Here is a 60,948-nt window from a genome sequence, read left to right as displayed (position 1 = left end):
CATAAAGGATGGGAAGGAAGGCAAGAAAGAAAAACTGGAAGAGTATTGCCGGCAGAGAAAGTCAGGTGAAGCAAAGGATGTTGGAGGATGTCAAGGAAAAGGAGCCTAAGTGGTGAGCTCATCTTGAATTGTTCAACACGCGACTCAAAAAGCACTAAAGGGCTTTGATTAGAGCTGATTGTGTTTATGAAGGGCGATAAATCTACAAAGTGCTTTGAGTAAAAGACACTATGCCCAGAAAGCTGCTACAGTTAGAGTGAGGTTTGTCTCTCTCTTCCTGTCACCCTCTCAAAGAGCTTCAATGGTGTCACAAGACAGAAGTGATCATTCCTGGATAAAATATTTAATGCTCCTTTCTTTACAGTGCTACATGGTTATCTTGCTGAACTGGCAAAATTGCTTTACTTATTCCAAACAATTTCATTAGTGACAAATAACTATGACAATTAGGGATAAGAAAAATACTAAGACTTTGTAATCTCTGCATGTTAAAAGACACCAGAAAAGCAAGAAACAAACTCATATACAAAAAAGGGCTGTTCACATTTTAATTTTAAACCTGCCAATTTCAGACATGTTGATGGAACTATAAGTTTAAATCTCTATGATATTGAGTACACAGGATAATTGTACAATTCTATAATAAAATATATATCTCTATTGTTTATGCACTAATATACTTTATTCTGAATGAAGAACAAAATAATACAGGCTAATAATATTAGCTTACACTATTTTTTTGTGTGTAGCTTACACTATTTTAGAAAATTAATACTATTTTTGATATTTAGAAGTTTCCATTTAGAATATAAAATCTTAAAGTATACAGAAGCATTCCTATAAATATTTCAGGGTGAAATACTATAAGAGAGGCATATTCCACAGACCCTGCTTTCAGAAGAATCTGTCATCATTGAAAGTATTCAAAGTACTACATAGAATATGATCATTTTAGCAGTGCTTTTCCTAGTTTTTGCTGAAGCCAAATGTCTTTGGCTCAATCTTAGATGCAATGAGCAACTCTCAAAGCTTAAAGTTTGTGACACATGGCACAGTAGAGTAAAAGGACCCTTTTAATTGCCTTTCCAGTTTGCAAATTGTTTTTAAATACATTACTTTTTGAAACTGGATATTATAAGGTCTGCTTTTTCTTTCAGGGCCCGTGATTTTGAACTGCTCATTTCATTTTCATCAGTAGTATGTCATGCTGTACATTTCAGGCAGTATTATGGAACCCATTTCATCATGCATGCTTAGCAAGGTGTAGAGAAGGATCTAGAATGAGATGGAGATCACATTTCTCCCAGCCACACAGGCTATAAACTGCAGCCAGTTAAAAGTCTGTCATGCTCCCAGCTACAGTTTGAGCTATTCATTATTTTCATTTCTCAAACCTACCGCCTGAAAAAAGGCTCGAAACTAATTGTAACTTTCTTTTTTTGATAAAAACAACTTGATTGCAAATCTGACTTAATAGATGCGTCTTTTGCTGCGAGATGGGACTCACGGGAAAGGCAATGTGAATGCAAGCATCTCTGCTCGAAGTGCGCTTCTGCTTCTGGTTCCAGCCTGCTGACGTCTCCACAGAGGGAAGTCATTCAACGTGTAGGAGCCCCAGGCCTCCCTCTTCCTCAGCTTGTCTTAATTCTGCTTGCTTCTTGTCTGTCACCTAAAGCTCAGAGACACAGAATGGTATTGTATGTCTTTGCTGAGGCTGCCATTGAGATGTATCACAAAGTGCGTGGCTTACACACCAGAAATGTAGCGTCTCCCAGTTCTGGAGGCTCAGTCTGAGAGAGGAGTGTCAGCAGGGTTGCTTCCTTCTGGGCCTATGAGAAGAATCTGCCCCATGCCTCTCCCCTAGGTTCTGCTCATTAACTGGCAATCTTCATCATTCCTTGGTTTGCAAGGCATCACCCCATCTTTGCCTTTATTTCACATGGCATTCCCCTTGTGTGCCGTGTCTGAGTCCAAATGTCCCTTTTTTTTATAAGAATATAAGTAATGTTGAATTAGAGGCCCACCCTCCTCCAGCATGACCTCATCTTAACCTAATTATTTTTCTAATAATTGCATACCCAAAAAAGGGCTAAGACTTCCACAAGCAAATATTCAGAGGACACAATAAACTCATAACAGGTACCCTATGTATTCTAGGGGAACATAAGTTGCAGGTTAACATATAATAAATATCCTGGAATAATAATACTAAGGAATTGACCATGGTTACTTCTGCAAATGATAGTGAGGTAGACCAGGGTGGGAGTGGAAGTCAGAAGAATTTTAGATTCACCTGTCATATCTTCATTTTTTACAAAGAAAGGTAGATTGCCTGAGCAAGTAAAAGTTAACATAAATAAATTAAGATTTTGTAGTGACTCCCAGTAGAAGTAGACTCCTATTACCTGCCAGGGTATGCTCTGGAAACTTGTGAAGGGGTTTCTTGGCTGTTGCAAGGATTTGGGGTGCTTCTGGCAGTGAGTGGGAACAGATTGGGGATGCCAATTGTCCTACAATGCTGGAGTCGTGAAGAGTTGCCCTGTGTCCTGAATCATTTTCAAATATCCTGCTAAACATTTACATATAAAAACAAAATAACTTTTTGGTATCATTTTAATAGACACTGAATTTTCCAAGAATGCAACCTTGGCATCAGGGTGGGGGGGGGGGGCGGAAACTGTACTTTGTTGGGTTCAGAAATTTGCCTGAGCCTTCACCTTACTGGAAAATATGTCCCTCACAGCAGCATCACCCTCAGTATCTGAACCACTTCTAGAACACGCATAGAGTGGATTGCACTCACAGTTGTCACATTCCTGACGATTCTTCATGTGGGTATAGTCACTGACCACTTACTTCTGTCTTCACGTACTGAACTGTGTATTAAGCTAGTACAAATTTCTTTGACTGTATTTTCCCTTCACATCAACGTTTGAGCCTTATGTGAATTTTCAAAACGTGTTCAGATAGATTACATTATTTATGAATTTCATTTCAGGGTGCTAAAGGAGATGTTACAGAAGATTTCTTATGAAAAGGGAACATCTGTTCTCATCATACTGTGCATTGCCAGGAATCATTGACAGTCCAGGGAGAAATGCAGAATACTTAAACTAAGGCTTTGAAAATGGTGGAGAGGCAATGCATTCAGGAGATATTGGTACTTGTGTACCATATTAGATAGAGAAAGATAGAGAAAGAAGGGACTGTCAAAAAATGCTTCAGATTTCTAACTTGGGGTACCAGGTGGGTGATTTAAAAGTGCTGATACAAAGAGTAGGGTGGTGGATTCACCATGGGACACTGCACCTCAAGGCACCTGGGGGCAAGAGGGAGAGGTCCATGGGTATTAAATGGCCCACGTCTGGGTTTACTGACCAGGGGATGCCTGTACAACCAGGATTGCTGGAATCTAGGAAATGGAAAATGTGCAGAGTAAGAAGGGAAAAAACTCAGAGCAAACTGATGACACACCTCCAGAGGACATGTACAACTGAAGAAAGCCATGAAGGAGACTTCATTTTTAACCTTATCTCCCCACTGAGTTTGAAGCATCTCAAGATAAAAAGCAATAAACACAATCAAATAACAACAGAACACAAATTCTGTGACTTATATCACTTTGGTATTCTTCCCATTGCCTAGTGCAGCGTTCAGTACCCTTTCTCTTTGTCATGGCCCCTTCCTTTCCCAGAACATTCAGGAAGCAGATGGAACATTTCTACTGTGATTGGGCTCCCCACAGATGTCACAGATGCCATCTTGATCTGTGGGACACTTTCTCCCCAAGCTCACTGAATGTCTCAAGGCTCTGAGTTCTCTGACAGGTGGAGAGGAGACTCTCTTTACCTGACCATGGTCATGGCTCTGCTAAGGGGTGGATATTACACTCAGAAAATCCATTTTCCACACAGAGAGTGACTTGTCTCTTGTGAGGCAGCCTGTCTTCCTGCCCCCCAATATTGGACAAAACCATAACTAAATTTAACAGCAGAGGAAGTATCATTCCCAAATGCTGCAGCCAGCCCAAATCCAGAAGAAAAGCCACTGATTGTCCTCCTGAAGCCCGAGTTCCACACCCAGGGACACTCCCTCTCCTGGCAGTGACACTGCAACCTCAGAGGGCACTCCCTCTGGCTCTAACCCACGTTCCACTTGCCTGCCAGGACACACGACATGGGACAGGAGATCTGTCACCGAGAGCACATACCTGTGGTCACATAAACACATAAACACTTTCACTAGCAGCCACGTTCTCAGGCTCTGGCCAGGAGAGGCAGCCAACAGCCAGACAGGAGAGGCTCAGCTGAACGCTGACTACTACTCGCCATCCACCGTTCCCCCTGGCAGGAAATGGGTTCCAGATGTGTCCTCAGCTGAGCCCGTAATGGGGTCTGACTGTCATAAATGGGCCTGCTAGCCTGGGTCTCCAGCCTTTATCAATCTCCCTGGACTATACTGAGCAAAGGGGGAGGAAGGGAAAGGAAATGTAGAAATACTCTGTTGCTGGGTACAATTTCAGCAGAAAGATGACAATGTGTTTTGAGTTTCCAGGTCCTGTTTTTGTTTTTTCTTTTGGAGATAACGTGTATGTGTGTGTGTGTGTGTGTGTGTGTGTGTGTGTGTCTATGCACACACATGGGTGCTTAAAGGGGGAAAGAAACAAAGGAAATGGGGGAAGGGAAGAAAAGATCCTATTTCAATTACAAAAAAGGTTTTGTGCACTTTAGACTAACTAAAATAACATTGTAATCCCATATCAACCCAGGAAGTGCAATAAACATAAAGATCAATACTCTACCCTCATTTCATCTTTGCTGTAAGTGGATATTTCAGAAATTGTGCACCTAACTCAAGATTACTAGAGATATTTATTAACAAGTATCTAATAACCTTCATTCTAAATTTCCATATTTCATAGAAATGTGTATCCTTAGACTCTCTATACATTGATAGCGTAATTTCTTCTTTGTTCAAAAGGATAATGGCTTAAAAATTTCACTTGAGAATAGAATTTAGGCAGTCTGAAGTCAAGATAGCCTGAAAACAGTAAACAATAAATAACTTCTGGAGTTCTCCATAGACAGTTTAGACAGTTGTAGCTTGGTGCTCTACCCAAACAGCCCAGAATTGATCATTCTCTAGAATTATCATAAGATAACCATGTGGCTCTAGATCAGTCCCTCCAACAAGTAAGTGTTGAAGAACATGTACGCCCTGAGAGAGGCTACATTGGTGATTTGTTTGGGGCCACTGTGTACCTGGTGAATTTAAGAGTCACTGAGTGACGTTGAATGAGATACTTAACTCCTCTGGTTCTGTTTCTTCTTCTGTAAAGTGAGAGATTAGACTATAGTCCATGGCAGCTCAGAGTTCCAGAGTTTAATTTTTAAAAGCCTCATATTTTTAAAGCAAGATTAAAACTTATCATACAGTTTATAGGGTTTGGCCCTACTATAGTTTATAATCCTAAAGATAGTGATGTTTTTTATAGAATCAGGCTCCAGGCTTGCAATACCTAGCCAAATGCATGACATACTCAAAAGAAAAAGAGCCTTTTGTCCTGGAAGAGTAAGATACATCTAATGAAGCAGACAGTAAGAACTATTCCAGACAGTCCCATTCACAGTCTGCAGGTCAGTGGTATCTACTGAGAATCCCTCATGATTTTAACGAAAAGGGGAGTCAGTGTTCCCCGTGTCAAAGAAAAGAGACGTGCTCATAGCTCCCAATTATTCATTTCACTCTAGACACAAAGTTTCTTCCTTAAGGCTGAAGTTAATTTTAAATTTGCTTTGCACACTGGTCAGCCAAAAGATTTTGTATGTGTTAGCCTCTTCCTGTAAGTTTAGAGAAGAATTTTTATCATTGCTTTAAAAGCTATGATCTAATTTATCTAAACAGTGAAATCAAAACATACTGAAAATTCAGCCATTAGTCAAATGTAAAATCATCTTTTTTAAAAACAATTCTTTTAAATGAAGAGTAAAATATAAATTCATTTCTGATTCTAAGAAATTGAAATAATATAGATGCAAATATTTACCCTAAAAACAGTACCTCCATTCCCAGTTCTTTTACTGCCATGTGATGCTTTCTGTGAATTTAGCATGTATCCACTCAATTTATTCTACTTACATATGAAACTATAGGAATAAATATTTTTGTTTCAAATCTGTATTGTTTATATAAATAGAATAATTCTTTACTTTGTGGGCATTTTTAATTGGCTAAAGTCTTTAGGTAGTTTCATAAGTGTTAAGTATGGATTTCTTGCATTTAAAAAACGGCTGCATAATATTCCATAGGATGGATTATGAAATTATTACCCCATTAGTGGAAATTCAAGGTTCCTTTTTTAAAAAAAACTATTCCATAAAATACCACCAGGGAATAGATTTGTACATTCTTCCCTCATACACATGTGGCTTTCTCTTGATCAGATACCAATAAGTGAGATTTTTGGCTCAAAAGATACATTCAAGTTTAAAAGGTTTGCAAAGTACCTTGCAAAAAGGCAATAGAAACTTAAATCCTGACCAGCAATATCATTTAGAGGGAGAGGTACCTTCCCCCATCAATATATAATACCTTCCCCCTTATCAATATATAATTTTATCTAATTTTGAAGTATGTTCTATTCTAACAGGTAAAAGATAAAAGCTCATTTTAATTTGCATTTCCTTCCTTAGTTGCTAGTAAAGTTGTACATTTAAATATATGTTTATTGGTGGTTCACATTTCTTCTTCTATGAATTGCCTATTCACACCTTTTGCTCCTTTTTTATTATTATTATTTATGATAGTCACAGAGAGAGAGAGAGAGAGAGAGAGAGAGAGGCAGAGACACAGGCAGAGGGAGAAGCAGGCTCCATGCCAGGAGCCCAATGTGGGATTCGATCCCGGGTCTCCAGGATCATGCCCTGGGCCAAAGGCAGGCGCTAAACTACTGCGCCACCCAGGGATGCTCCTTTTTTTATAATCAGTTGATTACCTTCCCATCTAAATATAGTCATTCTTTATAAATTCTTTACACATGAAAGCTATTTTCTCCTCGTTTGAACTGTTATTTGGCTTTGTCTATGGGTATTTGATGAAAGAAAATTTTCCTTTCTTTTTATTCTTTAAGCATCCCTCAAACATGTATCCAGATGTGTAGAAGTATTTGCATAATTAGCATTCTATAGGTACTCTTTTAAGTGCAATGCATTTTGTCCTTTGTTTTGTGTGTCTCAGTTCTATCTCTCTTTACTGTTTGATCCACATTAGTTTCCTGCCCTGACTCCTGCCAATTCAGCTATGTGGAAGGAAAAAAGAAAGACATGGAGAGAATGAAAAAAATATATAGGGAAAAAAATACAGCAGACAAATACTACTAACTAAAAGAAAGTTGTTATAGTTATGTTAACTAGCAGACAACATACACTTCATTTTTTTTAAAGATTTTATTTATTTATTCATGAGAGACACAGAGAGAGAGAGAGAGAGGCAGAGACACAGGCAGAGGGAGAAGCAGGCTTCATGCAAGGAGCCCGACCTGGGACTCGATTCCGGGACTCCAGGATCACACCCTGGGCCATAGGCAGGCGCTAAACCGCTGAGCCACCCAGGGATCACCGAACAACATACACTTTAATCAACAAACATTATTAGGAATAAAGATTGTCACCACATAATGATAACTGATTTAATTCACCAATTAGGTGTTCTACATAGATCAATGGAACAGAATAGAGAATCCAGAAGTGGACCCTCAACTTTATGGTCAACTAATATTCGACAAAGGAGGAAAGACTATCCATTGAAAAAAAGTCTCTTCAATAAATGGTGCTGGGAAAATTGGACATCCACATGCAGAAGAATGAAACTAGACCACTCTCTTTCACCATACACAAAGATAAACTCAAAATGGATGAAAGATCTAAATGTGAGACAAGATTCCATCAAAATCCTAGAGGAGAACACAGGCAATACCCTTTTTTGAACTTGGCCACAGTAACTTCTTGCAAGATAGATCCATGAAGGCAAGAGAAACAAAAGCAAAAATGAACTATTGGGACTTCATCAAGATAAGTTTTTGCACAGGAAAGATACAGTCAAGAAAACTAAAAGACAACCTACAGAATGGGAGAAGATATTTTCAAATGACATATCAGATAAAGGGTTAGTATCCAAGATCTATAAAGAACTTATTAAACTTAACAGCCAAGAAACAAACAATCCAATCATGAAATGGGCAAAAGACATGAACAGAAATCTCACAGAGGAAGACATAGACATGGCCAACACTCACATGAGAAGATGCTCCGCGTCACTGGCCATCAGGGAAATAGAAATCAAAACCACAATGAGATACCACCTCACACCAGTGAGAATGGGGAAAATTAACAAGGCAGGAAACCACAAATGTTGGAGAGGATGTGAAGAAAGGGGAACCCTCCTGCACTGTTGGTGGGAATGTGAACTGGTGCAGCCACTCTGGAAAACTGTGTGGAGGTTCCTCAAAGAGTTAAAAATACTTCTGTCCTAGGACCCAGCAATTGCACTGCTGGGGATTTACCCCAAAGATACAGATGCAATGAAACGCTGGGACACCTGCACCCCGATGTTTCTAGCAGCAATGTCCACAATAGCCGAACTGTGGAAGGAGCCTCAGTGTCCATCAAAAGATGAATGGATAAATAAGATGTGGTTTATGTGTACAATGGAATATTACTCAGCCATTAGAAACGACAAATACCCACCATTTGCTCCGACGTGGATGGAACTAGAGAGTATTATGCTGAGTGAAATAAGTCAATCGGAGAAGGACAAGCATTATATGGTCTCATTCATTTGGAGAATATAAAAAATAGTGAAAGGGAATAAAGGGGAAAGAAGAAAAAATGAGTATGAAATATCAGAAAGGGAGACAGAACATGAGAGACTCCTAACTCTGGGAAACGAACTAGGGATGGTGGAAGGGGAGGTTGGTAGGGGGTGGGGGTGACTGGGTGACAGGCACTGAGGGGGGCACTTGATGGGATGAGCACTGGATGTTATTCTATATGTTGGCAAATTGAACACCAATAAAAAATAAATTTATAAAAAAAAAAGGTGTTCTAAACTTGTATGCACCCAATAACAGAGTCTTACAATACACAGAGCAAAGTTTTACTAGATTAAAAGGACAAAAATGCTTTCTATAGAGTTATATTTTCCTTCATTTTCCTGGTAGCACAGAGTTTGCACAGCAGCAGCAAAGTAGAATGATGACAAGATTTGATATATATATGTGAAAAAAAGCAAGTCTCTGAAATGTATTCTATAAATAGCATAAATCATATCCATATTTCTTGAGAGACAGTATCAATCAAAGGGATCAAACAAGATCATTTTGTTGATGGCAGACTAAAAGAATCATAGTAAATTTAGAGAGAAGATGCTTGAAGGAACTATGAAGCTAAGCTTTCAAGGAAAATTCCTGAAAAAAAAATTCTTCTAGGCTTGGCAGTTTGTGTATTTTGCATTTTAATTACAAAGTACAGTGTTTCAACACTTGGTTAGGGAATCATTCATAATTGGGACCTTCCTGACCACAGTCAGCAAACCTTCCTTCACCTCCAAGAGGTTTAGGAAATCAAAACAGAGCCTATCTGCCAGAGAGCTGTGGTCCTCATCAAATAAAACGGCCCCAGGACTGGCACAGTGGTGCACTTGTGCTTGAGAGATGACCTCGACCAGATGCTGAGACTAAAATATCTCTCAAGACTGGTTGAAAAGTGGGTAAATTCATAGTACAGAAACTGGCCTGTGTGAAAACCCTTCACTTGGAGCCAGTCTGAATGTGGCTTGTGGAAAGAAGAGAGGTTTAATTTCTATTTCTTTCCATCCCACATCATAAACACAAAAATTGCTGTTGAATATTCAGCCCATGGCTCTAGTACCTTTTTCATTCTGAAATGTGTGTGTATGGGAGGAGGATATATATATATATATCCTAAGGCAATACCTTTAGGTATGTGTGTGTGTGTGTGTGTGTGTGTATATATATATATATATATATATATATATATATACACATATACCTTTATATATTAGGTATATATACCTATACCTATATTTACCTATACCTTTAGGTATATATATATATATATATATATATATATATATATACCTAAAAATTACTCTGTACAAAGATTTCTGTAAGAGGGAAAGGATCACACACATTGGAAATAAGAGTTGTGAGTTTATTTGCAAATGCTTTTATTAAAAAATGTTAATCATGTACAAAAGGCAAGTTTTCAAAATAAAATTTTACTATTAATACTACCATCCCACAAAATGGAAGTTCTAATAATTCTTCATTAAGTTGTTTTTCACTGCACCACTATCAAAGTTTCACAAACCTGAATGAAACACATGATAATTAAAAGAAAAGCCAGTAAAAATTGGAGAAAAGAAAGGGATAGTAAGTATACAAAGATTACAAGGCCAGAAGTCAAAGAATTTCATCCTAAAAGCTCAGGTGACCATAGAAGGGTATAGTCACACAAATTTTTAGGCATACTCATTTAGATTTTTATTAAGAGTCTTCTTTCTAGAGCATTCTAGAAAATTTCTAATCTTTCTTAATGCCTTGAGTTCACTTAAAATATCATTAAGACGTCTTGAGATCTTCACTTGTGAGAAATTATGCATTAAATATCACAAAGAACAAGAAAGTAGACTTTGGAAAGGAAAACTTGCACTCCAGAAAATCATTACTTGATGCAGAGAAGAATATGCAGAAATGAGTATCAGGGCATTTGGCTGTTTGCCCAAGCTTGTCCCCAGTGTGGGGACTTCTCATACTTCCCTGGGCCTTGGTGAACCTCCACTATTCTATTAGAATAATGCAGCTTGTACAGTTTTCTAGATGATCTCTATGACTCTTTCAAATATAAAACACTATGATTCTCTTGAGGTCCCATCACTCTTGACTATCTCTCTTCTCCTGAAGTTTGGGGTCAACTCACCCCAGAGAAGATCAGTCTTAAACACATATACACACATATAAAAATTTCATAATGTATGGCAAGTGACATAGTAAACACTCGTCTTGGGACCCCAGGGAGATATTTTCAATTAAGTATAATTGATATGCAATATTATATTAGTTTCAGGTATTATATTATACAATATTATATTGATATACAATATTATAATAATCAACATAGTAATTCAATATTTATATACATTACACCTGGTAAGTGTAGTCACCATCAGCCACCATACAAAGTTATTACAATATTATTGATCCTATTCCCTGGACTGTACTCTTCATCCTATGATTGATTTTATTTCATAACTGCAATTTTGTACCACACATAGTATGATGGTGTAGTTTACAAAATTTATTTCAAAAATGCCAAGTACTTTACAAAATTCATATCGAAATAGGGAAAGGATGTGGCCTAATAAACAGAAAGGTACAGGTTGATAAAGGATGCCCATAAAAGGATGAAGCAACATGTAATTTAGCAATTCAGACATGATTGAAAAAGGAAAGTGGTCATTATTTGATGGGCACAAAATTGCTGTTTTCCAAGTTCCTGAATATTCCAAATTTATTGTTTCTTACCTGTTCTCTATAGCATTTGCCATATTCCTACATTGGGATGAATTACAATGGTTTGTTGGAAGAAGGTAAGTGCACACATACATACATACAGTTAAACAGAAATGCCTACTGTGTGATTTTACAAATGATAAAGGAGATTAAAAACCAGGGTCACTCATAATTCTAAACCCTAGAATTATGCTCTTGGAAAAATATTATTAGAAAAAAATGATATGACTAATAGAGAGTAGGTTATTTAAAGCACTCAAAAGGGCAGAAAACAGGTGAATATTTGGACAAAAATGTCCATTTTTCCCCTCTATTTTGTCATGCTTCATAATTTATTTATAATGTTTGGCTCAAGCAAGAGTTTGTGTTGAAACAAACCATAATTTTCTTTTAGATCAGTGTTTCTGAACTTTTGTTTTTCATCATCACTGCCTAAGAAGACTTTTCCGACTCTTTTTTCCCTAACCACTCTCCAGTAAAATTATAACACCACAGATAGACTGTGTATTTGTTTACGCATATGTATATAAGTCCTTTACAGATTATGAGTAAGATTTTCTCACTCCCTCTAAGAAACTAATTTTCACCCCTTTTGGAGATGATATTGCCCCCTTGAGAATGCATGTTTTATATTGTGGTAAAATAGGAATGCCATATAAGCTGCTGAAAGATGGCAAGATATAGATACCAATGCAGCCCTCACTTACCGAACAGTTACAGATCAGAAGAAAACATAAGAATATTTAAGCATGGCTTTCCACATGATCTCCTACTACACATTCTTACTAAAATAAATAAAAATCGTAAATCACAGATTCTGAAGCAAATCAGCAAAAGAAAACATTAAGAAAAAAAAACAGAAAATAGAAGTGGTATTAGAGGATGAGTCCCAGAAATTCTTGGGAATCACTTTCTGAAAAAAAGATAGAGAAAGGAAAGATAGGAGGAAAAAATAAAGAAGGCAGAAAATGAAAATATCATAATATCTTTGGCAGTTTTATTTACCTCAAGATTTTTAGAAGCCAACTTTTATATATGGACTTTTACATAAGGCTCCTGGAAAAAGAGGATAGAGCCCCAGTGATGGAGTCCATTCTGTGACCCATCAGTCAGTGGAAATGACATGGCAAGAAAGGAGTGCTCACATCTGGAGGAAATTGAGAGCAGATAGGGAAATAGAGACTATGAACATTCAAGAGAGATCTTTGCATTTTTACAGTTAACCCTCTGCACATTTCAGTGGTTGGGATGCATGAGAGAACAATGGCTCAAGAGCAATTTAAATTTTACTTGTTCATATGCAAAAATAGCACAAAACCCAAGACACTTCCAGGGATATTTCATAATTTATGTAAACATTCTAAAACAAACTTTTGAGCATTAATTAAAATAATAGATGAGAACATGCATTGGCATCCTAAAATCCAAAAGAAATTCAAGGCAGGGCTGTTTACAATGATCCTGAGGTTGACCATTCTCTTCGTCCTCTTCTCCTTTCTATTTAATGACCTCTTCTTTTCTGTCACCTTTGCTGGCATGGCTCCATCTTCTGTACTCTAAAATGGCAGCTGCTAAGGTCAATTTTTATCTTCCTGTCTCTGCTGTCTTCCATGGCAAGCCCCTGAATTCTTAGTTTATCAGCTATCATGTCTAGGCAAACCTCTCCCTAAACCATCTTTCTGGCCTTACAAAGTTTCCTGATCACCAAACATAATTGTCAACTGCCTACTAGATGTGGATTTCCTCTCAACACCCCAAAATCAAGATGAACAAAACAAAGATCATCATCATAAAACCTCCTGCTTCCTTTTTTCTATTAAATAAATGTCATAGAAATGTATGATAGGTATGCCTCTTGTCCTCACCCATGTGCTCACTTGGTTATCAAGACAATTCATTCCACCTGCTGATGTTGCTCCCAGTGGTTTCCTACACTAGCAGACCTTACATGTCCCACCCAGACTTTCACAATTGTATTAGCACTGCTATGCTCTAATCCCTCTCTTTTGGATAAATTCTATGTACTCTTTTCAAAATCATCCTCATATCTGGCCATACCACAAAATAATTTAAATAGTTATACAGGGATCCCTGGGTGGCGCAGCGGTTTGACGCCTGCCTTTGGCCCAGGGGGCGATCCTGGAGACCCGGGATCAAATCCCACTTCGGGCTCCCAGTGCATGGAGCCTGCTTCTCCCTCTGCCTGTGTCTCTGCCTCTCTCTCTCTCTCTGTGACTATCATAAATAAATAAATAAAATTTAAAAAAATAAATAAATAAATAAATAAATAAATAGTTATACATTTCTAACCATTTTCAGCCAATATTGAAGCTTTCTCTCCTTTTCTTCCACACTATTGTCCCTCTAAATTCCTATTGTCCCTTGTAAGTACCAGATGGGCCCAACTAGTAGCTATCCGTTAGCATACCCTACCTCTTTCCTCGGCATCTTGTTGAAATGATTCCCTCTGCTTAAAATGTTCTTCTCTTTTCTTTCAACCTCACCCAACAAAGTCTGACTTTCTGTCAAAACTAAGATCAAATTCACCTACATGTTAATGATTTTCCTGAATTTCTGCTCTGGACTTCAGAGCACAATGTCATTGTGCTTTGTCACATTCTACATTCTATCTTTATTGATAATACAAAGCCATAGGATGTGAATATATTTGTATGTATCATCATTTTTCCTTCTTGTGCCCAAAGCAGACATCGTTAATCAACTGCAACACTCTTTCTCATTAAATCCAGACAAGGTCTCAGACTCCATCTCAGCACCACATGTCAGGCAGCCACTCATTAAAGTTGATACATGAACACAAGACCTGGATTAGAGTAAATATCCAATAAACATTAGTTATTATCATTAGTATTATTCTCTAGCATAATACTCATCACAGAAAGTAGAAGATGATCGAAGATTATTGGTTAAATGAACTGCTACTAAAATGTCAACTTATCTACATTTCTTCATCTTTGTTACTTAAATGAAGAAGACGAAAAACTTGAATTCCTTTCAAGACAGAGTTTTTCTGTCATACTGAAGAAAACTATGCTATTTCCCAAAGTAAAACGCCATAATTCCTTTCTCTAATACATGTCTTGATCCCTAATTAATGCTATAAACCCTCCAATTCAGAATGAGTGCCAATGTCATCAGTTCCAGAGAAATTTGAGGGAATTATATCATCATTGAATCTTCAGGATGGCTGATGTTGTTGAGCTAGCCATACAGCTGCATTCCAATGGAAAGTCTGGGTCCTGTTTAAAGTGGACACAGGCTACAAGTACTGTATTTGTATGGATAGTTTGACTGTCTGGGCATGTCCCTAAGAGAACAGGTGAGAGAGGAATGTGCTTGTGGAAGCACATGTGGAAACATCTCTCTTAGAGATATCATCTATTTACTCAGGATGCTTGCAAGTTTACTCTTCCCTGATTTTACATACTGTGATTGCTGTTCACATGTTGTCTTTTGTCACCCAAAGATAATGGCAATGACAATGATGATGATTATGATGCTGTTGATGAGGAGGATGGAACAAATATCTTATCTGCATAATCCTCTCTCATTTACAAATATGAGGAATGGCTGGCAGAGAAAGAAAAACATGTAGACACAGGGAAGAAGAGGAAAGCAGGGACACTTTAATTAAAAATAACAAAACTTAAAAAAAATAATAACAAAACTTGGAAGGAAGGAAGATTCATGGAAGGAAGGATTCCAAGCTCCCCTGCAAGGATTGGAGGCAGAAGATATGCCCCATTTTTTCAGAGTCTTGTTCCAAGTTGGTTAGTGAGTCTCAGAAGAGATGGAGGATTCTGAATTTGATGCCAGAAGTTCTAAAGTCTCAAATTTCTGGATTCAATTTTAGACCTTTTAAAACATTATTTCTCCTTTTCTGTGATGCTTTCAGGGAATGAGATACTTTGACTACCCCAAGATCCCTTAGATCACTCATTCTCCTGCAGCAATTAACTCCAACTTTGGTCATGTTTGTGTTATTTTGCTAGACTTTTTTTGGGAAGGGAATCATGTTTTCATGGTGATGACAGAACAGTCCAATGTGGTGTCTTTCACCCTCTTGGGGCGCCAGTCACAGTAGTGGGACAGAAGACCACCACTGACGCCACATCTGCTCTTTGTCTCCATCTGTGTGGGTTTTATCACTTGGGGAACCAATGAAGATGATTGTGTCCTACTGGCTGGGCTTGCAGTTGGGCTAAACATAAATGCCTTTGTTATTCTCACTGACTTGCAAATTCAGATATTGATTTATTGCAGCTTCTGATCTTCAGCCCAGAAGTCTAATCTTGTGAAATGCTGACTAATGTTTCCATCCCTGAAGTCACACAATTCCTTGATCATGGAGGAAAATGGTGTAGAAATTTTTAATTGAAACCCTTTCTTCCTAAAAGGGTATCCTAGGAAAACAAATAAACAAAAGTAAGATTTGGCAAAAGAGATTTTATTCAAATTTCTAAAACCATGGAGCATCTAGGTGACAGAATTGTCTGAACAGGACCCTTGGTTTGAAATAGCTCATTTTTAAAAAATCACACAACCAACATGACTAATTGCATGATTGCAGGTAACACGTGGTAGCAGTATCAGAGGTCTGGCTGCAAATTGACCATTAGGAGATGCCGGGACAGTCTGGGCACCACCTGTTAGAAAGACACATGCAAATAGGCAAATAAAAAAACAACAAAACAGACTCTTTAAAAGAACTGATGGGTAAACCTCATAATTTTCCTAGAAGACAAAACATTTATGGCTGAGTCACAGATGCTTGAAATGGAAAGATACGCAATTTATACATAATGTATATATAGCAATTACATACATACATATAATTGAAATATGTCTTCTTTTGCCATTTTTAGGGAAAAGAGTATACAAATTGCTAATTCATTTTAAAGCTATCTAAACCCATAAGAAAGATGTACCCCTTGGGCTTCATAATCTAATGTGTTCTTTCAACTTTCTTATAAACTGGGATGTTTTAAATTACTATGAAATGATAACACTTAAAATTGTTTTTGCATCATGCATTTATATCAAATACAATATTTCCTGAGACTGACATTCTCTTAAAAGCACATAGTTTCTTGGCATTTCCTTACAGCTCACATTTGGTGCCAGATGACATGATCACAAAACATGTCTCTTTACAATCATTTTGGTTTTGCATCCTCTGTGCAGTACCTGAGTCTGTCCTTGTGTCTCTTTCTCTTTCAATGTCTCTGCTGTGTCACTAAGAAATTAAGATAATGACAATCTCCCAAATTCTGGAAGATACTTTAGACAGTCAACAAACTGCTTTGCTTTTCCTGAGAGAGCATGAGTTCTGGACAAGAAAAATTTATCAGGCTGAGTTCTTTTGTTGTTGTTGTTGTTGTTGTTTTAATTTTTATTTATTTATGATAGTCACACAGAGAGATAGAGAGAGAGAGGCAGAGACACAGGCAGAGGGAGAAGCAGGCTGCATGCACCGGGAGCCCGACGTGGGACTCGATCCCGGGTCTCCAGGATCGTGCCCTGGGCCAAAGGCAGGCGCCAAACCACTGTGCCACCCAGGGATCCCCCAGGCTGAGTTCTTGATGCAGATTCAGCTGTGAGAGACCTGTTGGTATGTGTTAGTGGCTCACTTTCTTCATTCCTCAGAGTAAATGTAAGGTATTTGCTTATTCTCTAAGTAACTTCTTACACCAAGAAAAAATTCCCTGAAAAAACAGGGGTGATGGACCTCAAAAACATTCTGCTAAGTGAAAGAAGCCAGATGGGAAAGACCACATATTGTATGATCCCACTTACATAAAATCTCCAGAACAGGCAAATCTGTAAAGACAGAGAGTGTATTTGCTGGAGTCTGGGGGTGGGAACAGGGATTTACTGTAAATGGACCCAAGGGATCCCTTGGGGTGATGGAAACATTTTAAAACTGGATTGTGGTGATGGTTGAACAACTCTATAAATTTACTAAAAGTAGTTGAATTATACACTTAAAACAGATGAATTTCATGGTATGTAAAAAATAGAATGGATATCTAACAAGGTAATTATCACCTTCTAAAGTATGGAACATACTATATTCAGAAAACAAACAGTCACTCTGTAATTGCACACCTGCATACAAAAAAATTCAAAGAATTTGCTTAGTTTGTTTTATATTTCAGTAAAAGCTATGAACTGAATACAGTTGTGTTGTGCTTCAACTGTACAACAATTTCTCCCACAGCCTATAGTTCACTCTATTATATTTTAAATCTATGATTTTAAGCAAAGCCTGTAATCTAGGCATTTGGGGGATTCCTGGGGAAATTCCAAGCAAATTTGTTGGAATTACCCATTTTAAACATTACCCAAGAATTACATACCTTTAATCTTTTTAGGCCATTATTGCAACTTTCTAACTGTTACAATTTTAAACTCATGGAAAACTTGCAAGAATAGTACAAAGAATTCCAAATGTCATTAGCCAGATTCACCAATTGCTTAAATTTTCCCCATTTTCTTTATCCTTCTTTCTCTGCATGTATTTCTTCAATTTTTTTCTTTTCTAAATACAAACATAGTGCATGTGCATTGGAAAAATAAAATGATTTATATAAGTGTAATTTCCCCACCTCCCTAAGCAAAAAAACCATTATTAACAATTTCTTGAATTGTTTTCATGTTTTTGAGAGAGCCAAATTGGAATAATTGTCAAAATACTTGGCATATTATAAATTATATTTACAAATACACATTACTATCAAAAACAAAACAAAAAACGCACTCAATTCGATTTTCTTCTTGCTGATGAGCTGGCATTGGACTTGTACTCTCTTCCTAGTAGATTAACTTCTTTGGAAGGCAGTGTGAAGGCCTGGGGTGGTCAGCCTCTGAACTGACTGATTAATGGAATGAATGAGAGAGCCAAGTGGAAAGTCCCAGCAAAGTAGATGCAAGGATCACACTTCTCTAATATGTATCATCTGATATTCAGAGAAAAGCAGAGGCACCTGTGCGCTCACAGATCCAGACAAAGGAAATGAACTGACATTGCTGTGTCTTGTAATTGTTTTTCCTGGCCATCTATTTCTAAGCCATTGGCCCCCCATCAGTGATCATGTGTACTTGGAGTCACAACAGACAAAACACAGCTGAGCCAGCGCTAATCGGAGGCAGTTCATAGAAAGAACCCCTGGCTGCAACTCTACTGACAATGGACAGAGGGAAGTAAAAACTAACAGGGAATGAAAAGGAGCCATGCTAACAAAGAACATATTAGAACAACAGCCACGACAAGAAGTGCCCCCTCTTCCACATGCTTTCCTTCCTGCAGCTGCCCTAGCCCCAAATTTCTCACAAGGAACCCTCCTTGCCTCATGGAACCTCACAGGTCCTGTGCAGATGTCCAGGGGTATGCAGACTACAGCAGTAGCTATAAATACAAGCAAACCCTTAATATGCCTGGGAAATGGCTAGAAACAACTCCTCTGAAAGAGCAAGGTCTCCCAACACTACAGGGAAGCCTGTCAGTACACATATGATACCTGTGCAGGTGTTGGATTTGGTACACAGTGGCTGTCATGGAAATTAGCCACACCATCTCGGCATTCACCTCAGTGGCTGGAGAAAGTGGATGAACAACGTTCGTTGCCTGATCAACACTTGCTATGGTCAAGCAAAGAAGATAAATCTGATTTTCTTCTCTGTAACTAGACTCAAGAAGAGAATTTCTGTCTGAGTCCACCTCAATCCTCAGGGAGTATATTAAACAGACTCTCCATGGATCTGGGCAGCATCTCAGTGCTGATTCAGCTCTGGTGACTGGGCCAGCAATGGGCCTGCATCATACCATAAGTCACCTCTCTGGTTAGACCAGAAGCAGCATTATATATGTCCATTGGGTCTTTGAACCATTATATGTCCATTGGGTAGAGTTTGAAAATGGTTTCCTATGGAGTGCGTACATACAGTTGCTCTATTATTTCTCCTAATTCTGGCCATCATGGTGCAGTGGCTAAGACCATGGACTCCAGTGCCAACTGTCCAGGTTCAATTGCCAGTTCTTGGGCAACCTTGGGCAAGTCAGTTTCTGTAAAACCAAGGATCGCATTGGTATCATTAATTGGTAATTATATATTAATGATACCATTATTATCATTATTCTATTTATATAATATGTTATTTTTAAAGCTTCCTTACTTCCCTAGCTCATAAAATGTCATTGAAAAAATGACATCTAACGAATGGGAAAAGGCAAAATGATGTGTACTCTTCCTACATCCACTCATGCTTTCTCTACTCTCCAGAGGTCACCTGGTTTGCTATTTTAAAATGCAATGTTATCATCTCGTTTCCTTGATTATTTTTTAAAGTTTCCCATGGCTCTTGGGTAATTTCAAAATGTTGAACATGGCCCCAAGACCCTCCATGATCTGACCTTACCACTTCTCCTTTTTCATCTTGGGCACCTCGCCCTTGGGCCTCCCTGGCCCCATGGTAGGTTCTCAGAACCTTTGCATCTGCCCTTCCCTCAGACCAGTGCTATTTGCTTCCTACCTCTACTCCATTAGCTCCCTCTAATGCTATCTTTTCAGTTACTTTTCTGGTGCTCCAGGCAGGTTAGGGTTCCCTGCAGTCCTCTTTCATAACACTGCAAAAACTGAAATTATTTGGAAACATATCTTTTCCTCCCTACACTGTCCATGATCTTCACTTTTGAATCTCTCATACCTACCATAGGTCTAGAACTTATTAGTTAGCTAGAAGAAGGAAATGGTAAGAAATTATACACTTGATGGTTAATATTAGGAATTTTTATATAGTAAAATTTATTAATCTTTCTCCGTTTTGTGCTCCTTACAACTTATTTAGGAAATCTTCTATCCCTAAAATAGAAACCATGGATTTACATGGAATTTATTTTTAATACAAGATGAGGTGGGGACCCATTTTTAATTTTTTAATATATGTCTATATTTTCCCAGGACCATTTTATTGAGTAGTTCAATTTTTTTCATTGATTTGCAATTCCAGCTCTGTCAAGAATAGGTTTTTCATATTTGTATAGGTCTGACTCTTGGTTCTTTAGTCCATTCCATTCATCTAATTCTGCCCCAATATCCCATTGTCTTAGTTTATATCACTTTGAAAGTCTTGGCATCTAGTAAAGTGAGTCCTTCTACCAAGATCTTCTCCATAGAGTTTAACTTGACTGTATTCATGATCATTTTCTCTTTCATATAAATTCTAAAGTCAGCTTTGTTGGAATTTTATTGGAATTGCATTGCAAAACTTGGGCAACAATTCATACAAATGTGATAGATGCCCAGAAACATGAATATGTTTTGCTTAACCATCAACATGGTATAACTTTTATTATGGATTGAATAGTGTTCCTCCAGAAAACTGTGTTGAAGTCTTAACCCCCAGTATCTCAGAATGTGACCTTAATTGAAAATAAGAAATAAGATCAGCGAATGCAATTAGTAAAGATGAGATTATGCTGGAATAATGTGGGCCCTTAAACCAGTAGGACTAGTGCCTATACAAGAATGGATGTGAAGATAAAAGAAAAGAAAGCCATGTGAAGATGAGAGATCCAAGTTAGGTAGCTGCAAGCCAGGGAATTCCAAGATTGCTGGTTACCACCAGAAATGAAGAAGAGGGAAGGAAGCATTCTCACAGAAGCTCAGAAGGAACACAGCCTGTTGATGTCTTGATTTTGGATTCCTAGCCTCCAGAACTGTGAGAGAATAAATTTCTGTTATTTGAGGACACTCATTTGTGGCATTTGCTATGACAATCCTGGGAAACCAATACAGCTCTCCATTTAACAAATTATTCTGTAACATATTTCAATAAAGTTGTATAGTTTTCTCTATAATAGTTTTGTGCATTTTGTATTACATTTATTTCTACATGATTTGTATCTTCTGCTGCTGTGTAGAAAAGTAATTGACTTTTGCATGCTAATCATCTACCAAGAAAATTTAACTCCCTTATTAATTTTAAGAATTTTTTTGGTTGTTTGGGAGGGGTTTCTGTGAAGACAATGATATCACCAAAAGTAATAATATATTTGTTTCCTCTTTTGCAAATCTTAAATCAATTCTTTCATGCTCTTTTAAATCAATTCTTCCATGCTACTTTCAAATCTTTCATCTACCAGGTAGTAGATCTTACCTGGTATTTTATCAAGATCAAGATACTTAATTATTGATTCAATTTTTGAAATAATTATAGAGTAATACAGATTTTCTACTTTTCAAATAATTACATAAAATTATATATAAATGGTTTTATATAAATATATACCCACTAATTAATAATCATGATTTATTAATTAAGATGTTCAAATCTGCTATCTTAATCTGTTTTATTTTATTTGCCTGTTGATTAACACTATGGTATGAAATGACAAATTTCTCTTTGTGTTTCTATCAATTTTAACATTATATATTTTAAGTATATGGTAATTAAGACCATACTATTTAAAATTTATCCTTTGCCAATGCATAGTGACTTTAATAATAATTCTTGTCTTAAAATAATGTTTAGACTCATGTTAATATGGCTACTTTAGCTTTTTTTTTTTTTTTGTGGTTACCATTTATTTATAACCAGTTTTCTTTTGTCTATGATTCTCAATCATTCTATGTCCTTATGTTACTAATGGAACTTCTATAGAAAGCATAGAAATGATTTTAAAAATTTCTGATAGGACGTCTAGGTGGCTCAGCAGTTGAGCATCTGCCTTTGGCTCAGGGCTTGATCCTGGGTCCTGGAATCAAGTTCTGCACCAGGCTCCCTGTGTGGAGCCTGCTTCTCCCTCTGTCTGTGTCTCTGCCTTTTTCTCTCTGTCTCTCATGAATAAATAAATAAAATCTTAAAAAACAACTTCTTATAATCTTTGTCTTTTAACCAAAGAGTTTAGTATACTTATATTAAATGTAATTTCCGATATCTTTGGGTTTATTTTGTGGTAGACTGCATTCATCAAATACTTTGTCCATCTCTGAAGTAGTTCTTCTTTGAAGATTTCAACTTCTCACCCACCCAACTGATCTCAACAGTGTCCATGTGGCTTGTTAGTACAATAAGGGGTAAGTGAGGTGTGTCATTCATGATTTGCCACATTTCCTTTTCCTCTGCCTCAACACCTCCAGTGTTCAGGATAGAGGTTGCTCTGTGAGGCTGGAACCAGAATTGCTGGCAGGGTGTGGCAGAGCCACACTGGACCCACAGTATGGACATAGAAAGTGAGCAAGGAACAAACGTCTATTGTTGAAGCCTAGTCCCAGCGAGATATCTGGCTGGTTTATAACCCCAGTACAAACTGGCCAACTGATTAAAGACACATTTCTTAATCTTATTTTGCACTTTTAATTTGTCCTTTATATAAAAGTTACTTCCATGATCGTTGTTGTTTTGTTATATAATTATCATGACCTGCCTAGCATTTCTTAAGATTTTTTGAGGTTGTTTTTTATCTTTATGTCCTAGTTCTCCTGCACTAGTATAAGTTTTATACACAGTTGCTATTCTTCTGTGGCTACTCTAAGAGTTTGAACATGGATATTAACTTTACAAAGAGTAAATTTGTCAACACATCTGAATAACAAGAGAAACTTGGTATGGTTTTTTTTGTTTCAATTCAATTAGCCAACATATAGTACATACTTAGTTTTAGATATAGTGTTCAATAATTTATCAGTTGTGTATAACACCGATGCTCATCACATCTTATGCCCTCCTTAATACCCTTCACCAAATTACCCCATCACCCCATCACTCCATCCACCTCCCCTCCAGATTGGTTTGTTTCCTAGAGATAAAAGTCTCATGATTTTTCTCCCTCTCTGGTGACTTCCCATTCAGTTTTTCTTCCTTAACCTATGACCCTCTGCACTGTTTCTAATATTTCACATATGAGTGAAACCATATGATAATTGTCTTTCTCTGATCAACCTATTTTACTCAGCATAATATCCTCCAGTTACATCCACATCAATGTAAGTTGGTATGCCTTTTTAAAAACACATTCTCTCCTGATTTATATAGAATTATTACATATTTTAGTGTCATCTCCAACTGTTAACAATTAGACATTGTTTTAACAAATGATTACTTAGATTTATTCATGTTTAACAGTTTTCCTTACTCAGTACTCCTTCTTGCATCTCCTACCTTTTTTCTGTTCCTATTATACTGAGGGTTTTTAATCCTAAATGAGTGTTGAAGTTTGTTAAATGTTTTTTTTTTTTTTTTTTTTTTAATTTTTATTTATTTGTGATAGGAACACAGTGAGAGAGAGAGAGAGGCAGAGACACAGGCAGAGGGAGAAGCAGGCTCCATGCACCGGGAGCCTGACGTGGGATTCGATCCCAGATCTCCAGGATCGCGCCCTGGGCCAAAGGCAGGCGCCAAACCGCTGCGCCACCCAGGGATCCATGTTAAATGTTTTTTTTCTGCATTGAATGATATGGCCATATGATTTTTCTCTTTAGGCTCTTAATATAGTGGATTTCATTGATTTTTAAGTATTGAACCAAACTTGCATTCCTGGAATAAGCCCCACTTGTTTAGGATGTTTTATTCTTTTAATATATTGCTAGATTCAATTTGCTAATATTTTATTGAGTATTTTTGCATCTATGATGCCTAGGGGTATTGGTCTATGGTTTTCTTTTTCTGTACTGTCTTTGTTTACTTTTATTATTAAGGTAGGCCAGCAACCCGAAATGAGTTAGAATATATTCTCTCTTCTGTTTTCTGGAAGAAATTAGAAAATTCTTATTATTTCTTTAATATTTGAATGAAACCATCTGGTACTGAAGATTTCTTGGAAGGTTTTCAACTATGAATTCAATTTATTTAATAGTTATAAGACTACCCATATATTACCTATTATATTTTGAATGAATTTTCATATTTCATGGTTTTTGAAGAATTTAGTATATTTCATCTAAGCTATTTATATGTGTAGTGTTGTTTGTTGTCTTGTATTATCCTTGCAACATCTAGGAAGTAATAATCTTTAAATGTGAGAATTTTCCTTTTTGCCGGCTCCAGTCAGAGTCAAGGATTAAACAGGAAGTCTTACCAACATCTCCTTCTGCTAGGCCAATTTTTTTTTCTAGTTATCACATAAAAGATGTAGCTCTGTAGTGGTTTCTGACTGATGGAGGGTCTCATTCTTTTTGTTTTTGTCTGTTCCCTGAACATGTGGCCCATTATAACACTGGTTAGAGAGCCCCTTTGACTAATAACTATACCAAGAGGAGACACAAGCTCACCTACCCCACGGTTCACACTTTCTTTTTGTTTCTGGCCTCTTAAGAATTATCTGATTCTTTTTTTTTTCCAGTTCAGCCATGTATTCTTAGGTTTTTTTATTTTATTTGGTTATAATACTCTAACCAACACTTTAACGTATGTTATTCTTCTAAAAAAGATTTCTTCAAAATTCTAAGCCATGGGCAGCCTGCGTGGCTCAGCGGTTTAGGGCCACCCTCAGCTTAGCGTGATCCCAGAGACCCCGGATCAAGTCCCATGTCTGGCTCCCTGCACTGGGCCTGCTTCTCCCTCTGCCTGTGTCTCTGCCTCTCTCTCTCTCTCTCTCTCTCTATGAATAAATAAATAAAATCTTTAAAAAAAAATTCTAAGCCATCAAATTTCTAGGAATAATGATGAGATAACCATTTTTGCACTGATTTGGGGGAAAAATTAGGTGTAAAAATATTAAATGTGATTGAGGAAAAACTGGACAGTGATGTAATGAGGAATACAATTTGGCAGTATATATTAAAATGTTTTATGATGTCTCACATTTAGATCTTTCATCCATTTTGAGTTTATCTTTGTGTATGGTGCAAGAGAGTGGTCTAGTTTCATTCTTCTGCATGTGGATGTCCAATTTTCCCAGCACCATTTATTGAAGAGACTGTCTTTCTTCCAATGGATAGTCTTTCCTCCTTTATCGAATATTAGTTGACCATAAAGTTCAGGGTCCACTTCTGGGTTCTCTATTCTGTTCCATTGATCTATGTGTCTGTTTTTGTGCCAGTACCACACTGTCTTGATGACCACAGCTTTGTAGTACAACCTGAAATCTGGCATTGTGATGCCCCCAGCTATGGTTTTCTTTTTTAAAATTCCGCTGGCTATTCAGGGTCTTTTCTGATTCCACACAAATCTTAAAATAATTTGTTCTAACTCTCTGAAGAAAGTCTATGGTATTTTGATAGGGATTGCATTAAACGTGTAAATTGCCCTGGGTAACATTGACATTTTCACAATATTAATTCTGCCAATCCACGAGCATGGAATAATTTTCCATCTCTTTGTGTCTTCCTCAATTTCTTTCAGAAGTGTTCTATAGTTTTTAGGGTATAGATTCTTTACCTCTTTGGTTCGGTTTATTCCTAGGTATCTTATGCTTTGGGTGCAGTTGTAAATGGGATTGACTCCTTAATTTCTCTTTCTTCATTTCTTCTTTCTTCATGTCTCATTGTTAGTGTATAGAAATGCCATTGATTTCTGGGCATTGATTTTGTATCCTGCCACGCTACCAAATTGCTGTATGAGTTCTAGCAATCTTGGGGTGGAGGCTTTTGGGTTTTCTATGTAGAGTATCATGTCATCGGCGAAGAGGGAGAGTTTGACTTCTTCTTTGCCAATTCGAATGCCTTTAATGTCTTTCTGTTGTCTGATTGCTGAGGCTAGGACTTCCAGTACTATGTTGAATAGCAGTGGACATCCCTGTCTTGTTCCTGATGTTAGGGGAAAGGCTCCCAGTGCTTCCCCATTGAGAATGATATTTGCTGTGGGCTTTTCATAGATGGCTTTTAAGATGTTGAGATGTTGCCAACACGCACATGAGAAAATGCTCTGCATCACTTGCCATCAGGGAAATACAAATCCAAACCACAATGAGATACCACCTCACACCAGTGAGAATGGGGAAAATTAACAACGCAGGAAACCACAAATGTTGGAGAGGATGTGGAGAAAAAGGAACCCTCTTACACTGTTGGTGGGAATGTGAAATGGTGCAGCCACTCTGGAAAACTGTGTGGAGGTTCCTCAAAGAGTTAAAAATAGACCTTCCCTACTACCCAGCAATTGCACTGCTGGGGATTTACCCCAAAGATTCAGATGCAATGAAACGCTGGAACACCTGCACCCCGATGTTTCTAGCAGCAATGTCCACAATAGCCAAACTGTGGAAGGAGCCTCGGTGTCCATCGAAAGATGAATGGATCAAGAAGATGTGGTATATGTATACAATGGAATATTACTCAGCCATTAGAAACGACAAATACCCACCATTTGCTTCAACGTGGATGAAACTGGAGGGTATTATGCTGAGTGAAGTAAGTCAATCGGAGAAGTACAAACATTGTATGTTCTCATTCATTTGGGGAATATAAATAATAGTGAAAGGGAATAGAAGGGAAGGGAGAAGAAAAGTGTGGGAAATATCAGAAAGGGAGACAGAACATAAAGACTCCTAACTCTGGGAAACAAACTAGGGGTGGTGGAAGAGGATGAGGGCGGGGGTGGGGGTGAATGGGTGATGTGCACTGAGGGGGGCACTTGACAGGATGAGCACTGAGTGTTATTCTGTATGTTGGTAAATTGAACACCAATAAAAAATAAATTTATTATAAAAAATAAATAAAATAAATTTTAAAAAATAAAAATAAATGAAAATAAATAAAAAATTAAAAAACTATTATCTCCAAAAATAAATAAAAATAAATAAAATGTTTTATGATGTAGCAACTCCACTTTTCAGTATCTATCCCACATGAAAAACACTGAAATACTTATTGAGAGTGGAAAATATTAAGTAAATTAAGACAATTTTATTATGGAATATTCCCAATACAATAACATAGACAGCTCTTAAGATTTCTTGTGATTATTAATAGAGACAGTGCAAGCAATTGCGTAGTACAGACTAAGTGATCAATAAATCTTAATAAATATTATGTTTTTTGATGTTCCTTATTTCCTGCATCTTTCTGATTTACAGAAATGGTATTGGATTTATGTCAAATGGCACTCACTAAATACACTAGTTCTCTCTCTCTCTCTCTCTCTCTCCCTCTTTCTGTCTTTCTTCCTCCACCTCAAAAAAAAAGAAAAGAAAAGAAAGAAAGGAAAGAAGGAGAAGAGAACAATAGAATGAAAGAAATAATAAATGAATGAATGAATGAGGGAGAAAGAAAGGAAGGAATTTACAGACCAATATCTCTGATGCACATAGAAAAATTAGTCAAAAATTCTCAATAAAATATTAGCAAAATGAATTCAATGATTAAAAGTATCAATTACTATGATTACATGGGATTTATCCCTGAAATGCAAGGATGGTTCAACATATGCAAATCAATCAATGTGACACACTACGTTAATGGAATGAAAGATAAAAATCATACGATCATATCAATAGATGCCAAAAAATCACGTGACAAAATACAACATGCTTTCGTGATAAAAACTCAACAATTGGCATAGAAGAAACATACTGCAACACAATAAAGGCTGTATATGACAAACCCACAGATAATATCATACTCAGTGGTTCAAGGTTGAAAGTTTTCCTTCTAAGATTTGGAACAAGACAAGGGTACCTACTCTTACCACCCCTACTCAACATTTACGAGAAGTCCAAGCCACAGCAATCAGGCAAGAAAAAGGTATAAAAAGCATTCAAATAAGAAAAGAAGAAGTGAAATTGTCTTTGTTTGCAGATGATATGTTATATAGAGAAAATCCTAGCGATCCACCAAAAAAACTGCTAGAACTAATCAATAAATTAAGTAAAGTTGCAGGATATCAAACCAACTTACAGAAAACAGTTACATTTCTATATATTAATAAAATATCTGAAAAAGAAATTTAAAAAACAGTCCCATTCACAATAGTATCAAAAATAATAAAATACTGAGGAGTAACTTGAACCAAGGAAAGATATTTACACTGAAAACTACAAGGATTTGACAAAATAAATTGAAGAAGTCACAAACAAATAGATATCTTGTGTTCATGGATCAGAAAAATGAATACTATGAAAATGTCCATATTACTCAAAGGCATCTATAGATTCAATGTAATCCCTATTAAAATCCAAATGATATTTTTCACAGGAATAAAAAAGGCAATCTTAAAATTTGTAAGGAACCACAAAGACTCTCAAATAGCCAAAGCAATCCAGGAAAAGAAGAACAAAGTTGGAGAAAGAACAAAATCTATAGACACATAGACCAATGGAATAGAATCAAGAGCCCAGAAATAAACCCTTACTTATACTGGCAATTAATATTTGACAAAAAGCCAAGAATACTCAATAGGGAAAGAACAGTGTCTTCAAAAAAAAAAATAGTGTTGGGAAAACTGGGTAACCACATGCAGAAGAATGAAATTAGCCCCTTATCTTATATCTTTCAAAAAAGGAACTTAAAATGGATTAAACATTTAAATTTATGACTTGAATCCATAGAACTATTAGAAGAACCATAAGGAAAAGCTCCTTAACATTGGTCTTGGCAGCAATCTCCTAGATCAGACACCAAGAGTACAAATAACAGAAGCAAAAATAAGTAAGAGGAACTACATCAAACTAAAAAGGTGCTATACAAGAAAAACAAAATGAAAAGGCAACTCACCAAATGGAAGAACATATTTGCAAATTATATATCTAAAAGGAGTTAATACCCAAAATAAAGAACTCATATACTCAATAGCTAAAATAGCCAAACAAACAAATTAATTAATGGCAGAAGATCCAGATGGTTTTCCAAAGAGAACAAATGTTCAAGGGGTATACATGAAAAGGTCCTCAACAACACTCATCATCAAGGAAATGCAAATTAAATCCACAATGAGAAATCCCATCCCACCTGCTAGAATGGGTATTATCAAAAAGATAAGAAATAACAAGTGTTTGTGAAGATGTGGCTAAAAGGGAAATCTTGTGCACTGTTGATGAGGATGTACACTGGTGCCACAGCCACTGTGGAAAACAGTATGGAGGTTCCTCAGAAAATTAAAAATGAAATTACCATATGATCCAGTAAGCCCGCTTCTGGGCATATATCCAAAGGAATTGAAATCAAGAGCTTGTAAGATATCTACACTCCCATGTTCACTGCAGCATTATTCATAATCGCCAAGATATAGAAACAATCTAAGTGTCCAGCAATGGATGGAGGGATTTTAAAAAAAAAGACATGGTATAAATATACAATAAAAATTGATCAACTGTGAGAAAGAAGGAAGTCCTGCCATGATCATAAACATGGATGGACCTTGAAGGCATTATACTGAGATTAAGTCAAGAGAAAGACCTGCTGTATGATACCACTTATATGTGGAATCTTAAATCTAATAAAGCCAAACTCACAGAAACAGCAGAATGGTGGCTACTAGGAGTTGGGAAGGGGATATGGAGCATTGTTGATCAAAGTGCACAAACATCCAATTATAAGGTTAAGAAGTTCTAGGGATCTAATGTATAGCACAGTGATTACAGCTAATGATATTATATCGTACACTTGAATGTTGCTAAGAAAGCATATTTTAAATTTCTCACCACAAAAAAGAAATTATAATTATATGAAAAGAGAGTGTTAGCTCTCTCTGGTGGTAATCAGTTTGCAACATAGAAATGTATCAAATCAACACATTGCATACCTTAAGCTTACACAATGCTAAGAGTCAATTATATCCAAATAAAGCTGGCAGGGGTAGGGGAACCGTCAAGGAATTATGGAATGCAACACAAGATGTAGCAAACACAACCTTTTATACTCTATTTTATTTATTCTCTTCATTCATTAATCAGCAAAACTGAGTATGTATAATAATATATATACTTGTAAAAATACTGATTGAGTCAGGTATCTGACTGCACTAGCACCTTCCTTTTAATGAGAATGTTTCCTCCTTAAGCAATTAAATATCCTTAAATATCCTTTAACTTGACTGAGTTTGTAGATAGTCTCTCATAAATGATAAGCAACGAAGACTTTTTTTTTCTTTTCTACAGAACTCATCTTTGGAACTCATCTAAGCTTATTTTGATCAAAGCCAAGGCTATAAAGGATTAGAGGGGGGGAAACATTGGACTTTAGCTGAAACGTGAGTACAAGGGTCTCCTGATTATACCTCTTCAGGGGGGGAAGGATTAATTTCCTGGATGCCAAGTTTCCTCGTACAGTCAGAATTTGGAATTTCAACAAATTGAAGTAGATGTCCCCAGTGACATATTGATAACATTCATTCTAACTCGATTTGGATGGCCACAGACTCCAAAGTGTGTGTTAGTGGAAATTTTTCCTGGTAGAATCAATAAAGCTTTAACTTTAAAGTAGTGTTTCTGTTGAGATTTCAGGTCCCCTTAACAAACACTATCACCCAGACCTATTTTTTCATCCCGCAGGAAATGGGATTTAATATGTTCACAGTTCCTATAATTCCTTCCAAACTCTTAATTAGCAGTCTTCATAATTGTGCATCCCAAACTAATATCACATTGTTTTCAACCTTTATCCCTGTCAAATGGGATTAGATGGAATACCCAGAAGAGGGGAGGCTCTGCAACTGTGCCTCCCCCAAAAAGAGGTGGGGAAACTTTGCATTGCTAAAACTCATGGGCCAGTTTATTCACAATAAAATCGTGAGCTACTTGGAAGAGCTGAATTATTCATGGTTCCCCTCTCCCCTAGTCCTCAAATACAGCATTTCAAATATGTCATTTCTGACATTCTGCCAGTATGAAGAAAGATGATTCACCAGAATGAATCAGCCTAATCAGGAAAGCCTGGTCCAGACCTGAAGAAGGTACAGGGAAGTATATAACATGATTTCTACCTCCACATGTCATAATAAGCTAGAAATGTAAGCCTTAAATGGCTGGAACTGGGACATGCTCAAATGGCAAGGCTCAGAGAATAGACACAAAAATCCAGAAAAAGTAGAGGCAGTGCAAGCTGAAGTGGTATGACAAGATTTTACCAAGAGAGTGGGTGATAAGCCAGGGTTTATAGGATAAAAGGATGTAGATATATACTGGGGAGAAAGAACATGCCTAATAGGGAGATACTCAGGACCTTTTAAATGGTTTCCTTCTCTTCAGCCTTGCTCCCTGCTATCTATAATTCAAAATACAGTACACTTGTTGCAGCAGACACTGGGTGTGACTCCCCAGGATCTATTACTTCTAGCCTCTGTTGAAAGAATTTATCTCAGCACAAAGGTAGCACTTACCGAAGCCCAATTCTAGAAAATCAAACCGAAGAAGATGTTCCTTACTCTTAAAGGAAAATCAAAAAGCCAAGATTTCTGTCTTATTGGACACAGTGAGTATGGGGCGTGTTAAGGAAACTGGAGGGAATTAGCCTTAGGATGATGCCAAAAGTGTGAGTCCCTGACAAGATTGCTGAATCACTGAAGCAAACAACTTCTGTGCACTTGTGCTTATCTGAGCTATTCTATTCTATTCTGTTCTGATCTGCTCTATTCCATCCTGTTTTGTTCCATTCCATTTCAGTCCCTTCATTCCATCCTATTCTACTCCTATTTTTCTTTAAAAATAAAATCAGGTTGAAATCTACTAATTGATCTCATAATTCACACATGGGTCATGACCTACAGTTTGGAAAACACTGGACCATAGCTTTCAAATGTCCAAAACATGAAAAAGTGAATATATAACTGGAGATAGACGGTAAATCAATCCTCCTCAAAAGTATCTTTTATTGTTAAAAATAGATCCAGCAATTGCATTACTAGGTATTTATCCAAAGAATACAAAAGTCCTAATTCAAAGGGAGACATGAACCTTGATGTTTATAGCAGCATTATCTATAATAGCCAAATTATGGAAACTATCCCCATGTCTATGCGCTGATGAATGGATAAAGAGGATGTGGGGGTATACACATATATATATGTATGTATATGTACACGTATATATGTGTGTGTGTATATATATATATATACCACATCTTTATATATATTTCATATGTATAGAATAGAATATTAGCCATAAAAACAAGAATGAAATCTTGATATTTACAATGACATGAATGGAGCTGGAGAGTATAAGTCAGTCAGAGAAAGACAAATACTATATGATTTCACTCATGTGTGGAATTTAAGAAACAAAACCAAAAAAAAAAAAATGAGCAAAGGGAAAAGAGAGAGGCGAATCTAGAAACAGACCATTAACTGTAGAGATGGTTACCAGAGGGGAGGTGAATGGGGTTGGGGGGAGAGGTTTAAATAGGTGAAGGGATTACGCAGTGCACTTGTCTTGATGAGCACTGAGTACAGAATTGCTGATTCACTGTATTATGCACCTATAACTAATATTACCCTGTATGTTAACTAGCTGGAATGAGATGAAAACTTTAAAATAATCAGTAAAAACTAGATAGGGAAAAAAGTAGCTCTTATCTAGTCTCCTGTGTCAAATTAAATATTTGTATAAACATATGACACTGTATTAAGTAGTCTATATGCTACAATTTTAAAGGAAAGTTTCTTTCCTACATTTCCAAGTAAAAACAGTGCTCCAAGAAGTCAGGTACTGCTTCCACCCCCCAGGACTCTCTTCCTCTGTAGAAAGCACAGGCCAGGGGGACAAAGCCCAAGCTCCTGCACAAGATTGACTCAGCCTTCAGAACCAAACCCTTCCTCATGGCATCCCCAGGGGACTGGGAAACCAGAGAGTGGAATCTAAACCAAAGTTGTAAGTTTTAGGCATGGAAGTCATCTGTTGAAATCAGTATGTGGGTAATTCATAGGAGTTAGACCAATCAGGGGTTATGGAAATTTAGTTTGTCAGGGAAAGAGGGGTGGATGATTCAAAAAGACAAAACTATGGGGATAGGAAACAAAAGTTTTAAAAAAATAAAATAAAACAGCTGAATGATTACAGCGTGATCCAGGCTGGAGAGGTAGGGGCCTTGGCTAAGACAGAGAAAGGAAACATCACAGAGGAAGCTGTTACCAGGCATTCTGGGGCACTGCTGTATGAAACTGATTGATGAAACTAAGATAATAGACAGGGTCATATAGGAATGTACCTCTGGAGATGGGGAAGGCCCTCAAAGTCAAGACAATTAATGAGAGGAGGATCTCAGTATGTTTAGCCTGAAGAATGGGAAGAAAAATGTCTTCAACTTTTAGGTCACTGGATCTAATTAGCAGGTATTACAGATAGACTAATATTCAATATTAGGAAAATATTATTATTATAGTTCTTTACAACCAAACAAGGGACTATGGAAGGGACAGAGTCCTCAATCCCTGAAAGTGTTCAACGTTGACACTTAGCTGGCAGAGAGTCCAATGACAAGCAAGCAGAGGGCAGCAACTTCATCTGTGTCCTGCAGCTTGGTAGAGATCCCAGCATGTGGCAAATACCCAAACACCCCTGGTGAAATGAAGTATGCCCAAGGTTCTTTTTCAACTAATTATTGGATTCTACAAAGTCTTGGGAGGGGACGAGAGTGTGGGAGTTCAAAGATACACTGGGGGAGAAAAAAAAACACTGTATGCTTTTAAACAGCACATAATTAATACATGTCTGTGGAAAACACTTTCAAATGTTTCAAGGCAAAATTTCCATGGTGCACCTACAGTGGCCCGTTCCCTATCTTAGGGTATTGTCAGATGCTGTAACAAACAAGAACTAATATTTCAATGACTTGCTGCAATAAAAGTTTATTCTTACAGGTACAATGGGCCATGCAAGTGATCCTGGTAAATAAGCAACTGTCCTGTACTGGGAGATTCAGAGACCCAGGCTCCTTCCATGTTAATTTTCTACCTTCCTTTAAAGCCTCAGAGTCATTTGCAAGTCAAAGGACTTGAAGGAGCTTGAATGGCAGTTTTATGAGTCAGGCTTAGACATGGCCCACTTTTGTTCATATTCCCATTCCATGGAGCACTTTCATTCTCATCTAACTATAATGGATGCTGGAAGATCTAGTCTAGCTAGTATATAGATGGGCAGAAAATTTTGTTGTATCCATGTGTACCCTTCCTCCCACACATAGGTCACACACTATCCCTCCCATAGCTCCATCTATAGAACAACCATCTCAAAGATTTTTTTTTAATTCATGGCCCAATCAAGTGGCTAATAATATGCTAGTAAACTCTGTGAGACCAACACAGTATTGAGAAAGCTGCCAAAGTCACATTGTTTATTTTCCAATCAAGGGAGCTCATGGGTCTGTCAGTTGGTATTTGAGATTTGAGACCAATGATTACACTTAATATTTTCAATTCTTCCTTTGAACTTTGAAATGGATGATATCTCAACCAACATCTGAGATGATACATTCTGTTTTTTCAATGACTCTTATTGTCTAAAAGGTTCTTTAGTACCTAGCCAATGTTTCCCTCTACTTGGCATCAAGCCAAAATCTTTTGCTCGTGTCTGTCAGTGGGCACAGCCTGCCATGCCAATAAAAAGAACAGCAAGATCAAACAAGAAAAAGGACTAATACCTTTGCATACCTGTCTCCTGCCTTTTCTGTGTAGAGTGATTGACACATTGTTGCACCATGGTATCTGAGCTCCATCTAGGACAACATCTTCAGCCTTCTTGTGAAGTCTTCTGTACAACCTGCCACTCACCCAGCACTGCATCAACTCAGGCCTGATAAGGCACTATTTTCATTACCTTAATGATCAATTATATTTTCATTACTATTTTATCAACTTTCATTAAGATTACTCTATGTCCCTTTATTCTTTGAAGTCTTTCTTCCCTTCCATTTGATCTTCCATAACAACAATTTTTGTTAAGAGTGATGTCCATCTTTCACTGAGCTACTGAATTTTTACTTTATTTTTTTTATATTTTATTTATTTATTCATGAGAGAGAGAGACACAGGCAGAGGGAGAAGCAGGCTCCTTGCAGGGAGCCAGATGTGGGACTCTGATCCTGGGACTCCAGGATCACCACCTAAGCTGAAGGCAGGCGCTCAACCGCTGAGCCACCCGGGTGTCCCAGCTACTGAATTTTTTTTTTAAGATTTTATTTATTTATTCATAGAGACACAGAGAGAGAAGCAGAGACACAGGCATAGGGAGAAGCAGGCTCCATGCAGGGAGCCCGACGTGGGACTCGATCCAGGGTCTCCAGGATCACGCCCTGGGCTGCAGGTGGCGTCAAACCACTGCGCCACCGGGACTGCCCCCAGCTACTGAATTTTTAAATAAAAAGATTAGTTTTCTTATCTCCAAATGCCTGGTGTTGTATTTTTTTTTAATTATTCAAGTTGTCATTTCTTTGTTTCCTTCAGCCCCCCCTATTCTCAGATTTCAGCTTGTTCTCTTTCTCTGGGGTTGCCTTGTAGATTTCTTTTGCCTGTTTGTTTCTCTTCACCCTCAGGACTCAAGTCAGATTGGTGGGGAACTTTAAACTGTAGTGACCTCATGAAGTACAGATCCCCAATAGCAAAGTGACGATATACAGATCCCCAATATACAAAGTGGCTTGTGTGAAGCACCAGAAGATTTCATTCCCCTTGGGATGCTCAGCAAAGAATTGTGCCTTTGCCCAGAATCGAAGGAAGGCAGGAAACCAACACACCAAACATCTTCTCCCACCATTCCAGGGCCTGTGAGGTCCTTTTAGGATTATGTGCAAGAGAGGCATGGCATGTATTGCAGGGGTCCTAGAACTCTGAGGACTATGGAGGGACTCTCTGAGTGGGATTACCCTCATTCAGACACTAGGCTCCTAGGAGAGGTACAAAGTCCTATAACTGCACAGCCTTCTCTGGCCCCTGGAGGACTCTGAGGGTCACACTCTTCCCATCCTGCCCAATTGCAAGCCCAGGAGCTGTGTATCTGGGACAGATCATAAGGAGTTAAACAAGGAGGGTACCAGAGTGCTTGCTGACAGCTAACTTCCTAGAATCTCCTCTACCAGATGTAATTTTAAGAACATTAAAATTCTTTCTGATAAAATTTCATTATTCGCTTATCTTCTTTAAAGAGAGGCATTGGATTGCAATTCAAATCTTTTAGCAGGACTCTTAAGAACCAAGAGATAATTCTTCAGTTGGCTTGAGGATTTGAGGACAAAGGCCTTTTATTCTGAAAGCTTGATTTTGTTTCAGGAATCTATGGAGCTTTCAGCTAGTCACTGATGTTTCTGCATCTCCACATCTCTGTCTTCATGGAGCTGATTGGGGAATGTTAATTGCTTGGCCAGGGCCAGTCAGGAAAAAGTAGTTACAAGAATTCCAGTCATCATTGTGTATGGGAATCTCATAGGGATCAATAATAATAATGCTCTCTCACATTTATTGTGCATTACTATATGCCAGACATTCTTCTAAGAAAGTATTTTCTGCAAGTAATACCTTCAAATTATCACAACTATACCAAATCCACCTTGCTGATGCAATAGCAAAGGAATAGCAAGGAATTGTGACTCAATGTTCAAAGAGGGTAGCAGGAGTCAGTGCAACCCCAGAGCCCTTGCTCTTAATGGACCTACCATCCTACCTCCTTTCTCTGATGAAGCAGAGGATCCCAGACTTTAGGATCACAAAGACCCAGTAAAATGTTGAAACTGGCATATTTTGGTAGTGAATACAAGGTTGTCAAAATTTTTGTTTTCAAATACTTTCACCGAAAAACATCTACAATCCATTCTTGCACTCTGTTAATTCCAAGAAAGTTGGAAGTAATGACCTCATAATTTTAAAAGTAAGTAAATATAAACTCTATGAAAATCTCATCAAAATATGAAAATTTGGGCAGCCCTGATGGCTCAGCAGTTTAGCGCCGCCTTCAGCCCAGTGTGTGATCCTGGAGACCCGGGATGGAGTCCCACATTGGGCTCCCTACATGGAGCCTGCTTCTCCCTCTCCCTGTGTCTCTGCCTCTCTCTCTCTCTCTCTGTGTCTCTCATGAATAAATAAATAAGAACTTTTTTAAAATTTTTAAAAAATATATGAAAATTCTACCACCAACTTTCTACCCAAAGGCCCACCTTCTTTGTGATAGCATCCCATCACAGAGAAGCTTTTTTTGTTTTTGGAAACCACTTGTTGCAAGGCATGGGCAGTAGAGAGATTTGCCTCCAGAAAAAATTAAAGAGGAATCAAAGCTAGACCCAGCACTCGTGTCTCTTCTAGTTTCAAAGGTTATACCTATTAGGTGTCATCTACTTCCTTCACATCTGAACAAGATAACAAGAAGCAGCTACAGGGCTGTAATGGTGACAAATGATACCAGGGAAAAGTAAACCACAAAAAGCCTGATCATTCAGTTTTTCAGTAAAATGGTTTGTGCTTAACCTCTGGAGCCAGGCTACTGAGTCTGATTTCTAGTTCCACATTTTACTAGTTTAATAACCTTGGGCAATTGTTCCAGCATCTCCAAGCCTCAATTTGCTCAGCAAAATGGGGATAATAACACCTCAAAGAGTTGTGAGGATTTAACAAGATAATACATGTAAATGCCTAAGTAAGTGAGCTCATTAAATGCCAGATTTTATCGCTATCAAGCAATTACCAATGTTCCAGGTATGTGCTAAGTGTTGAGAATAAATAAGATGTTACCAAAGGTGGTCACATCCATCCCCACCCCCCACCCCCACCCAACCCATTCCTCCATGTTCTTCTGGACCATGGCTTTGCCATTCATGTCATCAAAAGGCAGATTTTATTTCTCCACTCCTTGAATTTGAACATCCCTGTGTCTTGCTTTGGCTGAAGTGTGGCTATGTGTGATTTCTGGGCTAGATCTTCAGAAATACTGCATCTTCCATGTTCATCCCCTAAAAGCCAGCTGCCATATAACAAGGCTCCAGCTAGACTATTAAATGGTGACACATCACTGGAGAAAGAGGGGCAGCTCAGACAGGAACTGAGACACCCTAGCAGACAGCCAGGACCAAGGCCCAGACATGTGAGGGAGGCCACAGCAGTTCCTAGAGCCCCAGCAAAGCCACGGCAGGCAGCACCGTGTGGAGCAGTGGCAAGCTGCACCCCCTGGCCCTACCCAAATTCCTGACTCTCAGAATTGTAGGTAATTAAGTAGTTGTAGTTTTAAGGCAGTAAGTTCTGAGGTGGTTGGTGATGTAGGAATAGATAAATGAAGCAATTCTTAATGGAAGCCAGCAGAGACCCATCAGCCACTCCGAAGTCATGTGAAAAATACCATGATAGAGATGCTAGGTCTATACAGCGTACTATTGGCACACAGAGAGGCAATGATTCATCTACTGGGTCCACAGAGGCGAGAAACAGAAGCCCTGGCAAGCAAGAGGTAGACCATCAGGGCTGCCTGACTAGGCACAGCCATGTGGAAAATCAAAGAACCATTCCTGCCCTCCAAGAAGGGCATTCCATGTCCCGAGCAGGAGCTGGCAGGTCTGTACAACTCAGAAGAAACGTGTGTCCCTGTACTATCCAGGTGGACCATTGTGCTGGAAAAGACAGATACAGATTTCACTTATTTAAGTCACAAACAGCCTGACACTGTCATTTCATACATATGTACTTTGTCTTCCCAGCAAAAGACTGTAAATTCCTCGAGAGCAGGTGTTCTCTGTACTTTGTTGTATTTCTACCCCAGGGCCCACTCTGCCTACTTCTTTCCTTAGCTTGGTGCTTTGCCTTGGTAAATGCTCAGCAAATATACAGAGATTGATGGATTGACAGTATCTCATTTTTGTGGGGCACCTGAGTGTCTCAGTGGGTTAAGCACTTGACTTTGGCTCAGATCCTATTCTCAGGGTCCAGGGATCAAGCCCCAAGTCCAGCTTGCACTCAGTGGCTATTTTACTTGTCCTTTTCCATCTCCGTTTTGCCCCTTCCTCTGTTTTTGCTCTCTCTCTGTCTCTCTCTCGAATAAATAAATAATTTTTTTTTTAATTTACCAGCCCCTAGAGCCTTCCTGCACCGCCATGCTGAAGCCAGTCTGAAGACCTTACCACTAAAGCCTGTAAGAATTATCCAAGCCTCTCAAAGCCCAGCTTAGTGCCTGCCACAGTGTGTGTGTTGTGTGAATGAATGAATGAATGAATGAAAAAATGAATGAATGAATTCCAATGGCAACATATGGCCTCAGTTGCCTGGCATTTATTCACTTTTAATGTATCTAGGTATTTATGTCACAGCCAAATAGTCAAACTCATGTCAGGAAAGAGGTACAAACATCTATATTCTATATATATTCTGTATAATTTTTTATAACAATAATTAACAAAAATCAAATGATTTCCATATGACAGGCAATGCTCTAGGTATCGACATATGTTTATTTCATTTCACACGCAGGGGATTTCTTTAACGTTTTTTTTTAAGATTTTATTTATTTATTCATGAGAGACAAACAGAGAGAGGCAGAGACACAGGCAGAGGGAGAAGCAGGCTCCATGCAGGGAGCCCAATGTGGGACTCAATCCCGGGACCCCGGGATCATATCCTGAGCCAAAGGCAGATGCTCAATCACTGAGCCACCCAGGTGACCCTTAATGATGCTCTTATTATGCTGACCTATAGATGAGGAAATCTGAGGCACAGAAAGATTCAATAACCTATCCAAAATCACACAGCTAGTGAGTAGCTGAGCCTGGCAACAGCACTCCAGAGAGACTTTCTTTTACACAGCACAGTAATGCTTTTCACAATGACATTTAATTAAAAATAAATAAACAAAGAAACCAACAAGAATACAAAAAACAGCAGAAGGCTCAAGTGACAAGATATGGCCACTTTTCCCCATGAAGGTTTTGGCCCAGTTCCAGCTAGGTTTCTGTTAAAGAACTGTTGTTTATCTTCGCAACCTTCAAGAACAAAAACCAAGCCCAGAGGGAGCTTGTGAATGGGAAGAAGTCCAGATAAGACAACAGCCGTCAAGTATCCAGCATAGTAGGCAAGGGTTATGATTATGGTTAAAACTGTCTGAGGATTGCAATGATCAATCAGGGCCTCCTTCCACAGAAAATGCCCTTCCTCTTAAAAGGGGCCTGCAGGCTAGGCCATGCACTTTTGGCAAGATCCAGCACTGTTCTCAAGCACATGGGATATTGTAGGTCATGCCCATCCATAACAAGAACTCCAAATTCCTTCCCAAATGTAAAATGGTATAGGTTACTTTGGAATTATGCAAGTCTAACAATTCCAGGAAAATCTATTCTAGACAGCACATAGCAACTCCTCAGCCTGCTTCCAAATGATGACCATGTGCATGGGACAGAAGTCTTCAAAACAGTTAAACCGAGTCAAGTCTTGATGGGCACTGGGTGCTATATCAACACTATAGCTGTGAGAACTACAAACACAACTCGCCTCCAAACCAGAACTCTCTTACACATTTTGTTTTTAATAAAAGAGAAAGAACCAGAGTTATTATACTGTGTTCAGTGTAAATTTTCTTTTAATGTTCTGGCACACATGAACATCTCTCCACCTCTTGTAGTATAACTGCACAGAAATAGCAAGGAGGAGAAATTGCCATTACAAAGCAGGAAGTCTGTATATCGGCAAATGTCAAAAAACTCTGATATGTTCCTCAAAGTCTTGGCTTGATTGCTCAGGGAGCCCACTTACCATTTTGTTTCAGTGAAAGCAAAATTTAAAAACAAGTATCTTTGCTGGGATTTCCAGTCTCCACCTGAGGGCAAAGGAAGCTCTAGACCCACAGGAAGGAAGACACAGACAGAGGCCCTGTAAGGTTTAAGTAAAACCCGTTTTCCACTTCTCCCACCCTCCCTGTATCAAGTCCATTCTGCTTGGTGTCCACCTGGCTTTGATCCAATTGGAATTCAGTGCTAAGAGCTTAAAATACAATGACAACCTTTTGTGTTCAGCTTTCTTATGTAACAAAGAGAGACCATAAAGCCCCATTGGAAGCTTTCTGATTCAGTTCAGTGTAAACAGTTTTTCCTGGTAGGTAATGTTAATAAATCTGTGACTTCTGTCCCTCACCCCAGCACCCGTCTGGTACCTCTACCCTCTCCAGAACTGAGCCTCAATTCTGAAAAGTGGACTGGTCTTCAGGAAGGCCCTGGATCCATCAACTATAATCTGTGTGACTATGCGCAGGTTGATTAATCTCTTGTTGCCTTTATTCCCTCTTCTGTAAAATAAGGATAATTAATAGTAACAAGTCATAGTGTTATTGTAGGGAAGTAAATGGGATAATGGGTGCAAAGAAAACTAATATAGATATAACTAGGAAACTCCAGTGTTGGGCAGCCCCGGTGGCTCAGCGGTTTGGCGCTGCCTTCCCCTTGGGGTGTGATCCTGGGGACCCGGGATCAAGTCCCATATCGGGCTCCCTGCATGGAGCCTGCTTCTCCCTCTGCCTGTGTCTCTGCCTCTTTCTCTCTGTGTCTATGAATAAATAAATAAAATCTTAAAAAAAAAAAAAGGAAACTCCGGTGTTAACCATGAGTAGTATTCTTTTTACTAATCACCTTTACCTCACCATTCAAATCAGACAGGATCTGTTAACCAATACTGTCACCAGTGCAGACATTCATGGACACTTACTGTGTAAACCAGTGATGTATTTTCATGTGTGACATTACATCTTTAATTGTAACATGAAAGGTTATTTTTCCAGATTGCATTCATTGAACACACATCTATTGAGAAGATGCAGTGTGCTGGGTACCATAATGTATTATTTCCAGTACATGGGTGGGCAGAGGTGCTCAGGAAATGTTGGAGAGATGAATGAGTAAATGAATAAATTACCCTCCCACAGATGCCCCTCTTGGATGCAGTTGCAAAGGTGGATAAGAGAGGTTTGTTCATCCCTTCATCCCTGCTCCTTCCAGACCTGGGTGCTCCCCATTCCTACCCAGAGTTACAGAGCCTCCTTAGCTTCAAGCTTTCTCCTGTTTCCTTGTCTGGCTTCCAACCAAGAGGTTCTGACAAAGTAGTCATTTCAACACATCCTTTGTATTACATAGTCAGGGATTATAAAGAATGCTCAAAAAGAAGGCATCTCACATGCATATGGAAAGTACCTTCGTGCTTCAGGGTCTAGGTCTTATTCTTATTTCACCCTGTATAACAGGGCCATCTCCAAAACTTTAAGTATCAGGTGAAAAAGGAATACTTTGTACAGAGTTGGCCTGGACAATGGTCAGGACATGGCATTTGTGCTTTTGTGCTTTGATAGGCTCTGGGAATAATCAAACTGTACTTCCGTTTTTATGCCCCTGGAATGGACAACAAATGATTTTTGCCGGCCTGCCAATATTCATTTTCCCTTGTTTTGGTGATTTGAGTCATACTCCATCCTCTGTGACTTGGGAGGAGCCCTCCCCTTGCCCCCAGCCTCCAAAGTGGAGCAAATGTCACAAGCCTGGACCCTCAGTACATCCAACCCACAGAGCCACATGGTTGGGTCAGGGAGGCACCTGACTCAAGTTGGTCTGATCAGAATGAATCCCAGGACTGGAGTAGGTGATTCCAGAAGGAAACATTATCTTCTTTCACATTTAATATGGACTGAGAGAGTACGATCTTGGAGCTTTGGAGGCACAAGATGGCACCCGGAAATGAAGCAAATACAGAAACAGACAGAACTGAGCCACAGGAAAAGACTGTCTTGATTTTATTTAAGTCCCAGAATCAACTCATGTTTGAAGCCAGACTTGCTCTGGATTTTTCAAATCTGTGAGTAAATAAAATCCCTAGTCCCTGTTCAAGCTTGTCAAGGATGGGTTTTTATTTACAACCCTAAGAGCCCTGTGTTATTCACAGATCTTGTTACAGTGACTACAATTTTACATTACTTATTTCTTTGCATTAATGTAGGAAATAAAGCTGTAAAATTGCAAATGTGCTATCAGCCATGAACCCAAGACTTCTTCGATAACTATCATTTTCTTTTTTTTTAAGATTTATTTATTTATTTATTTGACACAGAGAGAGATTGAGAGAGAGAGTGCACAAGTAGGCAGAGTGGCAGGCAGAGGGAGAGGGAGAAGCACACTCCCTGCTGAGCAGAGAGCCTGACGTGGGGCTCAATCCCAGGACCCTGAGATCATGGCCTGAGTCAAAGGCAGATGCTTAACTGATGGAGCCACCCAGACACTCCCACAACCATCATTTTCACTTGGTTGCTAATACTAGCAATTAGGCTATAAACACCCCAAGGATAGACCTCAAGACCACACTGAACAAAAGCAGAGAAGTTCGCCATTAACTCTCTTAGTCTATAGCACTCCTTTTATGTGATTTGTCTTGGAGTTCTTTTTTTTTTTTAATTTTTTTTTTTATAATTTTTTTTATTTATGATAGTCACACAGAAAGAGAGAGAGAGGCAGAGACACAGGCAGAGGGAGAAGCAGGCTCCATGCACCGGGAGCCCAACGTGGGATTCGATCCCGGGTCTCCAGGATCGCACCCTGGGCCAAAGGCAGGCGCCAAACCGCTGCGCCACCCAGGGATCCCTGTCTTGGAGTTCTGTGGAGAACCCAGATACTGGAAGATAGCGAAAGCTTCTTAATGTGTGGAGCTTACAACGAGCCATTTTTCTTTTGTTTGGCAAGTCTTTTGTTTCCAACAACTTTCAGAGACATCATGGACCATAGAAGGTGAACCAGAATTCTGTTCTTTGGATTCAGTTACCTCTGCTGGCTTGTCCGTGAACCAGCAATATCTGTATCCAAAGTTGTCCAATCAGGTGGCACTTTATGAACTCATAAACCTGAGATTCTTTGATTCACTCAATCAATGCTATTTATGGAGCACCTACTGTGTTCCAGATGCTGTACAAGTTACTGAGCACTGGAGATTCAGAGATGAATGAACACATTTCCTTCAGCCAAAGAACTTAGAGTCCCTGAATCATGCAGACAATCCCTCCCCCAGCCCATAACTGTAACAGGCATGACTGATACCGTTACAGAGATGACTAAAGAGGTGGAGGCAGGAACTCAGGGTGAAGTGGTTTTTGAACAGGCATGAGCCAAGCAAATGGGGTGGAAGTGGCATGCAGAAAGGGGGAATAATATTGACAAAGGAAGGGGCGGTAGGAGAAACTCTGGGACATTCAGTGACCTGGATTTGGTACACTGAGCTTGAGTGCAAGACTGAGAGACAATACAAGAAGAAGCAAACACACCATCACAAAGGGCTCCTTCTGCCAAGTCGAGGACAGCATTTGACTGAGGATGCCTTCAGGGGCTCCCTATCTGCCACAGAATAAAATCTAGAACTCTGGAGCCCTTGAATCAGGACCAGTACATGGTTTTGCTTTTTCACATTCAAGTAGCAAAGAGAACAAAATATATGATGGGTGCAGAGTCTGAAGACACCCCCTGGCGTGGCATTTTTGTTCAAATCAGCTGCATCTCTACTTCCCTGGTAACCCTGGGCCCAGGGGACGAGAGGAGCCACAGATATCCCTGTGGGAGTCCTATGCTCACCCCCCAACAAGCCATACTCAGCTTAGAATCATTTTTCATTTGGTATGAAGTCATTTTTAAAGTGTCTGCTTTTCATTAAAACGGTAACATGATAGTCCCCGCGGGGGATGCACATGAGGCCGAAGTGAGACGGCCTCTCCTTCAGACTGGGGCATTTTCTTTTATGGCTTCTCTCCCTGAGCTTTGGTGGAGCTGAGTCTTTTGTTCAGAAAACTAAGCCCAAATCTCAGGCCCTGCGGTATTTGTTGCTGTTGTTGCTTTGTTTGTGTACTTGTGTTTGTTTTGATAGGCATCTTTTCATAAAATGGGCCAGCTCCAAAAACATTGGCTCTTTTCCCACATGAGTATCTGTCATGGGTCAAATGTGTCCCAGGTGTGGCTCCTTCAACATTCAGTTTACACATGCTTCTCATTACACGATCCCCAAGGGCTGTGAAAACATTTTCTTGAGCCTCCCCCAAATATCCACAACTAAGAATTGGTAAACACCAATTGGAAAAGCACTATTTATTTAAAGTGTACCATGGGCTGTCCCCCAGCCCGATGGCTCCTCAGGCTCTGTGCTGCCTCACTGCCCTCCTGTCCGCACACCCACATCCCCTCTTACCCCATCCCGTTCCTTGGCTCTCTCAACATTCCCACAGCCCCAGAAGCACCATAAGCACTAGAGAGACCTGAACAGGCAGGAGGAGCTCTCAGACTTTCTGATGCCCACGTCACAATTCTACTTTCTAGCTCATGCTTCAATTTATGCAACTGGGATGTGCTTATTTAGCCTTTAAAAAATAGAATTGCTTGATAAACCTTTAGCTCAAAGCAGTCCATAGAAAGGAAGTGACAGGATCACTAAGGGAAAAGTAGCTTTGTAGCAAAAGCAGTAGGCCAAGAAGCAGGAAGAGCATTTGTGAAGGCACACTTCGATATGACTTTGGGAAAGTTACTTTTCCTCTCTGTGACTCAGTTTCCCTTTTGTACATTGTGGGGTTGGGCCAGAGGGTCCCTAAGCTTCTAAAATACAATGATTGTGAAACCGTATGTTGAAATATTATGTATCTATTATACTGAATATGGGTCACTTAAAAAGTAAAATTATAAGGGTTCCTGGATGGTTCAGTCAGTTAAGCACCCAACCCTTGATTTTGGCCCAGGGTATGATCTCAGGATCATAAAATTGAGCCTTGTGTGGGGCTCCTTACTCAACACAGAGTCTGCTTGAGATTCTTTCCCTAGGCCCCTCCCCTGGTTCATGTGCACGCACATTTGTTCATGCCCTCTCTCTCAAATAAATAAAATATTTTAATAAAGCAAAATTGTGAATTTTATTTGACTAATTGGGTACTCTCTTTTGTGAAGCAGATAATGAGAGACCAAAATCTCACATTTGTCATCAATAAAAATAATTACCTTGAGAGCAGGAATAAAGGGAGAAAGCTTTAATCATGTATAATATGTGGAATATAAATTGAGTTTTTTGTGTGTTTTGTAAGGAAATGAATATGAAAAGTATTTTTATAAAAGGAAGACTGGACTCCAGAGGTTTGAAACCATTTTCAGCAGCAAACAGCAGCAGATACAAAGATGAAGAGAACAAAGTCACCCTTGGTCATCAGAGGCCTGGCTGAGCTTCACTGTGCCCCCTAAACCATCTTCTGATCATTTCAAGAGAGCCTCCTGGTAGAGCTACTGCTCTTGGGGACTCTGGGTCTGACCTGGGCAGGAGAGACACTAGTGATAGAAGAAACCTTCAGCCTCCTTTCCTGGTCAAGCTTCTCTGCAGAACAAAGAAAAAAAGAGCTGAATATGGACACCCAGTTACAGGGACTTATATCTGACTTTCATTTGGGTCCTCACAGAAGACTGACTTTGCAGGTGATGCCAGAGAAGGTGACACAGAGATAAAAGAAGTCAGCTATTAGTTGGTAGCAATAAGATTCTAGATAAGCAACTCCCTGGACCAGGATGTCACTTGGGGTCTGAAGGGGTGGGGGTAGGATCTAGGCTTCCAAGAATTTAACCTTGGTATCAGGGTACTGGTCCCAATAAGAAACTGGATTGCCAACTTGAAGACACTCTCTATTTTCCACTGGCAGAGGGAACAGAGCCTGCTGAATGGAAGCTTCCCAGGGCAGGATGGGCTCCAGAATCCAATGGTGATATCAGACTCTAAAGCCAAGAGGGACCGAAGAAGGGAAAATCCTCCTTGCCCATCCCTGTTTCCCCAACCTGCTGTACTCATCTTCCATCTGACTTGGACATTTGACTTGCTGACCTGTTTTGCTGTCCTGCTCTTGTCAGGGAGACTGGGCTCCCATTTAGTGGCCTGAGCTTTAATCTCCACCTTTCCCTGGCTCATCGCATGTTACAGAGCCATGACAAAGCCACCATATCCATGTTGACCCTTGGGATACAGCACTGCCTCCCTCCCCCAGCCAACACCGTAACAAAAAAACATAAGATCTAAATAGGATAGAAATCTGCAGACAAAATCCCAATGCTGGATGTACTTTTTGCTTTTAGCCATTTTTTGGACATATCCAAAATCACCAAAAGAGATGTAAACCTACCTTATAAACAGTTTCCGTTAGGTATTCCCATATAAGTGCAGTGACAAGCCATCTCACACTTCTAGGAAGCTCTTGACCATTAGTCTGTTCCAAAGCGATTATTCAATACACAACCACAAACCTGCAAATTAAGAGTTCTGAGTCCTTAGATCCATGACTCCAAGTTCTAACACATCCTGGACCCCTGGATTGTCACACCAGCTTTTCCTATTTTAGGGTTCACATCTTTTAGAGAATCCATATCTGTCTGCTTTAGTCATCTCAGGTGGGGAAGCATTAAAGGTCCAGAATTTTCCATGCCACATCCACATTCTGAGACTTCAAATTCACTGGAAAAAATAAAAAGATACCAACATAGAGTTTAAAAAAAAAACTGTGGTTAAATATTCCCACCAAACAAATCGATATTTTTCAAAGGAAAAAGTATGATTCAACGTAATTGGGTTACTCACATAGAAGATATGTTAGAAATATTAGCTTGTAGAGAGCAAGGTCTAGTCATGGGATTCAAAGTTACAAGTTACTCTTGTTCGATCTTTTAGACTATACATAATTTCATTTGGATATGAACTCAAAGGTTCAAACTGGAGGCCCTTAGTGGAAAGGGGTTCCTGGCTGGCATGACCTCAGTGTACCCCACCTGAAGGCGTGCTCTGTATCCATGGAGCTCACCCCTTCAAAACCAAACCCCACCTCGGCTTGTCAAACAACCCCTGCCTTGCACCCTGTGAGGTTAAAAGTGCTTGGACAAAATCCAATCCCAATGATTCACACCAGTAGAATTACCTAGTGGGAGCAACAAAGTGAAACGTATTCGATTTGATTTCTGATACATTCCTGCCCCTCTCGTACTGACCATGACTAGATTTCTGACTTACTTTTTACAAAAGGGTAGAGGTCTTTCACGGGGATGGAATGATGGATAAGGAGGAAGGGGATAAGAAAAGTCCAGGTGATGAGTGTCATTGTAGCTTCTGGACAACCAGGAGAGAGAAGCTGTCCCACCCTTCTCCAATCTTTCCAGGCCACAGGCTGGAAGCATCGGAGAGATAAGGCTGCCCAAATGTCACTGAAGAAGTTAAACTCAAAGCAGTGCCAAACTCTGCCGCACACCCTGCCCAGCCTCCAGCTAGCAGCACTTGAGCATAGAATGGATGATGCTTGAGCTTCCCAGCATGGAGTCCTACATCAATGAAATCTCTCCCTTTATAAATCTTTATAATTAAGGCCCCTTCCTTCTGCCTTCCCAAGATGGGAAGGAAAAAAAACCAACAACCTTCATACTCATTCTCCCAGGCCTCTCAGTGGCTAGGACATGGCCTTATGGCTTAAATGTGGTCAATAAGTGGCACCCACCTAGCACTGTGAATCTTGAGAGAATGACAAGCAGGCTAAGGTCCAATTTTAAGTTACCCCCAGTGGCTTCAGGGAAGTGGGCAGTGGTCAGGACCTGGAGTGCAGGAGACCCCAGGGGGCAAGATGCACAGAGGCCATGGCTGTGGTGGGACTGTGGTGCTTCTTCCTCTTTCCCTCGGGAGCCTGGCTTTCCAGCCTTCCTGTCAACTGTGTGATTACCCAATACCCTTCACATAAATCTTTCTCCTGCTTAATTTAAAAGGAGTCCACTTTTGTACAAATAAAACATAAATCACATTGAAATAGGTTGATTTTCCATCCCTCTTTAGTGAACTCAAGAGTGGCCACATGTCTTGTTCGAGTGTAGGAAATGTGAGCAGAAATGACCATGTGTCACTTCTGGGAAGAAGTTTTTTTTTTTTTTAAGATTTTATTTATTTATTCATGACAGACACAGAGAGAGAGAGAGAGAGAGAGAGAGAGGCAGAGACACAGGCAGAGGGAGAAGCACGCTCCATGCAGGGAGCCCGACGTGGGACTCAATCCCGGGTCTCCAGGATCACACCCTGGGCTGAAGGTGGCACCAAACCGCTGGGCCACCAGGGCTGCCCTGGGAAGAAGTTTTAAGAACCAGCCTGTAGTTCGCTCTCTTTTTCTCTTGTCAATGTTTCACACTGGGGTCAGCCAACTTGTTCTGTAAAGGGCCAGAAAGTCAAATTTTGGGGCACTGTGGCCTGTACTCTACCTCTACTGCAAATACTCATTTCTGTTAGTATAATGCAAACACAGTTATAAATAATATCCATGTTTCATATCTATGAATAATAAACAGATCTGTGAATAAACATATCTATGTTTCAATGAAATATATTTATATTCACAGAAGCAGATGGCAGACTGGATTCGGCCTACCACCTAGAGTTTTCCAACCCTGGGTGAGAGGCAGCTTTGCCAGCCTCAGCCTTTGAGAGAGGAGGTGGGGAGCAAAAACACAGCAACTCACAACACGCACATAACATGAGTGAGAAATACAACTCTGGTTTTGTAAGCCACTTAACTTTGGGGGTCACTTGTCACTGCAACATAACTCACCCTACCCCGACTGCTATAGGAGTATACACAAGTAACCTCCATGCAAGGAAACAAAAGCTAATTTTTTTTTAAATTTATTTATTCATTTATTTATGATAGTCACACAGAGAGAGAGAGAGAGAGAGAGAGAGGCAGAGACACAGGCAGAGGGAGAAGCAGGCTCCATGCACCAGGAGCCTGACGTGGGATTCGATCCCGGGTCTCCAGGATCGCGCCCTGGGCCAAAGGCAGGCGCTAAACCGCTGCGCCACCCAGGGATCCCCAAAAGCTAATTTTTATAAGATTTGAAGAAGTTAGAGCTACAGAGTGAGGCAAAAACTTATTCCACCTCATAGTCAAAGAGCCTTTACTTTACTTTGATTGGACTTGAAATCCACTACAGGTGCCTCTAACCTATTACCTTTATCATCACAGACAACAGTGTAGTTCTGTCTCATGAATGGACCACAGAACTAGAAGCCCATAGAACTGGTTTCTAGTCTTCCATGCGCCTCAGATTAGTGTTCGACTGAACCACTCCCATCCCCCTCTGGGTCTCTGTCTTGGTGAAAAACAAAGGACTGACCCAGAGGCGTCTTCCTCAAACTCCAGAGTTCAAAGCCCCCCCCCCCACCTCCACCCCCCCCACCCCCCCCCCCCCCCCCAGAACAGTGTTTGCTGGATGACTGACAACAGAAGGTGCAAACATGACCCAGGTAACTACAAGCTGCTTTTGAAATAGACCCTGTAGGCTGGCACATGCGTGCTAAACACCTGGAAATCAGGAGTGGTTTTCCAGACACACAGGAAACAGCAGCATGGAGCCAGCAGAACAAAGCACGAGGATGGAATGTGAGGTCTGTGCCCATGCTTCTCTGCATCCCTACTGAGAACTTAACACTCTGCAGTTTACTCACTCTTGGCCTTGGGGATAAATTCCTTCATGCTCCTTGGTTGTTTCCAAAGTATGTTCTCATCTCAGATTCAGCAGAAGTAGAAGAGAATCAAGATTGAAAGCAGAAAACTCGGGCCCCTCATTTCATTTTTCCCTTTCATGCCCACACCTGGGGTGAGGACCTTCTCAGGGCCAACAGCACGGGCTGTACCTGGCCCGGCCCAGCATCTGGTGCCGGGAGGGTCAGAGCCTGTGAAACTGCGGCTTAATCCCCACGCCAGAGGCTTAATCCCTGAACTCTGAATCAGTCCTTGGCAGAGAGAAGGCTCTTGGCCCACTTGGAAATTTCCATCCTCTAAACCACCCTAGGCCAGTTGCCAGCTCAGCTAACTCTGGGGACGCAGGCCGAGGGCTTCTGTCTGGCCCTGCCCGGGTCTGGGGGACCTTCAGACAGGGGAAGGTGGCATCAAAGCCCTCTCCTGCTCTAAAGCTCCCTGCTGGTAGCCGGCCTTACCACCTGAGATCACCCCCCTGCTCATTCCTTTATCTGTGGTAGAGGGCAGCACTCTACAGCTTAGAGAGCAGATCAAGTTCATTATTAGTTTTTGCAAATAAAGTTTTATTAGAACACAACCATGTGCGTTCATTCCTATATTATCTGCGGCGGCTTTCCTGCTACAGTGGCCGAGTTCAGATGCTGCAACCAAGACCATATGGCCTGTAAGCTTTACATCTTTAGGAACTGGCCCTTTGAAGAAAAAATTCACTGAGTCCTGGCCTGGTATTTTCTACCAAGAGTGCTTTTGTGTTACATTAATCCACCAACAGCTTTGGAAATATTGTGAGGATAGGGACGCCTGGGTGGCTCAGTGGTTGAGCATCTGCCTTCAGCTCAGGGTGTGATCCCGGGGTCCTGGGATCAAGTTCCTCATCGGGCTCCCTGGGTCTCCCTCTGCCTGTGTCTCTGCGTCTCTCATGAATAAATAAATAAAATCTTTTTGAAAATATTTTTTTAAAAAAAGGAAATATTGCGACGGTATTTTTCAGGATAACTAATTGAGAGTAAGACCCTAAAGATTATAGAACAAGTTGAGTGTGTGTGTGTGTGTGTGTGTGTGTGTGCATGTGGGGGGCAGTTTGTGTGCATGAATTAGGGATGGAGACTGGGGAAGAAAAAATTAAAAAAAAAAAAAAAACCTTGAATACCGCATAGGTTTAAGCAAAGCATTTCAGAGAGGATTCTGGGAAGTAGCAAATGGACAGTGGGAGAACTCTGGGCCCAGGGAAGAAAACAAGAAACTGTACATATTATTATTATTATGAATATTATGTTTTAAAGATTTTATTTATTTGATAGAGAGATAGCATGTGCGTGAGCAGGAGAGGGGCAGAGAGAGAAACAGACCCCTCCTGAGGAAGGAGCCTGACGCGGGGCTCACACCCAGGACCCTGGGACCATGACCTGAGCCAAAGGCAGATGCTACCCACTGAGCCACCCAGGTGCCCAGTTAGGAGTATTATTATGAAAGCAAGGAAAATGTGGTGACCCACAAAATATCCTATTTAGCTTCCTCTCCGAAAGCTTGTGAGGTATCGCAGGGCATACAAAGTCTACACTGAGGGGCCTGCATTCTGGCACGGCCTCCCTGCGGTGCCTCCCCAGGTGACCCAGTGAATGGAACTGGATTCTTTTCTTCCACTTCTGAGGCTACTGCTCTCCGCCAGGGACATTTTAGGCTAACTTCAAGATCTGCCTCAGGCTGAACATCCATGGACCCAGGTGGGCCCTCTGACAGCCGAACGAAAAGCCTGACAGCACCTGACTGGGACCCCAGCTGACACACGGCAACACGGGGCAAGGGAGCCGGTACCTGGGGGAGCCAGCCTCAGGCCCCCAGCTTCCTGCCACACCTGGCACCACATCAAGCCTCCATAAAGGCCAAACACTGTTTACCTGGTGCCTCGACATCCTTTATTTCTGACTTTGACCCAAAGCTCAAGACTTTTTTTTTTTTTTTTCATTTATGATAGTCATACAGAGAGAAAGAGAGAGAGGCAGAGACACAGGCAGAGGGAGAAGCAGGCTCCATGCGCCGGGAGCCTGATGTGGGATTCGATCCCGGGTCTCCAGGATCGCGCCCTGGGCCAAAGACAGGCGCCAAACCGCTGCGCCACCCAGGGATCCCCAAAGCTCAAGACTTAAAGTGATAATAATACTCTAAAACATTGGGTGCCCAACATTTACATACAGTATTTGAGTTAATTCTAACAATCCTATGGAACTGTTGTTACATTCTTCATTTTTATAAATAAGAACACTGAGACTCAGAGAGGCTAAGTAACTTGGCTAAGGTCACACAGCTAACAAGACTGGGAACTAGAACGCAGGTCAGCTCCTCGCAGCGGCACACCAAGCCCTCGAGGGTAACTGAGATACTGATATGAGAGTCCAGAGGAGACAGAGAGAGCCGCAAAGACATTACCAGAGAAAGGAGAGAGCATACACGGCCCCCGCCATGTCCCCTGCGTTAAGAGGGGTGCATCCCTGGCCACCATAACTTGGAAAAACCTGCAGCTGAAGCAGTGAACAGAAGGAGAAGGAAGATGAAGTCTAGCTTTCCCCTCTGAATCCCCCAATTTTTTTCCACCTTCCTTTCTTTGCAAAATCTGTCCCCAGTTACTGATCAACAGCATTTTGGTTACTAACATAACTCTTTAGTACACGTGAACCAGGCTACAATTAAACAGGATTTATATTCAGTAAGTTTGTAAAAGTCAAAGAACCATGATTATGCAGGGGGGGGGGTGGAGTTAGGAATTTACAAAGAAAAGAGATTTGAATATCAAAACCAAATGACAGCACGGAACATATTAAAACAAAATATATGACATTCCTTCTCCATTTTTCTCCTGATTCCCAGAATGTAAAGCCCATCATTTATGCATCGTGACAAAGAAAATTTTTTTAAAAAGATGATTCAGAAAAAAATCTTTCAGGGTTCATTGTCATGAGGCCTAAGTAATCTATTAAATCTTACATATTAATTTTTAAATCTGGCATTCAACATCCCAATCTTTTGAATTTTCCATGTCACTTTGATTTTTCATCTCTGGCTCTAATTAATCAGAAGGCACTCTTTTTCTCCTGGAGGAAGAGATCTCTCTCGTTCTTAAGCAGCCTGGAAAGAAAGTGTGAAACCCATGTCTCGATGCCGGCTGTGCTTCTGGTGAGGCCATAAGGGTAAGTCAGAGCCACAGAGGCCACGCTGCGCTGAACGCCAGCCGAGCTGTGAGGACAGAAGGGACCGGAAACAGCTGCGTGATTTTTTGCACTTGCTGGGAGCCGAGTGCCTTCTTCCTCTGCCCGATCCCGAGCAGCAGGGGCATCCCAGGCAATCAAAAAAGAATTATAGACTAGAAAGATTTCATCTGCTCTTAGCCTTATTTTTCTAAACATTTTTACAATGTGAGATTCTGGCTGGCAACTCTAACAGTTTTCTTGGGTGAGTGTGTGTGAGCATGTGAGTGTGTGTGTGTGTGTGTGTGTGTGTGTGTGCATCCTCACCATGGACTCTCCCCTCTGCTGACTCCATCGACCTGCTGTGCCCCATTATCTGTGGCCTTTGTGGCTCCGAAGGTCAGCAACACTGTTCCCTGGATGAGGCCCAGGGAAGGAAGGAAGCTGAAACAGAAATGTTTTCTCAGCGAAGTGACCTGATTACACACAGAGTGACCGTTTCCAAGCCACCCCGTAACTACCCCGATCAGCGCTGGAGCGAGTCCACAAAGGCAGCAGAGGCCTCCTCCAGTGGCTGTTCCTGGCTAAGCAGAAACTGGCTCCGCAGGGAGCAGGGCTGGGGGACCCGTCACCCACAGAGGGTCCTTGCGGGGGTGTGGGTGTCAGTGAGCATGGGGAGTGGGGGAACGGACACATTTTCATGTTGACAGAGGGGTTCCCCTCACCAGAGTCTGTGATGACGAGTGTGGACTCTACATCATCCATTGGGGTTTGAATCTTGGGGTGAGATAAGACCCCAAATCCCTGTGTCTCAGGATCCTTGTCTGTAAAATGCGTAACTACACAGATTGATGTCATGAAATGAGTGAGGGCCCGGAATATAACAGCAGTTATCCTTGTTATTGTCTGAGTTTCTGTGAGGCCCACAAGGCCCATACCCCGCTCCCTGCTGCCAGAACATTCTATTTCTCAAGCAAGCCAAGTTCTTCCCCCTCTGAAGATGCCTGCACTTGCCGTACTGCTGCCTGGAACACAGCTCCTGCAGCTCATGGCATGTCTGCTCCCTTCTCATCCCTCCCTGCCTGGGTAGGAACATGATCTCCCGGGGGATCCTTGAAAGCACCAGCCGACTCCCACCCACAAATGCACTCAATAGCATCATCCTAAAAATCTGCTACCCAATAATTGTCACTACTTGAAATTACCTTGTTCACTTGTTTTAACTCATAAACTCATTATGCTCAGCCCCTCCCCCTTGGTGTGGCCCCCTAGTCCCAGGGTACCCAAGACCTTCTCCATCTTAGCAGGAGGCCCAGGGCAGTAGGCCACCCTACTCCCCACTGGAAGGTCAGGGCAGTGGCCTAATTCACCTCAGCATTATGCCCGACACATAGCAAGAGCCCAAGAAACCTGTGTGGATTGAAAGAAGAAATTAGTGTTTTTCTCTTAACATTACAAATAAGTCATCCTGTCCGATCACAAGACACCCATGATTCCTCTCATTTCTAATCTACAAAGCAGAAAAAATAAAAGAAGTTACCAGAGTCATAGATTGTTTTGAACTAGAAGTTTTGCTGGAACACTGACCTCAGGCCACTCCCCCCACCCTCTGAGAGGGCAGAATTAAGAACTGTGAACTGAGAGGTCATTGCCAAGGTCATCAGCTGGTGTATACCAGAGACAAGATCTCTCAGAGAATGATTTATCTCAAAGTGTTATGTGAACTATAAAGCAATATTTTGATGTAAGGTATTTACATTATTCTTCTACGTTTGTAATTATTTTGTCTCACCAGGAATCCAGAATCTACTAGGCTTAATTAAGGACTGGTCATTTATCAAGAACTCCTATGTTGTTTTGAATTAAAACTTTATCCCCACCCAACTTGCTAATCAATTCAAATTGTGTAAATATATTACATATGTTTGTTTTTGATGAACTCCACTTTACCACCACTTCAGACATTTCTACCATTTGTCACAGGTGGTCTGTGAGGCCAAAGAGAAAGTAAGTAACACCGAAGGATAAAATCAGCTATGGATAAAATCTTGGGACAAAAGGCAACGTGGTCACGATGGAAATCTGGGTTGCTGAGAAGAACCAGAAAATAACACAGAAAGAGATACATGCCCCTCTCAAGTCTTCAGTTTTCTTGCCAGAACCCAGGTTGGCAACAGTCCTGGCTCACACAGAGTGTCTCAAGTGGGCACGCGGAAAGAAATTTATCCCTATTCATTCTCAGACCCAAATGCCATACGTGCAGATAAAAAAAAATTACCTTGAACAAATTTTAACCTGATGTAGAAGATAGCATCATCTCTTGTCATTCTGGTCATCTCTAGCATGTACTCAGAAAACACCCTCAAGGGATCCCTGGGTGGCGCAGCGGTTTGGCGCCTGCCTTTGGCCCAGGGCGCGATCCTGGAGACCCGGGATCGAATCCCACATCAGGCTCCCGGTGCATGGAGCCTGCTTCTCCCTCCGCCTGTGTCTCTGCCTCTCTCTCTCTCTCTGTGACTATCATAAATAAATAAAAAATTTAAAAAAAAAAAAAAAAAAGATTTGAAATGGAATTTCAGACTTTATCTTGTTCCAACTCAATAGCAGCTCAGAGACTATTATTCTGGTTTTGCACAAAATATCTGCAATTTATAAGGGTGTGTTTGGGGTGCACTTTGGGGCCAGAGCTAAATGGGAATAAAAGATCGATGAAGTAAGCAGACATGGAGTTACCTAGATGACATCGAAGAAATGGAGTTTGAATTTGGGTCTCTTAGTACAATTCTCTCTTTGCAGGTCTGTCTATAGACACGTGTGTCATTCACACATAAAATAATGTGTAATACACTCCGGGGTGAAACATCCTTACGTGCATGTTGGTTCCCAACCTTCTATTATCAGTGCTGCTTTGGGGAAGAGAGAAGGAAAGAAGGCCCTCAGACCAATGTATGCTTTTTTGCAAAATGTACACCCAATGCAAATTACACAGGAAAGTTAGCTGAGGGGCATAATTTGTTACACAAATAAACAAACACTATTCGGTTCCGTCTGTGGTTATAATGCAGTTATAACGAAAATCTAAAAACAACTGTAATGCTTCTAACCATGAAATTATAAGGCAAGAAAGTGGATTTAGATAACTATAAGAGCCTTAATTGTATGTTTGTAAACTCACAGACAAAGCTTTTCCTCAATTTAGCTCCAGCTCGAATGGCACATTCAAGCACGACTTACATTCCACCCTTTTTCTGCCATTTGGGCCTAAGACCCCAAGCCTTAGAAAATCCCACCCTTCCAAAAGGATGTGAGTCTGGAGTGGAGGGGAAGGAGGAGAGAAATGCAGCTTCACTTGGCAAAGGCAGCCATAGAGACAGGATTTATTAAAGGTAGGGTCGTCCCAGGTGCGCTTTCCCTGCATCTGTTCGGTTACACCCCATCAGAGAATTCCATCAGAGTTCTAGAATGTCAGAACCACAAGGCACCAGAGGCCCAATGTCCTGGTCCTACCAAATCATTTCTGCAGGTCCTACACAAAGTAGGAGCTCAAGGTCCCAGAACCTGAGGCCTGGCTTTCCTGCCCTCTCCACATCCGGCAGCATCTGGTGCCAGGGTCAGGCGGCAGGAGATGATTGACCCAGGAAGCAATTGTGGTGAGCCAGTCCTTTTCTGTAGCTGCTGCTCCTGTCACTTCCCCTTCCCTTCTGTCTCTGCAGGATAAGAACAGCTTCCCACCCTTGTTCCTCCCTCACCTGCTAATTCTAACCAGGCCTGGGCCCAGGAACTGAGGAAGCAGCTGGAACAGGGCAAAGGTCCTGCCTTTGGAGGGCCATGGATGCAGACCCACACAAACCAGACTGTCCCAGGGCCCTGGAGACACCAAAGCCAGGAGGAAAGAGAACTTTGGACAGGGTGCTATTTTAGGGAAGGGAAAGCTCTTTAGCTCTTTAGAGGTGACATTTGAGCAAAAATTCGAATGACAAGAAGGAAGTGAGCCAGTATCTACTGCAAGGACATTGCAGAGAGAGGGACTGCTAAAATGGAAAGGTGTGCAAAATCTGAAGTGAAGGTTGCACAGCTCCGTGAATATACCAAAAATCATTAAAGCGCATGCTTTAAATGCGTGCATGATGGTATGTGACTTGAATCTCCATACGGCTGCTAAATAATTAACAATACATTCTTCAAATATATATTTTCACAGACTCTATTTACACTCCTTTAGGACAACATAGGGCAAATCATGTGATGAGTTAATCAGGGTCCTTCTTAACCCTTTCCCTCTTCCTTTCATTGTCCTGCTCCCCAGGGCCTTCCTAAGCAAGTGGGTTAATCAATGAGCACATTCCCAGTAAGGCCATCACACCTGCTGGTATCATCTTGCACTGTTGGTGTCCTCCCCTCTCCTCCTATCCCCCCAAGATTACTGTTTAGACAAAGGCCTTTAATGGTTTAACCCATTGTCACTATTCTTGGCCACAGGGCCTAGTCTGGAAGAGACTTAAGGACACACTTAAAAGTTGGAACTGTTAAATAACTTTCTGTGGGTTTTTTTAAATTTCAACTCATAGAAACCCACATGCCACAATTAAGAGTGTGTGGTCTAAAGGTTGGGATTTTTAAGTGCCCCAGTAGGCCAGTAGGATAGAAATACTTAATTCAGGGCAACTTTTCTATAACCCTGAACCAAACTAGAGAGATAAGCATCTACCTTTTCTTTTCAGGCATGCATCTGCCAAAAGAGCAGAGGACAAGTATAAAGAGAAACTTTCAAAGGATTTTTCTCTTACTAGTTAGCCATACTTCCTGTGTTCTGAGTGAGACTGCAGGAACAGCCAAATATGCACAGAATACCTTCCTGGGCCCAGACACTGAAAACCATGTAAAATAAAAATGGAGTTGGCCAGTCTTATTGAAGACTCATTTTAATACAAATAGCACTGAATTTTAAACACTGTCCATTAAGACCCAGCCTCCCCGGGGAAACCATCCTCCCCCACGGACTCCTGTGAACCACGCTGATGGAGGACAGATAACTTGCCATACATGTTGACTCAAACAAAACAATGATAATCTCTTATATTTTGGGATATCTCTCTCTGATGTGATAACCACAAAGCAAATTTTCTCTTCTTTCAGTTTGCAGACCAGTTTCAAGTTGTTTAAGCCCAGGTTTGCTGTAAGGGAAAAGCAAATTATTTCAGTGCAAGAAAAAAAATGGCAATAGCAAGTTTGTACAGCTCAGCTCACATAAAATATGAATATGGCCAAGGTTAGTAAGCCTCCAGGGGAACACTGAAGGGTGAGCTTACCACAGAAAAATGCAGGCCCCAGCTTGAAACATCCATAAAGCTAACTGAAACAAAAAAGAAAAAACTACAGGTTTCTCTGAACATACTAAGAAGACTCCCAAGACAACTGGTGTCCGTCAGGACTCACATGGGCTGCGGTGGAATCTGGACAGCTGTTGGAGATGGGTTATCACCTTATTTCTTTGCTTACAAATTAAATGAGGGAGGGAGAGAACTAACATGTCAAAATCCAGAGATGAGATTTTAGTAAGAGAAAAATGCACTGGAGATAGTCACTCGAGCAACTTGGCTGCAAGCACTGATCTTGTTTTGGTGTCATTGTTTTTATTTTCATTGTTTAAATTAGAGTTTCTCATGCATGAATTGAAAAAACTAATAACTAATTATAATTCATGTTACAACGTATTCTTATTCAGGTCCATGGATGTGAGGCAAAGCTACTCAGCCAATTTTTCTCTGGGAGAGACAAGGACAAGCCCTCCCCATGACCAATCAAGGAATAATCATACATCCCAACTGAATGTAGTAATCACATCTAAGGTTATGTCTTTAGTTTTACCCACTTTCCTTGTAGGAGAAGGAATTTAGAAGCAAGAGTTGTCTAAATTGTACTGGATAAAGGCAAAAAAGATAATTAAGAATAAGAGTCCCCAAAGAGTTGAAATCCAGAGAGTCCAAAGAAAGATATAATGGATTTTTTAATTTCCCTTTTCCTACTTTTTACTATAAGGCTCCCATCGCTCCTCTCATTATGAGAGCTAAATGTTTTAGCTGCCAAATGATATTTGGTTCTTATCAGCCTTTTTCTTTTATATATACTGGAACCAAGGGAAACAATTTGTTTACAAGCACCAAGCAGCTAACCATGATTATCTCTTTAATAAACAACACTTGAAAAAAAGCGGAATTTATTTTGCTGTGAAGCCTTTCTCCTACCCAAACTCTGTTCCCAGATATTACATCTTGAATCAGCTCTGGGAACTCTTTTGGAGGTCCTATCAGACCAGTGCTTCTCAACCTTTGTTTAACTAGAGTGATCATGTAATGTCTAAGCCAGGATATTTGAGGAGCAAAAGAAAGGGGTGCTATACATATTTATTCCTAAACAATAAGTGTAAGCTGGGACAGAAGTCCCAAGAAAACCAAGCTTGCAGCCATCTTCTATTTAACTCATATCCACATAATATTTTCTTTCTTAGGATGCCTGGGTGGATCAGTCAGTTAAGCATCTGCCTTCGGCTTTGGCCATGATCTCAGGGTCTTGGGATCAAGCTGGGCTCCCTGCTTAGAGTGCTTCTCACTCTTTCTCTGAACCCTATGCACCTCCACTCATGCGCTTGTTCTCTCTCTCTCAAATAAATGAATAAATAAATAAATAAATAAATAATCTTTTTTTTTAATTTTTTATTTATTTATGATAGAGAGTGAGAGAGGCAGAGACACAGGCAGAGGGAGAAGCAGACTCCATGCACCGGGAGCCCGACG

At 40.1% G+C, this 60,948-nt stretch overlaps 1 long non-coding RNA gene across 3 annotated transcripts; it reads right to left on the bottom strand.

The window, feature by feature from the left end:
• Nucleotides 1-1,307: 1,307 nt before the first annotated feature.
• On the bottom strand, nt 1,308-51,186 carry LOC121475902. Of its 3 annotated transcripts, none has more exons than XR_005983850.1 (3): nt 50,939-51,186; nt 47,595-47,923; nt 1,308-1,669 (listed from the first exon to the last, which is right to left on the bottom strand). It is a non-coding gene; the product is annotated as an uncharacterized LOC121475902 (long non-coding RNA). The 3 variants fall into 3 exon arrangements; XR_005983849.1 differs by lacking the exon at nt 1,308-1,669 and adding an exon at nt 15,236-16,014; XR_005983847.1 differs by lacking the exon at nt 1,308-1,669 and adding an exon at nt 16,053-16,257.
• Between the last annotated feature and the right edge of the window lie 9,762 nt (nt 51,187-60,948).

This window comes from Vulpes lagopus, chromosome 2 (genome assembly GCF_018345385.1).
Source record: "Vulpes lagopus strain Blue_001 chromosome 2, ASM1834538v1, whole genome shotgun sequence".
Classification (NCBI taxonomy): Eukaryota; Metazoa; Chordata; class Mammalia; order Carnivora; family Canidae; genus Vulpes; species Vulpes lagopus.
This window is presented reverse-complemented; position numbering and strand designations above follow the sequence as displayed.